We start from the raw sequence: 63,111 nt of genomic DNA on the forward strand, positions 1-63,111 counted from the left end.
ACCCCCAACTTTTAAAAATTTACAGATTTTAAAATGTTTTTTTAAAAATTTTTGAATTTGGTAGCAAACCGTAGATGTACGTTTGTTTTATACGGGGAGTACAGTCCGTATTTAAAGTGAATTAGTACACGATGAAATGACCATCAATTATTATATTGATAATATTTATTGTATATAACAACAAACAGCGTACGCATTATGACTAGATGTTGTTGGTAAATGTAAGATACTTGATGCTGTATTACATATCAAAGAATAAGAATATGCAATTGATACATATTCATCATTTAAAAATCTTATTGAAATTGTTCTATAACATGTTAATCTAGACATAGTAATGTTCTCATTTGCTAGAACACTGTTTGAACAAAAACTCGCTGCTTTTTATAGTTAGTTGTTTGCATGTGGTATAATATGTTTAATAATCATAATTAATATAATAGATGTTGTATATAAATCAACAACAACAACAACAACAAAAATATAATAATACTAATAACAATCATCATCATTAACAACATCATCATCATAATAAATAATACTAATAATGATGATGATTATGATGACAATGATGATCATAACGATGATGGGAATTATAAGACAATATATAAAAAATGATAATAACAATAATATTTATGATAATAATAAAACTACAATTTTGTTTAAAAAAAAACAACAAATAAAACAAAACAAAACTTTAATGACAAAAATAGTGTTACAGTGTAAACTCGTGCTTAAAAATGGATCTGCAACGGTTTTGCTTGCATTAAGTTGATCCAGTACATCGTTCGTTTATCAATGAATTAGTTAGTACAACATCTTAACATACTTGATGATAGTGTGAATTCTCCTCTCCGTGGCGTTTACTTATGTGTTAATGAAAGGTGTTGTCCATTGATAAAACAGAAGATTACAAGGGTGTAAGATATAATTATCCTACACTTCTGTTTAATACAATACTTGACATACCATTCGCACCGTGATGAGAGACGAGGAACACTTAATGTGAGGCATTGTTATCCAAGTTCATTATACTCCCGCAACTAGGTCATCTGAATTGTAAGGTAAATGTATGCCAAGAAACAAGTTATTTATAACTTTAGAATTTGTGTACGTTAATTTCTGAAAGGTATTGCAATCCTTTGACTGATCATCAAAAGTAAATAAAGAACTAAAGCTATTTCAAAATGATAAGATCTATAGTGCAGTGCTTCACCGCCCGTAAAATTAACATAATTTTTATTATGACTAATTTATACCATAAATGTACATAAAATGATCACAAATATGTATTATGCGTAGGGAACAGTTTACAATGGTTATAACGAAACATGAAAGCGTTAATGATAACATTTTTATACATGAAAACTGATAATTTGGTTAAATTATCATCATAATCGCGAGAAAAATTATCTTTTGCACCATGGTTCTTCTTGTAGCATAGTTAGTGCTGTCATGGCAAGTGCAAGCTCCCCGGATTATAAATCGTTACTTTACTGCAGTAACGGGTTAACTCTCATAAAATTATATAAGAAGATAACCCATTACTGAACTAATGTAACGAAATGATATTAAGTTTATCAAGTATATCCTTTACATATTTAAGTTTATCAAGTATATCTTTTACATATTTCAGTTTATCAATTATATCTTTTACATATTTCAATTTATCAAGTATACCCTTAACTTATTTAAATTATCAATTATATCTTTTACATATTTTACATATTTAAGTTTATCAAGTATATCTTTTACATATTTCAGTTTATCAAGTATATCTTTTACATATTTCAATTTATCAAGTATACCCTTAACCTATTTAAGTTTATCAATTATATCTTTTACATATTTAAGTTTATCAAGTATACCCTTAACCTATTTAAGTTTATCAAGTAATATAATCTTTTATACATATTTAAAGTTTATCAAGTATAATCCTTAACTATGTTAAGTTTTATCAATTTATCTTTTACAATATTTCAATTTATCAAGTATATCCCTTATACATTTATTTAATTAACCCTGTATATCTTTTACATATTTTACATATTTTAAGTTTATCAAGTATATCTTTTACATATTTAAGTTTATCAAGTATATCTTTTACATATTTCAGTTTATCAAGTATATCTTTTACATATTTAAGTTTATCAAGTATATCTTTTACATATTTAAGTTTATCAAGTATATCTTTTACATATTTCAATTTATCAAGTATACCCTTAACCTATTTAAGTTTATCAATTATATCTTTTACATATTTAAGTTTATCAAGTATATCTTTTACATATTTCAGTTTATCAAGTATATCTTTTACATATTTAAGTTTATCAAGTATATCCTTTACATATTTCAGTTTATCAAGTATATCTTTTATTTACAAAGCTTAACACATATCTTTTACAAATCTAAGTTTACCAAGGATATGTTTTACATAACTATTAAGTGAAACAAGGATAAAATTTACATTTTTAAGTTAAACAAGTATCTATTTTACATATTTATGCTTCTTAAGTACATGTGTAAGAGTTAAATCGTATACATTTACATGCACAGTGCATTGACTGGAGTGCAGGTATTAGTTACCCGCACTCCAGAGCATGCCCATTGATTGGCTCATTTTTGCTGGGGTTTACTTATTGTGACGACAGAGAAAGGGAAAGCGATTGAAATATCATAATCAAATGTTCATTTGAGCCGCGCCATGACAAAACCAACATAGTGCGTTTGCGACCAACATGGATCAAGACCAAGTCTGATCAGAATCCATGCTGTTCGCTTACCAAAATCTATAACAGGTAGAGAAACTGATAGCGAACAGCATGGATCCTGATCAGACTGCGCGGATGCGCAGGCTGGTCTGGATCCATGCTGGTTGCAAACGCACTATGTTGGTTTTGTCATGACGCGGCTCATTTATTGGTTACTTTTTCTGGGGTTTAATTTTGTGATAACAGGGAACGTGCTTTTTATTTTTGATCATGATGCAAAAGAGAAAGATCATCAAAACACTCGGCAATCTGATAAATACTTGGGGGCTACGCCCCCTCGTACAGATTAGATAGCCTCGTGTTTCGATGCTCTTTCTATTACATACTTATTTACATATCTAAGTAACTAAAAATATCTTTAACATATTCACGTTAATCACGTATATTTTTCACAAAAAAATGGTTAAAAAATTATAACTTAATCTAGGGATATCTTTTACATATCTAAGTTACTTAATATATTATTACGGATCTTTGTTTACAAAGTATACCTTTAACATTATTAAATAAGAAGTATACTTTTACATATCATAGTTTAAAAAATAAACTTTTTACGTATCTTAGTTGAAAAGAATATCTTTTACAAATATAAGTGGAACAAGTTTATCTTTTACAGGTTTAATTTTGACAGGTACATGCATTACACATCAAAGTTAAAGAAGTATATTGTTTACATATATATTTTCATCAAGTATCTCTTTTATCATACCTAGTAAGTTACCAATTACATTTTTAGACATTTACATATTTAAGTGTATCAAGTTTTTCTTTTACCTATTTGAGTAAGAAAAGCTACTACATATACAAAAGATATTGTAGAATCTTCCTTCTATTCTTGGTTCCTTTTCATATGTTTTAATTGAAAATCAAATTATTTCTAAGCAGAAAATGACTCATTTCAACGAGTAATGTTTTTGTTGATTTCTTCCAGTTGAAATGGACGAATTAATTGCATGATACCGTTCATATTTTATTTTATTACTCCATTGACTATACTCCCGGATTTAATGCTTTATGAAATACAATATTTGGCAATTATTCACCGGATCAGTTTACAAAATCCCTGATAAAAACGTATAAATCTCCCGTCTTAATATTATCATTACAAGCACAAAAACAAAGACTTCAATTGAACATAATTGCCATGCTCAATAAAATATTGTCATAAGATATCATTCACTGTAAAACCGACGAACGATGAAACCTTTATTAAAGATTTGTACAATTAATTGAGCGTAAAATCAGATCGAACATATCTCTGTTTAGAAATTAATGCCATATGCTTTATATAAACATGAAATACAAAATATTGTAAGGTTTTCATTGATTTAAATACTTTGGCTTTGAGCAATTTACTTAATATTATATTAAAGCTCCATTTGTCATAAGTAGAAAACAATGGCAGTTGTTTTGCTGGATGTCATAGAATAAAACGTGCACAAAACGGTTGTTACGTAATTTGAATTTTGTATTTATGCGAGATAAATGTCGAAATTCTTTTTTATATTATTATAGATAAATATCTAGAATAAAATGCAAACAGTAAACCTAACTCAATGCCACTAAATATTGAAGATGCTGCTTTTTACGAGATGGCAATAGCACACTGTATAAATTTAATATTAATTTTCTTTTTCTTTCCCCAAATGTGTCATTTGATTGGTGAATATAAATGCTCCGTGATGGTAGCGTATATAAATACTTCCCTATATAAGTAGCTATTGTCTGCATTAACATTGTTAATCATTTATGAGTCAAACATTTTATGCAAATGAAAGGCAATTACATCGTGTCAACAATTTTTTACGTTTATTATACATATCTATAGCATTCATAAAACATAAAATAAGTGAACGATAATTACTGGTAAATTTACCATAGCGCGTTGTTTATGTTCATGTAAAAGCGTAAATATCTAGGTAGAATTATATACATTAAAATATAAGGAGGTAAATAGATAAAAAGAATTTTAAAACAGTATTTTTATCATCATGTTAAGGCGACATCAGGCAATCAGATGATAGAATAACTAATTCTATAATACACGTTTTATCAATTGGTCTCGCTACAACTACATTCAAAGAGAAACTGCGTGTAAAAGTGATTCAGAAAATAAAAATAAATTAATGATATCATTTCAGTTTTTCCTGTAATGCGTGTAAACATCCCTTCTCACGACTTGATATTGTCAAGATGTCCATTAAATTCCTGTGTATTATGAGAACCCCGATTCACAAGTATCAATGTCATACCGCCTGCGGTTCCGTGAAGCCATTTATCACACAGTTTGATACGGTCCCGGTTATCCGATACACCATCCCCGTCCGTATATAATCTGGGACTAGAGTCTTGTCCAAACATTACCGCAGCGACAGTCCGAAACCTGGCAATTTATCAATCAGATGGATTAGACAAACACCTTTGATCAATCAAATCTTAAATATGTCAACTTGTTCGTGTCATACTTGCTTGTTCGGATTAAGACATAGGGAATATTTTCATTCTGAAGTAAATACGTCCTTATTGAAGTCAATACGGAATTAAGAACATGTAATCTTAATAAGCGCCATATTGACACAGGTGAAATATATTGTTTGTAAAAGTTGTTGAAAGTACAGGTAACGGCATTGTATAAAATTGTATAATCAAGTGCAATCGATACCGACAAGCAGATATATGACACAATTAATATTTTGCGCAGACTATTATAGCATGTTGGTTAGCTAAATAAGTAAATATCAAATATTTTTACAGCTTGGATATGGTAAAGGATTCTTCTTATTCAATTTTAAGTTTTTGGGTTTTTTATAAAATCACTCTGACGTTGTTAAGATTATGTGGTACCCTTAAAGCTTCTAACGGTTGGGAAGGAAAGTCTTGGGTGTCCTTCATACATTGTTTCTGCCTAGAACAGACATTTGTGTTCTGACCACCTAGAAAGCCTTACTCCTTAAAAAGATATATGATATTCACCATTCTAGGTTATAAATCATTTGGACCCACAGCGGTAATTTTTCATTTATTCACCTCAACTGATTTAAAGCTCTATAACGTTATTTTAAGGTGACGTTTGTTTAATAAGAACTATTCATTGTTTTTGTTTATCATTATTAGTTATTCATTATAAGTGATACCAAGATTAAAGTTTAAAGTTAAGACAACCAACAGTTAAAAGCCTGGTCAGAATGCACTGGCGCACATGATGGTCTGGTTAAAGGATAATAAGTTTCGGTTTTAGCAGTTTCAGGGTTAACACAACAACACATGTAATAATAATCCACTGTATGAATAGTAAAACTTAAGTAGTAAGCTGCAATTCTTAAAATTTTCTTTAATATAGCAACGTTTCGGCTGAACAGCCTTCTTCAAATAAATAAATAAGAACAAAATAAACAAGAGCATTATGTCAGCGTCACTGTATTATAAGTGTTTAATCGGCAAGTTTACACATGCATGAATAAATTAATAAATATATAAATAGTTTAAACACTTTTCAGCCCGGTTATAAAATAACATCACACTTCTGTAAAATACGAGTCTTGATGCGCAACTTAAATTGTGCTGAAAATTAAAAAAGAAAGTTCATTTAAGGTATTAAGTACACTGAAACTCGTATACTGTCTTGCGAGATAAGGTCATATATTAACTAAGTTCATATTGATAATGGATACATGGTTATCTATAGGAGGCTTTACATATTTTTCCTGATATTTGTGACTTAAGTTTTTAGAATTATACCTGCCTATGTAACGTAGGTGTAAGCAGTGTTTTTTTCAGATCAAATTGAATTATAAATATATCCAATATATCAACAATTAAGTTATGACAAATGTAAAACTAAGTTTTCATATATTGCAGTGTTGCATGTGCAAATATATCAACAATTAAGTTATGACAAATGTCAAACTAAGTTTTCATACATTGCAGTGTTGCATGTGCGTGTACACCTACACCCGTTTGTTATGCATACAAACTCTGACAAGTGCGTAAGGTAATCGATTGTTTGGCTCTTTGGCAGGTTGTTCCATGTTCAAGTGCGGGCGGGCGAGACTGTTTCGATGTATATGTATCCCAAATCTTACGATTTTAAAATGTTTGTAAGAATAGAAACACGCATTTATAATCTACATATCAGAAGCACTTCATTTAAAAAAAAAACTTGCAAACTTGCTGTAATTTTTGTAATGCCATATTCGTCAATTTTACAAAACACCCGATTATAAATTCATAGGACACTAGCTATGTAACCAATTTCGGCTTTTGTGGTTTTAATGTGACTGAAATATAGTAAATAGCTGGCGATAAATCAAAACAAACAATCAACAACCACTTGATGATCTTTATCATTTAATCGACAACATTATAAGCATTTAAGTGCGCATTTAAACATAGAAATAATCAATACAGGCGCTCTGAACATATCAACGTGGTGAATTTTAACCCTTTTCCGTGGCTGGATTTTGTTAAGATGCCACATACATTCCTGTGCGTTATACTACCATTGATTCAATTGTATCCGTGTCACACAGTCCGTTCTTCACTTTATCCATCAATCAAACAGTTTGATACGGTCCCTGATACACAATACTCCGTAATTTTCTACCATTGTATAATCTAGTACGATTGCGTTGTCCAAACATTACAGCAGCGTTAGTCCGAAACCTAGCAATTTAACGTTTAGGCAGATTAGAAAAAACCGCCTTTGATCAATCGAATACCGCATATGTCAACTTGTGCGGAGCTAAACACAATTGTTAAGATGAAGACATCCTTGTCAAAGTCAACACAAGTGTAAAATTTCACGATCTTGAATATTTAATCACACATGTTGGGTAACTGTTAAATGTTTTAGTATCGTTTTCTTGGTAACATTCCTTTCCTTCTGTTACAATCAGGCATGTTGAATGCTAAAGTTAAGATTACCTAACATTTGCAATATTCAGTGATAAGATTTCATATTCACAACTCAGCTGATATTTTACTATAGTTTCGTTATTGTTTATATATTCATATATCTTCACTTAAAACATTTTACACACAGCAACGTCATTCCTTCACTGAAATTATCATAGTAAAGATTATAATAGCGTCTCACAATTCTAAAATAAGGTCAGTGAAATGCTGGGTTAATTAAAATCAACTTTAAAATGACATGTGTAAAGCATATATCTGCCCCAGAACGGTCATTGCAAGCGCCACATCATACCATAGCAAAACCAACGCCACCATTATTTATATAATAAACGTTTCTGGTAATAAAAAGGCTTTATACATTCATTTTTGCCATTGAAACTACATTATAGTTTATCACCGATTATTTTAAATCATTAATCAAGTAAGAAATACGCTGAATTTATTGGGAAATAAAACTAATTGTCATTTTAAAGAGCGTACTTCAATAGGGCAACACATATCATTATCAAGTCTAAGAGATAATAAAAAGCCTGTAGATAATAAATTACGCAAGGTGGCTTTACAAATCATACACTTAACTTTCTACCATGGATATTTATGCAAAAGGAACAGAAGAATTTTTAATATATTCATATTAATCGCCGTCTAATTCTGGTTTAGGCAGTTTATGATTGTTAGATACTTGGCATATTTTCCCAAGATTATTTTTTACAAATCTATGATTAAACATATAAATCTCCTATTCCAATATTTTCACGTCAGTTATCACAATACAATTTTGAATGACGAATATTTTCATGCTCGATAAAATATTGTCATAAGATATCATGTAAAGTAAAAAGAAAATTAAGAAACCATTATCGAAGAATTGGGAAATAAATTGAGCATGAAATATAATAATAATTTTAACCTTATCTGTAGATGGTTTTGTTGGAGAAAATATGCCAGATGTTATAGGAAATAGATTTAAAAGATGGTATATTTAACGCGGCGTTCGTTTTGGGTGGCCGAGTATGTAATAAATGATAGGTAAAATAGATGATACATAAAAATAATTTGAGTTGAGGTCCAATTAAGGGCAAAGGGCATGGATAAAGCATCTGTGCATTTTTTTATTGCTTAAGTTACCTCAAGAAAAATACCCTCAGCCGAAGAAATTTTACATTCCGATCATTATGATGCTGAAAAGAATAGATCAAACGCGATTTAACAAAACGAGTCATTGCGGTTTAATTCTTATGGTTTGTATGTGATAAGTTTATAATTTATGCTTTGTATTTAATCGCTGTTTTGGTGAATGCTGGAAACAATTTTGTTTATATCTAAATATCACAATAGGTTAAATTTGCTTCAATAAGTAAAGTTGTGGAAGTATCCCCTAACAGTTGTTGATGACAAAGTGTCCCAAATTTTGAACATTATATATCATAACATTAAAACGATTATATTGTACATGCAAATTTTCATTAAAGTCTAGAAAACCAAATCTGTAGCAAAAACAAGATCTTGTAATGAACGAGAAAATATTGTCATCCAACATTGATATAACCTTAAAATAATACATTAAAAGATCTAACATGCGTGTGTATAATATATTATTCAACATCGATGTAAGTGCAATTTTGACATTATAAGATAACATGCCCCCATGATGTACCATCCTAACAATCAGTGTTTTCAATATGGGTGTGGCTGGTTGTGTTTCCTAACTCGTCGGACCATACGGGATAATTAGGTTTGTTAGGTTTGATTTTTATCTTTATTGTCTGGGCTAAGCTCATATATATCTATCTAATTAGCCATGTTTGATGTTAACACGACAATGTACATTATTTTAAAATGAGTTGAATTAGCATACTCTTATGTTTTTATAGTGTTCAATAATATTTTCCAACCAATGAAAATATTTGATGTTTTAGGTAAGGTTATTATTTATTCCCTGTTAAAAGAGACATACATAACAAGTCGCTTCTAAAAGTTAATACATGTTAATAATATACAGATTAGTATGGATGACGTCTTTGTTGAATTTGTAAAACGTATTAAATGTAAAGTATTTCAACACTAACTTCAATAGTTTATTGAAATCCCTAACATCAACATTGGATAACAAGATGAAAAAAAGGCAAGTCGGTTACATAGAATTATCTATGGAAAGGTGAGATATTGACCATAAACATTATAAAACTAGTAATTTAAAGAAATACTAGCTGCATAGGTTGAAACCCCGCCGGGGACTAGCCGTTGTTTCTGCAATCAAGAAACTTTACACTAATTACTATTTGGTTTAAGGAACAGGTTCGGGAGTGTTTCAATAAGCTTATGGCTACCAACACAATCAAATAAAATAAATTCATATAAACTAATCATGAAAGTTTGCTTTTTTATCATCTTCTACACAACATTCGTCTGCATATTTTATATTTACTTTGTTTAGTGATATTATGATCATTCTATATATTGACTATATATATAATATTGGCTTACATTTTGATTGTCCTGTCTGATGTGCGGGGTTATATTGTTATTTATCTTTTCCTATGAATGATGTATTACACTTCACAATATTTGCTTCTGACGACTTGTGTGCTATATCTGGTGTGGAAAGAGGATATTATACAAACTTGTAGTCGCCAATACAATTATAAATGATTGATGGAAAATCGTTCAAAGCCTCATGTAAATGAGGATGAAAAAAGGCATCTACGTAGGCTTTTTTGATGTGTCAGTAATATCAAAGTTACTTAGGTCTGTATATTTTAGTACTTCACTCATGACCGTCATGTAATAGTTATAGTATATGAAACTCGTAAGTTATTAAAACAAGAGGCTTTATCCGAAAAGAGCGGCCGCTTGGCAGTTACGGTGCGTACCTGCTGACCGACTTCAAGATTCAAGATTCGGGTCTACTTGAGTGGTAAAAAATTACACATTAAACGAAAACTGTACTTGTTCAAGTTTATTTCTTAATCTTTATATACATTTACACAGACACACACACAGACACACACTTATAAAGATAATCTGGTATGATATAATGGTAATATGTTTAAATGTACCTTACTTTAGGTGACACTAATTAACCTACGTGTCTATTTATCATACAGACTTACATGAACTTTAGTTTAGTCATTATTTCAATCAGTAGCATCTATGTATAACAATTGTTTCAAATTTTATCTATCCATTAGATAAACATTCATAAACGAGAGATATCTTTTTTTATATAAATAACCTAAGATAGCAAATGTGTGAGGTCTACAAAGGTTACTGTACTCAAAATGTAATGTTCCTGTTAAGAGATTTAAATCATATAAAAGAAATGTGGGAAGCTGGCTACAAATATAGATTTAAATCTTTCTCATATTTTTCAAATACAGATAGTGTTCTTTTTTCTGGTATAACCTAACAAATTATTGTTTAAGCCTTAAGAACGTACTATCGTGACATTGGGTTGACTTTGAGATCAGTTTTCATAATTAATCACTCGAGAAAAACACTCATTATTTTAAAAATATACGTCGTGTCATTTTTCCCTCGCTTTTTTTAGCACGCGTAACATTTGTTGTATGACAAAAAGTTATCAATCGAGGATAATTTAAGTCGTTTATAAACGTAATGTTTTATATAAATTGAGGGCTAATGAACGACAATAGGGCTATAAACTTCAGGGTTTAATCTGTAATTAGGTTTTATTAGAGGTAAATAAATGTTCTTTTTTTTCTTGAAAGAAAAAATACACTCAGAGATGCGTTCGTTTACGTTAATTAACCGTTTAATGTACACAAATCTTCCAGAGATGCCGTAATAGCGCCTGGCACAATGATTTGTTATATATTTGCATCATGTGTATATACCAAGACGTTAAATAGTTTTAAATGACCTAGCATTCTTCTCACAGATCTAGTGCCGCAAGGAATACTTTCTTCAATATCTCGCGTGTTGAATCTGTGAATCTTTCTGTTTCATTTCTCTCGAATTGACAGCTGTTTAGCTTATCAAAAAATAAGAGCAAAAAAAACTAGTCTCATTTAGAACGGGAAAAAAACGAGTAGGTGTTGTCTTCTTGCAGTTTTTGCCGATTTATAATCAGTTTTTACTTCATTAGCTGTTCTCACACCGAAACCATGGAAACTGTGTTGAAATTAATACGTTCAAAATGTGTATATTGCATCTAAATTACTTTTAGATAATGTATTTATGATGTTGCGTTACCGCACTAGCTAAAATCATTAAGGCGACCCGAGTAACACTTGGATTGTAAAATGTAAACACATTTAAAGTATTGTAAAAATCGCGGAAAAAAAATTAGGCGGATTTTATTTGTTCGTTTGATGTAAAATAATTATACTCAAATCCTTTTTGAAAGGGATTTTTTGTAATAATTTAATTAACGAAAATCTTTGTACATTGAAAACATGAATAACTACCCGTTTACGAAGCTCCGCCCCTTTCACTGTACAGCGCCGTATCGGAAAAATCTAAGCTGTAGAGTTAACTAACTACTCAAGGCTACAAGCTATGAAAAACGGTCTTCGCTAACGAATAGTTTAGACTCTACAAGCCAAAAGATATGTTTTGGCAGTTGTTGGCGACCGTTGATTAGCGCAAATGTGTTTACTTACTTTCAGATAATTTTTGTGCCTTTTGTTTTTATTCATGGAATTCGTAGCACGTGTGCTTGTATCATTTATTAGATTACTTAAACCGCAATGCCGGAGTGTAAAATATCCAGGAATATTGGATTAAATTTTGTCAAATAAATCGACATGTTAAGATCACACCATAGCAGATTAAAAGGAATTAGAAATAGGATTAAGTGAATAGAAAATGTTAAGCGCAGAATACGTTAATAATTAGTGTTTATAGATTTGTTTATGCTTAAGGAATGCAACATTTTGAGGAGATTTACTTGTAGAAGAAATATATTCATAATGTACGGCGTTACTATAAGCGTATGTTTCTTTATTTACATGGTCAGTATATTGGTGCTATCAAGCGTTACGTCGGGTGACGCTATATTACGTACAAATAACGTTCGAACCTTACAAACCTCATATGATGACGTCACTGGAACAGACAATACAGATATCTCATCAAATCTTAATTCAGGGATCATGACATCTGGCTCATCGGACCTCAATCAAAGAAAGGAACAGAAAAATAAATGGAATTATAATGACAAACAGGGTTCTCTTTTTCTAGATGACGAAGATATTGCACATCAGAAAAAGAAATCTCGCACGCGGGGATTACACATTGATAATAAAAATAAAACAAAGCGACTTCCTAACGCTATTATAATAGGAGTTAAAAAGGCTGGAACTAGGGCTCTTTTGGAATACCTTAGACTTCACCCTGATGTTAAAGCCCCGGGTCCCGAACCTCACTTTTTTGATAAAAATTACAATAAAGGATTAAATTGGTATAGGTAAGTGTAAAATTTCAAGTTTTATACAATAAAGAATCAAGTTTGTATTTTTACAAGACAAAAACATGAGACAAACAAATTAAAAATACAATTATGGTAATTATAAAAAAATGAATTAAAACAGTCATGGCTAACAGCTTAAAATTCAAAAGCATAGCACGATTTTTTTTTCTTTAGACACACAAGCTTTTTAATGTAAGGTAATTACAAAATTATACAAAAATGTAATATTACGCTTAAGAAAATTGACTATAAAATCTTACACATTGTTAAATTTATGAACACCGTAATTGTTGTGAAAGTTTTTATCGCGTTTTTATTTTTATTTTTCATAGCGTCACATACACCAACAAAAAAAAATAAATTAAAAAATATTTCAGCCAATTTTTACATCATTCCAATTCAGCAAAAAGCTTGTTAAAGCTTTTAAGTATTACATTTCAATGTAATCATAGCGAATTCTATACTCTTTTAAGGTGGTCTGATTCTTTTTAAAGATTTCAAATTAGCGTCACAGTTAAATATGACAATGCAAAATCGATGCATGATAATGCTGCGTTGAAAATCAAGTTCACATAGCATGCCAATATACTTTGTACGGTTTGATCTTAAAACGCTATCAGTAATAGTGTATTCACCTTTAATAAGCAATATCTCCTTTCATAATACATATTACATTGTATATTCAGACTGGGGGGAAACGAAACTCCATTTCTGTTCAAAATGTTTTTATCTGTCTATTTGACATGAGTTATAGACATCTGAACCCCCGTAACGAAGTATTTAAGTTTTTAGATATTCCGATAGCATCTTTGAAATTATAAATTATTACTATTTTATTCGCAACAATTACCGTACAATATATGGGTAATAACGCGCGCCCGGGGATACCACTTCAAAACATCCACACGTCGCGGCTCTAACACAACTTCTCGGACCTCCTACCAAGGAATCTGAAACTCGCTAAGAAACATTAATTAAATGATAGTCGTTTTCTCAATTAGGATCAGTCATAAGTTTAATACGGCAACAGGCACTTCTTGACGTTTATTACCCCCCTTTCATGTTTTGAGATGGATATCTCTCGCTCCTGAATAATTAAAAGCCAATGAAATTCCTCTCTTTTAGTGCCAGTCTTGGAGTATCTGATACCAGGTGATGGCAGAGTACATTACAATAAAATTAACGCCTAAGATTTTTCAAGCACAACTCGCCATTCTTTGGCCTAGGAAATAAAAACTTTTTTTTTCGCTCGAGATATCGTGCGTTATAAAAATTTCCTTCCAGATTATTTTACTGTCGGTATTTTAACAAGTTCTATAATTTCTAAGGTTGAAATAATGGTACTGTTATATTATCTAGATTCCGACTAATCTAAGGAAGGCTATTTCATTTTTTTTAATATTTATTAATTGTTGTTGTTTGTTTTTTTCCCCAAAATTTCTTTTAAATTGCCAAAATATTCATCGTTTTTGTATACTAGGCAAAATTTGTTAATGTTAACAAGCCATTTACCTACAACACGGCTTGATTCATGTAATAATAAACATAAAAAGAATTATTTAATATTACATGTTGTAATAATAGATGATACAAAAAGATAAAAAAGGAAAGTATATTGAAACAACAGATAAAATGTTAATTCAAAATTAACGTGTCATTGATGTTCTACATGTAAATTTGTTAACATTCTTTGATAAAAGGTTTCAATAATCTTACAAAGTGGCTTGAATTGCGTGTAACTTTTCATATTTGATAGCATTATGCCAAAAACAAAAATAGATATTCCGTCATTATTTTATTTACATTTACAATCAATATTTATATATGCTATTGAAATAAGGCTTGTTGTTTACTTTTTATTCTATACATTTTTTTTTCAAATACACCGATATTTAAAAACATATATTTTTTTCTTTCGTCGCAATACTTCATATATTAAGAGTATTATAAATACAGTCGAACGTACACGGAACAGTTTTGCTAAAAACCCGATACCGGATAGCTGTAAAGAATAGCCTTTTCACAGATATCAATATCAGTTTAAACAAACACATAAAAATACTTGGGACTGTTAATGTAAATATCTTATTATCTGATATGTCTAGTATTAAGTATATAATGATGGCCGTCACGTGCATTTTATTATCCTTTACATAAATATAGGCGAGCCTTGACAAATAATGATGTCTTTATATATGAATAAAATTTCAAACTATAGCTGTCAAAATCCAGATTATCTTATCTGCAAGTGATACTGTTGCATTGCTATCAAGATTATGTGCAGCGTTATTATTGATAGGAAAACTCCTTTGTCATTGTCTGATAGGCCTAGGAGGCTTTCAAGTTTAGCATATCAAGATATATGATTTATAACGGCTTGTTTAAGATAGGAAGAGATAAATATTTGGTTTATACAAATTGTTAGTCCAACTAACAAATTGTGAATAGTCATTGTGGTTATTGTTTGAACACGTAACCTGAATTACAGATAGTTTGTACACGTAACCTGAAATACATATAAGTTTTTACACGTCACCTAAGTTATTGATAGTTATTACACGTAGAATGAATTACTTTTATTTTTTTAACGTAACCAAACTTTATGATACTTTTTACAGGTCACCTAAATTAAATATATCTTTTAACCTGAATTACATGTTTTTACACGTAACCTTAATTACAGATAGTGTTTAACACGTAGTATGAAGTAGAAGTGATCTGGATATAAGATAAATTTTTACTCGTATCCTGAATTTTAAGTATGGCATCATGGGTTAATTATTTGTGTTAAGGTCAACATTTAGTCATTTTTACTCTTCTCTTCTCTCCATTATTACTCCTTTTTAGCGTCTAGCTTTATGACACATAGCATTTCTATTAAATATTCTGAAAAAGAGAAAGAACATGCTAAGATTTTCTAAAGAATAAATAATGTACATGATGGCACGCGCTGAAAAAAGCCATTATTTGGTCCGAGAGTATCCGAAGTCAGCTATGAAAACAAATAGTGTGCAGCTAATGAAGTGGAAGATTCTGTCAAGTAATGTCGACCGGGGCGATATTGTGTTTCACGAACATGAAAAGAAAGTATTTAGGCGAAGATATTAGGCACACGTTTAGGTTTTTACAAATGAGAAACTTGACTGGGGCTAGTGAAAGTGAAAACGTTGGTTTCCGACATTTTTGTTTGCATTTTTGAAATTGAAACTGAAGGAAATAAGGTCTTCTTTTATCAAAAGATGGTATCATTTTCAGTTGTCAAAATAGATCCGAAAGCGTATTCTGGTATCGTTTCAATTTGTGTTATTGTATGATACAAAATGGTATCGTCTGCTGTTCGTTTAAAACTGAACATATCCAGTTGAGTAATTATATGCCAAATTAAAAACATCGAAACTTTAAAAAATATCCAAGTAACGCTTTTCGTATTTCATAAACAAAATGTTAACCCAAACCACTTTTAATCATCTCCCCGATACAAACAAAATAAGGACCTTTTTCGTGTTAATAAGAAGTATCATAGTCTCAGTGAAGTTTTTCTGTTTGTATACATAAACAATATTTGAGCCGCGTCACGACAAAACCAACATAGTGTGTTTGCGACCAGCATGGATTCAGACCAGCCTACGCATCCGCGCAGTCTGATCAGGATCCATGCTGTTCGCTTACCAACTCTATTACAAGTAGAGAAACTGATAGCGAACAGCATGGATCCTGATCAGACTGTGCGGATACGCAGGCTGGTATGGATCCATGCTGGTCGCAAACGCATAATGTTGACTTTGTCATGGTACGGCTCAATTTTATTGTTCAGAAACTATTTAAAATATAAATAATAATTAACATGAATATATGCTTTAAAATGCATTCCAATAGATGACTTCGCAAATGTGTTATTTTAGAAAGGATTTCGGAACTAAACTGCTTACCATGAAAGTACATAGTCTAACATGACCCGGTCACATGTATATATATCGTTTAATTTATTATCAAATGTGCCATGACTAAAAGTTTTGCTATAACATCCTTTGACATGCCTTGTTTAAAAAAAAGACAGTGAGTTGCCTTAAAAAGAGGAATATATAAAATCAGTTGTAATTTTTCCATATATTTGAAAGATTTCAGTGCAAAAGATGTATAAATACCATGAAATTAGTTACAAACATTTTTTAAGTTTGTGGTAAATATACATAATTTATAACAGTCGAGCTAGTATTTATCAACTAGAAAACTGCCTCAAAAAAGACAATGAACATGTCACGTGGTGAGGTGTTTTAGTACAATTTACAAGAAATTCTGCATGAAACTATATACCTTTCGTGAAAACCCACAACTGAAAAACAACCACAATTAGGGAAGATAAACCTTTTCATATGAAGTTTTAAACTTTTTTATATTCCTCTGACACCTGATACAAGAAGAGCTGTATTGATTTTTTACCATTACAAAATTCATGTTATTTAAAGGCTTAAGTTACTAGTACATTTTAATATACAACAATGTATCACTAAAATGTACAAGCCAATATAAGGTAGAAAAAGTATCACCTTTCAACTTTAATGAATTGATAGCTGTTAACCTTTTATCACGAGCCGTCCACATCTGAATTATTGATGGACCTGCACTCATTATTGGATTTCGTCTAAGACTTCGTTATGTTAAATTTCAGGTAAATCTATCAACAAGAAATGGAGGAATTTCATGATATTGAACAATTAACTAAATGTCAATCTCCACAAATAAGTACCAATATTTGAAACTGATGTTTAAATTTTCAGCGGAATTTTCAAAGTACAGGTGATGTCTGTTTTTTTTATTTTCAACAAAACAAAACAAGAGAGGATTTGGTATTAAAATTATTGAATACTCTTTCCCATTAACAGACTATAACGTTTCAATAGATCAAAATAATTGTATACAAAGTTTTATATTTTAATTTACAGATTAAGCTACAATTTCTGTTAAAGTTACATTTTCTCTTTATAGACTAATCTTTTTCTAAACTAGTTGCTTAAATGTCAGTAAACTCTTAAATGAGTAACTTACTCTTTGATTAATTCATTTTTTCTCATTTTCACCTTTTTACAGAGTTTTATTTTTCTGACATTTTTTTAGATAGAAAAATCTTTAAATCTTCACCTTGAGTCTTTGTTGTAAAACACATGTTTTAACTCTATCAACGTCGATCAATAATAACGCGGCGTCTTCTCAGTATTGCTTTACAACAAAAAAATCCTCAAAGAACAGGAAACTGCGATAGAATTACCTTATTGAATTTACCTAATTGATGAAAATACGCTTGCTTCTTAATTGACTTTCGATCTTTTACAAGAGGAAATTTGCTTAATGAAGTAACAGCATTTTGTATTTGTATAAGGTTAACCAACTGGATTAAGGTAAAGAGATAAAAACACACTTAAAACTATTTAAGGTCGTCACAAAAGTAATGATGGTAATTAGCGGTATTACGAAACAAATGAAAAAATATTGATCCAGCAAAAGTTTATGGTTGGGAAGTATATATAAAGGATACAGTATCAAATTAAAAGTCTTGGTTTCGTCTGTAAATGGCAAAACCCGTCTGCTACCATTATAAACATTTGATTTTGTTTCGTCTACTACTGTCAGACATTTGATGCTAGTTCGTTGATCCCTGGTTCATCTGCTCCTGGCATAATGTTTAATCTTGGACTGTCTCACACCAGCGCAAACATTTAATCTTAGTACATCTTATACTAACACAAACAATTGATCTTGGATGGTCAACAACAAGCACACACATTTTATCTTTAATTGTCAATGCTTCGAATACAACTAGCACGCAGATATAACTGAAATCTATTACCCCAAGTTCGCCTGTTACAAGCATACCATTTGTCATTGCTTCGTCTGCATTTGGGATCATAAATTGATCTTGATTTTGAATGAGAAAAAGATATACTTGTATATAACTTACAAGTATGACCAAGAAGCGGTAGTTTTCATACAATACGATTAACAAAGAAATGTAAAATTAAAATATCATAGTATTAAAGATACCAAAGCGAAGGCAAATAGTATGAAACAGAAAGAAAACATCAATTGAAATCGCCAAGATGAAAATAAAATAATAGTTCAATCATTAAATGAGTTATGTGCATAGACGCCGTTTCAAAGAAGTTGCTGAACTATTCTGATTGAGCTAGGTACCACTTCAACTGACGTTTTAGATTTTGCTAGTTTGCACGAAAAAAAAACACAACTGAATGTTCTTTTAAACCAATGAAATACAGTTTGTCTTCATCTGTTACCGCACGCATTTATTTTCGAATTCCAGAAGAGGCATTACCATTTGTACGCAGACGATTCTCACGCGTTTCGGAGACACTAATGAAAAGATTTATGATCGTAACAGGACTAACGAAACATATACAAATGTGTAAGGTACTAAAATATAGTAATGGAATTGCAACACATCTGGTAGACATGGTAAAAAATCCACAAGGGGTGGAGGATGAATATCGTAAACCATAGTTTACTATTGTTTTGTTGCCATGGTAAACAATACAAAAATATGCAAATGCAAACAGTAGGCGGTGCTGTTTTCAAAGCACATGTTTAAATGAATAACAGAAAGTAATAACCTGAGGCTTACACCTAAGACATAAACACACATAGCAAATGTTCTACCAGAATATTGCTTTTAGTTCTAGTCGTCATAAAAATGAAAATAACACGATAAAATATATTTGTAAAAAAAAGGACATTCTTAATAGAAACATAAGAAAAAAGGGATTATGAAGTTATTAAATTTATAAATGTGTTTAACTATTTGTGATATTGATAAAATATTTTCAAGAGGTCCGTGTACAATTTACTCCACGAATAACAAGCTCAACATAGCGTTACGAAGCATTTCTTTTCAGCTTTTTATAATTACATAAAAAGCATACTTAAATGTTATTTATGACTTGATTACGGATGAAATTTATGCAAAAATAGAATGATTGCATGGACTGGCGTTTATTGTTAACTCTGCATGAATTCCATTGAATAGGCCCGTTTTTAATTTCGCGACTACTCAAACGAAACTTTCGCAAAGAAGATATCCCAAGGCATATTCTTAAGATTTTTAGCGGCAGTCTATTTCTTTTTTTATTTAAATAAAATTTAAATTTTCTTTAAAATAAACTGATTCTTAAAATTATGTTGAAAAAGAAGAAACTTCTGTTAAAACTAGGTCTTGCTTTTTAACATCAGTTAACTTTTTTTAAGAATAAACAAATGAGTGTGATTTTCTTTCTTGACAATTGCTGATTCCAGCTTTGAAAACAAAGTCTGTATCGGCTCTATTGAAGTTTATATGAGAAATAAAAATAGTTGGTTTAAACAGTATTTATTTCATATAATACAAACATATACAATTATGATACAACAACATTATATAAACAGGATTGAAAAGGAAGTCAAAGACTTATGTAGATTTCTTTCCTGTAAATAAAAATAGTTAACGGTCTAAATTCACAGATAATTATGTCCGTCAGACTGTTATATGTAATCAGTGGTCAAATGAAATTAGGCGATTCACATCTTGAAATATTTAGTATTTGAAACAAAAATGATTTTTTTAATGTTTGGCAAAGAACTTTTATATGTCAAACATGAGTGAAAGAAATCACTTTTATTTCTATTTACATTGATGTCCTTCTCTAGTGCATACTTCACATGAAAACAAGTAACAGAGAAAAAAACACAGTTATTTACAGGAATAAATCACAAAAAAGTCAGAGAAGAGAAATCCCTGAGCGTCATACTCAAAGATATGAAAATATTTACCATAGAGTTAATTGATTTAGCTCACAGTGATTTCTCGTACTGACAGTTCGACTGTTAAACTTATCAAGAGAGTTGAGATTGGGAAATCCTGTATATAGCACGTGAATCACGTGAACAAACACATTATTGACGTCGTTTGCAGTCCCCTGAGTAATTATTAAAACAACCCATTAGTAAATAATGTATTGTAAAGACGGGTAATAAAAATCACTACAAAAGTATATGTGTGCTGTTGCGAAAAACCACATAATGAGTTGCGACCACATGGCTCCAGAATAGAGTACGTCTTTTCCGCGCTAGTGCTAAAAATCGGGTAATCTATGTTGTTCGCTAAAACAAGTTACTTACTTGTAATTTAGAGTTGGAACGAAATGGATCCTGATCAGACTGCGCGGATGCGCAGGCTGGTCTGGATCCATGCTGGTCGCAAACCCATTATGTTGGTTTTGTCGTGACGCGGCTCATATGTGTGATTGTTTCTGTAATATATACACGTAATAGAAATGGTTTCGTACACATGGCTTCCTTTGTAGAAATATTGAAAAAAGTAACAGTATCAATATTTATACGAGTACAATAGTGCAAAAGAATAGTAAAATACTATCGTTGATATCTGTAAAAAAAACAAATAATGTAATAGCTAATATTTGTAAATTAATTCGTTGGCATATTATTTCTCAAACAAAAAAATAAATTAATTGATAATAAAGAATAAAAATAAATTGTACAGAAGTTATTCATTGGGAAACGCTGTGTGTGTTTTTGGGATGCAGTCTATATCTTATTTAAAATTTGATCCTAAACAAATGTGACAACAAAACATTTGGACGCCTTATCATAAGCTTTTACCTTATCTCGGTCTATCTATTACAAATAAAATAAGACATAAAATATCATATAATTTCACATGGATATTAGTATGAAACTTGTATCAATTTACGTACGTTAACAAAGTTGGATTTCAATATGAATTGATAAGAATATGCAAAGAATAATTACAAATGGAGATTGATTTTGTCAATTGAATAACTGTTTTGTACCATTATATGAAATCGAACCTGTTTCTCGTCTAAATGTGTCGCATGTTTTGTCAAAATAGTTCAATAAATGTTAGTCAATAAGTTAGTTATAGTTTAAATATAAGAACACCTATCGTATAAAAGGCATATAATATATATTATAGCATAAATGATTTGTTACGTAAAACCGAGTTACATTTACTTTTACCGGAACACGGGTTATTTTTTTCATCTGATTTAGAATTTTTAAAAAGTGAATCATAACGGAAAGATAAAAACATGCCCGGAGTAATGAAATCCCCTTTCCCTCCAACATTTCACCACCGCAAAATTACATTTTTCAACCCATAATGTTTTCGTGAAGTTCAATGAAAGAAGGGGGTTATTTTTGGAACACCGTCCTGCGTTTATATAAAAAAATAAATACATATTTTTAGTTTAATCAGGTCTTCTATTCATAAATATTCAACATCTCAATACAATTTTAAATTGGTGTGTGGCTGCGCTTTAATATTAAATAACAGTGTTTTTATCCGAAGTCATCCAAGTTTAAAATATAACCGCCATGACAGATTACATTTTTAGATAAAATTGAAATTGATGCATGAATAAATTAATTTTATCACTTGGGAAGCGAGACTTCATTTTGTACAACTTACGTCGCATGATTTATATAGTCGATAACCTAAAACATGTGGCCCTTAACTTTTAACACATTATAAAATCATTAAAGATGAAACACCGCGTTAAAAGTGTATCTCTCAAATGGCTATGTCTCATAAAACACACTAGAATAAACAAAGTTATTTATTTTCCTAATGTATGATTTGTGTTGCTTGTTCAAGTACCCAGATAACAGGATGTTTGGTTTGTTTTTGGAAAAGTTTGTAAAAATAATTTCATTATTAAACCAAGGAAACTTGGGTAAATTTCGCCATTTTTACCCCATACTGTGCATTTATCGCGTTATCTTATTATTTCGGTTACCACTTACGAAACACCTATTCAATTGAAGGAAATAACGGTATTTAAGTACAATGTTTAAAGTCCCATGCCGTTGTCATGGACGCTAGAAGTCTCGTGGTCATTTATATGAACATCAATGTCCAGTTTTCATCTTAAGATATCGGTAAATCAATAAGTGGAATGTCCGATTTATTACCCAATAACCATTCAGATAACAACGTTCGTAAATTGGTTAAACAGTAGCAAGGCAATACACTTTGCTGTAAAATATGTCACTGTTACGGGATAAAATCACCATGCAAATTTTACAAATCTTATTTATATAATGATAAACCGTCAAAATACATGTATGATTAATGCTCATAAAATATCAGCCAAAGTTGGCTTCAAAATAATAAAAAATAAACACTTTCAAATACCGCAAAGAGCGCGCCGTGGTGAACCTTAATTACTCTCACAGCCTCTTTTGAAAATTTATTCCAACAATAAAACTGTCGCCATACATAAATAAGATAGACTACTTGAAAGGAAGTAATTTCACACGTCATTCCATTCTAAATACATCTGGGGTTGAGAGGATAATTTCACAGTATTTCAAGTTTCCAAGAACCGTTCCTATTTTCCGCCTCATTTAATAGTAATTTCATTAAATTCTGCATTCAAAAGACGTAAATAACTTGCCTTTCCTACCAGAGTGTCTGGAGGTGCCAATCTTAATCTAATGGTCTCGGTTGTTATGGTAAATGACTACTGTGAAATCAATTAATTTCGTGAGCTCAACTTTTTCAAATCAAGTAAAAGCTAATAAGAAGTAAAGATGTCAAGATAATTTAGGAAAAAACAAGCATAAATCTTTCAATTTTAGTGCATTTTCGGTAATTTACAGAAACAAAAATCAACACTTTTCTTATAAACGAAAAAAGCAACATTTAATTGTAAAAAGCAATATATCTGTCACAAAATGTATTGTTAGACATATACTTGTATATTGGCCAAAGAGCGAGTGTTGTGCATTCGAATGATTTAAAACCCTACTTGATAAAGGGTTAATGTAAAATATTATCGTTATGTTAAATAACAAAGGCATTATATGTCACAACTTTTTCAAGAATCGATTAAAGTACCATGTAAACAACATAATAATGCATTATTCCATAACAAATATAACTTTTAACGACAAAAAAGTATATTAAAATTCGTCTTTATTTAATTTTGATATATGTACCTGTATATAATACATGTACTAAAACAGTTAACTTAAACAACATAAACAACAGTAGGACCAAAATCAATATTCAACCTATTAATTAAAACACTTGAAGTACATGTCTATATAAAATTGTAATATTTCTTATAAATTGATATTGTTCACAACACCACACCTGCCTGTTATATAAATTTATCATTATATTCCAGAGTTTAATATTTCATGGCATGTTGCTTTTTACATTTAATATTTTACACAAAATTAAATATTTCATTATATTAATATGATTGCCAGTCTAGACGTAAAATGTCTCCTAATGTACTTGCAGTGACCTTTCTTTTACATATCATGGTAAAAACTTGTTTCTGTATTGAAAACGTTACTATGTTCCAGTCAATGCATGTGGATATACTATTCTTTTTATTACCATAAAAACTAATCCAGGAATATATGATTACAAAAAAGTTGGCTTATTCATAAGGTCAACATCTTTTCGCTTTCTAAGAAGACTTTTACATAATTTGCTGTTACAGTATCCTCATTTATTTTCAATATTTTATCACACAAAAAAAACAACAACAAGAAAACAACCCCCCACCCCCCTCCCCCAAAAAAAAAAGCCCCACAAAAAACAACAACAACCAAACAAACAACAAAAACAAACAAACAAACAAACAAAAAACCAATATACCCGGCCAGTGTTTACATATTGCAAATGGTCGAATTAAAAATAAAAATGTCATTATGAAATTTCACTTAATGGTTGTCGTCATAACTGGTATTAAGATGAAACATTTAGTTGTTTATTGTTTATTTTTAATTATAATTGATTTATACTTTTTGTTATAGAACTGAACGGTTGTAATGTTCTTCTTTATTGGATAGTCGTGACAATTTATTTAATCTTCATACACGGCTTCTGTCACTGTGTGAAATACTTTAGAGTTGTCTTCCAACTGAATGAAATTTGCTGCATTGTTTATTCTTAATTAAGAGGTTTTACATGTTATATTGCCGTGTATAAACGGTTGTCTGCAATATAAACATCGCTTTGCTTTGCAACCGTTTATACATAGAGGATATTGAATGAGTGCAGGTTTAATACTAAATTTATTGAACGAGTTGAATAAAATCATATTATGCGAGCCTCTGGCGAGCATAATATTGTTTTATTCAACGAGTTCAATAAATTTAGTATTGAATCTACACGAATATAATATTCTATTTATCACATATATAAAATAAGACAGATAAACTGTTAACAAGAGTCATTTTACTTTGACGCGCCTATAGTGTAACGCTAACATTAGCGCGCTTTACCGCTATGTTTATAGTGCAAATGACGTGACGTCAAAGTGTTATTACACTAGTGTAATATCGTCTAGTGTAATATCATTTTTATTAAATGGCTTTATTACACTCCTCCGCCGCGGTTTATGTGATAATACACCATATTAGCTGTAAAAAAATCTTTATAAGGCGTGATACCCTTTTATAGAATATCTCAAAACAGGACCTGATTTGAATAAAATACTCATAAAGTAACATCTTCTTTTCACAATATCATATATATGATGTCATGTGAATTTAAAATTTCAATACGAAGAATGTATAAAACACCTTTAAAATTGCCTAATGTCGTGTTTGAAATATGTAATGTTAGAATATTATATTATCTTAAATAACACATTTCGCGTGATAATATAAATTATATAAAAGAAGAAAGAAAAATGTACGCAAATATAACTATTTAGATTGCACAAATGTATATGTGCTGAAATACGTAATAAGGAAATATGCATACTATGTTTTGAGTCTCACATATACATGTATATTAATATTCGTTTCAATATCAAATAAGCTATTAATATAATTATACCATTTTCACATCTGGTGAACACCTGCCTTTAACACAAAATGCTTTAAAATGAAATAAGTATGAAAGCGTTGAAAACACTTCAAAATATATGGAACATAATACTTATGTTTTACACATGTCAACTTATCTTTAAAATATACTTTTGAATTGTTTCTAAATTTAGTTATGTCATAATTGTTAATAAAATTACTGACATAAGCATCATAGCCAAATGTCGTCTTATCTGACACGGTTGTTTATTGTTGACATTTCATTTCTTTGTTTATATTCAATTTAAATTTTTAATACTTTCAAATTTATCTGTAATACAATCATGTTACATGTATAACATTGTGTATGCATTATGAGCGACTTCCCTTAAAATAATTTAATATCTCTATTTGAGGTTAGTTGATTCCTTCTAGCTTTACGTCTATTTTGATATATTTATAAATTTTAGATAATCGAGTTACTTTATAAATTAAAGATAACTTCAGTATTCTTACTGTTTTTTTGAATATTCCTAGACATTCTAGTCAATATCATATGACCGGTGTAAAATATCAGCCAAAACAATTCTATTCTGCAAATTTTAAAGTATAGAATTATGACTTCAGAACAAAATATGCACACAAAGGAGTAATAAATGTCTTTTCGGGTTTTGTGTTGTTGAGTTTGAACATATGATAACCAGTCTTTATAATTCTAATTACAGGAATCTGATGCCAGAGACAAGCAAAGGACAGATAACGGTCGAAAAGACGCCATCGTATTTCGTCACAAAGGGAATTCCAGAAAGAGTCTATAGAATGTCAAAAAAGATGAAGTTAATTGTAGTTTTCAGAGACCCTGTAACGAGAGCTATTTCAGACTACGCACAATTAGTTAGTAGAAATCCAAATGTGAAATCCTTTGAAGAAATGGTGTTCGTAAACAATAGAACAAGAATTGTGGATACCTCTTGGACTATTGTAAAGATAGGCGTATACGCCCAACATTTGGCAAGATGGTTAGAATATTTTCCCATTCGCCAATTCCATTTTGTAAGTGGTGAAAACTTGATTAAAAATCCAGCTAGTGAAATGCAAAGAATCCAGGAATTTCTAGGTTTGGAGCAATATATTACTGCAGAAAATTTTACATTTAACCAAACGAAAGGTTTTCCGTGTTATAAAAAAGAAACAAAGACCAGTGGGTGGCATTGCCTTAATGAGGAGAAAGGTAGACGACACCCGGGTATAGACCATTCTGTGAAAAGGCGTCTAGAAGACTTTTATAGACCTTTTAATATTAAATTATACAGCATGACTGGACAAGATTTCGGTTGGTCATAACTTCAGGGACTTTACATGAATTAATCATATGCTAGTTCCAATGTTATTAAACAAGAGATGATGGATCATGTCCCGATATTTATACCCCACCTTTGGTCTGGTCATTTCAAGTGCGTACCCAGCTTCAGTGCAACATTGCTTTGAAACTGGATTCAAATCAATTTGGCCTTTTTGTATTCCGGGTAAAGTGGCCTACTAACTGTTAACATGTCTTTAATAATGATAAGGCATTAAGTTACAACGTGTCGTGTGAGGAATCAAGATATTAAATGTAAAATATATATATTTATATATATAAGTGCTTTCCACAATTAGCAGTATTTGTTTGTAACACTGCGATTAAATTATAACTTTACTATTTCTATATCATGCCTACGTGTAAGATAGAAAACTTATGTTGATCAATGATTTTCACAGGATTCGATATAATTTTACCAATACATATTATATATAATGTTTCATGTACTTCAGTATTCCATTAATTAAGGAAATATTAAAATTGTATTGATATAATATATTTTCATATGTAATGAATATTAAACTTAAGTATTCAAAAAAAACACTCTGACTTGTAAGTAATAATAAAATACCTCAATATTTTCACAAAGTTTTTCAATTGTTTGAAAAATTTGGATCATAAAATTGATAATCCTAGTTTAAATCACAGACCTAATTTAGATAATCCTATTGGTATATATATACTGGTGTCAAACATTTTGTAAACCACGTATAATCTTTATAAGTTATATTAAAATCAGAAGCTGAATTATATTATAATTTCAGAAAATATGCCAATTCAGATTCACTCATTGCATTGTAATATATACACTATCACCTTCATTAATATAACATTGACATCGTTTCTGATATCCAGATTTAATTTAATGGTAAAACAGCTCCAACTTTCAGGACAATCTCTAGACAGTAAATATGTACAATTATATATTGTATGGTCCAGTTTTTGTTTTTTGTGGCAAAGTTTTCTGGAAGATGTGTAATGACATTGTTTACTATGTAAACAGCGCTTATTTATTTGTGCGTTGCAGCCAAAATTGGGCGAGATGTACGCACACTATATATTGACACTGATATTATACTATTAATGATACACGAAAGATGATACATTTTTTAAGCCATATTAATTCGTGTCTGACATTTGTTTGTCAAGAAGTTTAGTTTTGTTTCACTTTCATATAACGCAAACAAAAGATCCTTACCCAAAATTTTAAAATACTATTAATTATTCAGACTTTGACACATTCAATATGTAAGATAATCGGCATCTTAGTGCAATAACGGATTAACTCCCAGTAATTATATGAGGAGATAACCCGTTACTGCACTAAGGTGACGACTTACAGTGCTTGCTGCAATAGTGACTTGTTTATTGTTTACAACGTGTAGTCTGTCCTGGCTATATACTGTTAATTGCGAATTTTAAGCCTTTCTACACGGAACTTTCTCGCCTTTATAATAGATAGAAGGAAATGTATTAGAAAGTTAAAGTCCATTGCTTACTCACTGTGAGTCAATAGGTGTAAATATTGCATCAAATATTTTTGAAATTGTCGGCAATTATTCCGGAGTAAGTGATAACGTTTACAACCTGTAAATGCCTGAATCTGCTTCAAATCTAAATGTGCTTTCTGAACAAACTGCATGTGTGGAATCGATTGGGTAATAAATTTGTTATGGATGCAGACTTTTTTGGGTGAATGACGTATGTAACATGTGTAATTTCTATATATTTTTCGATAGTAAATGTCGAAATAGAGCAAAGTAAAATGATAACGGTAGTTGTACGGTTATTTCTGTGTTAGTTGCACAGATAATTTGTCTGAAAAGAATGTGCTATTATATGTAATGTTATAAATAAGGGCAATTGGTCTTTGGTTGTAACTTTGAATTGTGAATCATGTATGAAAAACATTGTTTACACTTGAATCATGTACATTGTTTACACATATTTTGTAACATTGTTGTTATGATGTTGAAAACATAATAAAATAAATAAATTATATAATTTATATAGAAAAATAAGTGTTTGTTGATTATATCTTATACGTGATCATTATCTATACTGACATACATGAAGTCTAGACGGAGCTTCGTAGTTATAAATAAATTTGTTTATAAAAAACTAAAGAATTACAAGATATAGGGTTACCGTGTATTTTATTTTTTAAAATTCGTATAAGAAGAAAAGAAGTGCTGACGGCCAAAACAATGTAAATTGCTCAACTAAAAGAATAAAGAAACACCCATATAATATGTAACCACTGAACTGCAACAAAGTGTTGACTCGCGACCAAACAATCTTTATTGAGTTATTTTGACAGGACCGTTAAATATTTATACATGTATCTTATTTCAAAGTCTTTGTCTAGTACGTTTGGTAAACTCAAGGTATGTAGCCTTTCGGTTCAACAATCATGTACAATTGGCCGTTGATCATACAACTCTATAATTTGTTTGTCATAATTGTCGTACATACAAATCATATCAGCTATCATCAAACAACCGTTATGTTCCGTCATTGAAGTGCGATCAGATAGCACCGCTGTAAGAACATTTGAGACGGCGAAGGGCGGCCGTTCTTTATTGCTTATGTTTCATTAGTTTACGAAGAGGTCATAGACATTAGCTGAATCTTATAATTAAAACGCCAGGTGTTGCTTTGTTTTTGAATTCTTAAACATTCCATGTGCCCAAATTATGATTGATTAAACATATATCGTTTACACGCATTTATAGCAATAGCTGATCCATTGCCGAAAGGTTTGTGATATGATATACAGCGGAATTTTACAATGAATTAATAAGAAAGAACAAATTTTATGTATAGTTTGCATTGAATATTGTTGGATGCTTAACATTTTGTATAATTTTTCTACCATTTCAAAAGACATAATGATATAAAAGAGTTTATTGCACCATTTCGACATCAATAAAAAATATGACATAACAGTCTGATTATTATTATTTGTAACAACCGCGTTCAAATAAAATATAAATTTGCTTAGTTTTAAATTTTAGTTTGATTCTAATTTCATCTCAATAACTTTAATGGGGACGTGTTTGTCACTGAATACGATACTCGTTTGGGCTGTGAGAAGTGTGGTCGAAACTACTATGTCTAAATTAAAAACAAAAACGTATCAATTGAAAAAAAAAATTAAATATGAAATTTGGGCAGAAACGCAAGAATGGGATGTGTCACTAAATTATAAAGTCTACTAAATTGAACTGTGAAATATTCTTTTATTAGAAAAAAGTCCTTATACTTAAAGAAAAAGAATAAAATTAATTAAAAGCCGAGTCTATTGTTTCCATGCACTCTTGAACTACTGTTTCCATTACCAGTTTATTTGATATTTAGGTTCTCCGGTATGATTTTTATATGAAGATATCAACAAAATTAATATGGTACCTATTACAGACCGCCTAGTATGGTTTTAACCGGTCCTTTTAATTGTTTAGCGTCCAGCATTGATTTATTTTGTGTTTTGTTACTTTTATTTAAGTTATGTTGGCGATCTGCTACCAAGGATGCACACGTGTGATTCAATATTATTTTTATGAACACCACCTGCCTTTTATGTAACTCTTTATTGACTCTGTGTGCTTTAAAAGAAATGAATTATTTGCTTTAAACAAATAACATTCGATTCTACATAAAAGAGACGTGTTGAATATCAAATAAAGAATATTAAGTCTTTTAAGCGACTGCGTTCCTAACACAAACGTGAAGTTAAAATATTCTCAAGCATCACATATTTAAACAGAATGTACGGGCTTGAATTCATCATGATGTTTTTATTAAAAAGATCTTTTTTTGTTAAAACAAACTGCAAATGAAGACGATGTGGATACTATGCGCAACCGAATTAGAGCTGTTATAATAACACTCGTATAAGTGTTCAATTGACAAATGCATATTGATATGTAAGAAATTAACATTATATACTTTTAGCTAGAAATTTTTATTTCCAAACTAGCTTGTTTTACGGGCTTAGTCACAAATATTGACAAAAACATGCAATTAGCAGGTTGACGGTAGACTCTGTCATGCTAAGACTCGTACTCATAATGTCACCCCACCGCTTGCTTTGCTTTTTAAAAACCACATTAATTTAAGCATGATCTGTCCGTCATAAAGAATTTCACGCTTTTCCTTTTCTAAATTACGATTGAAGAAGCAGTCTATATAGCAGATACTTTAGGAAAGAGTAAGTGAAGCTAGGTCATAATACTTTTATATTGATAACATCACATGTTGAAATGTTCAGAGTATCTTATACATACTATTATATTATAAAGGTATACAAGTTTAAAAGTTGGTTTTATACTATTTTCTTAAATAAGTTTATATACTATTTAGAATTATCATCACAATTTAACATGCACAATAAAAGCGTTCGTTCAAAAGGTTTGGACCAAATGAAAGCACAACTTGAGCGTGGGAACTCTGTTTAACTCCATTTAAAAGCGCGTTTACAAACGTTTTAAGATTTTTACACTCGTTTAGGTTTGTTTATCAATTATTTATAATTCATAAACCTTTTTTAACTATCCTTAAATTCCTTAACACACGATTTGTCTTCTCCCTGGATGTTACAGAGTAAACGTTTCCTTGTTTACATGGTAACAGGAATCCCCAAAGAACGCCATAAACGGCAAAATTGAAATGTTGTTACACACATTAAACTTTTTGTTACATTTATTTTTGATAAACTATGAAAAATCAAATTTGTCAATTAACCTACCACGAACATTTGAATGATTTTATAGTAAGAAAATAAGAGTAATAAATTTGTCATTACATATAAATACGTACGTTTTGTTTACATCAAAATATAATACGTAAGTTTTAATTATTCTACTAAACAAAACATTCAAACTGAATGTTCTACTAGTCCAAACCGGTCCGTTAAAATTTTTAAAAGATTGACAAAGTGAAGTAGCAATGTCAGTCAATGTTTAAGTGTTGACATTTGAACGAAAAAAAGAAATACAAACCCTCAACATTTCTAAACGAAATGCAACATTGAAGAAGTTTGGCAAAAAGGATTGCGTATATAGATTTAAAGCACGTCTTAAAGTCTAATAATAATAATAATAATAATAATAATAAGAGGATAGATTTTAAGTATCATCAATATTGTCAACGTCTATTTTGGTGAGTTTTAATTAGGATGAAGACCAATTCTCCTACGTGTATATTATTTTCTACACGACCAGGTGCGTTGGTAAAGTCATCGAACTTCCGCAATCTACTGTCAAGCTTTCCCTTTATAATATAAGGTCTGTTAATAGATTAATGAAAATACGATGAAGACATTTTTGTCTCGTCATTCTGACTGTACGATTTGCAATCCTACAACATTAGCAGGCATTGATATATCCCGGAGGGACAACTAGAATATGTCAATTGTCTGTTTAAAAAATCAGGTTTCATCTAAAACAATTTGTCTCGAGGCATATTTGATATCAAACGTGTAAAATGTATAAATATATCTGCTAATGTGCCGGGAATTCATTAGAGTTAACAATATTAGACTCAGTTTTCAGAAGAAAGATCTGAAACCTTTTTGCTATATAGGCCATATGCAACAGTAAACACTCATTTTGCTGATCTTTATGGAAATATCTTTGTCACTTTTAATATCATTTGATATCTATAAGGGTAAATGGTCATTATTGTCGAGTAAATATTCTGAAAAGCATAATTCTAAAAATCGAGATGATAAGACTATCATTTGTTATTTTCTTTCTATGTATAAATGTTTAATGAAAAACAGGTTAATAACACGCATTCTCACATTATGAATAGTCTTTCAATGCAAGCAGCTTATGATATATTTCACATCTTTCTTATACTCCACCCTATTTCATTTATCCTTTAAAAATAAACATCATTAACCAAAGTCTTAAATTCTGTATATGTCGGTGCTATGGCGTCTTGACATGGATGCCGTTAAATCTATTTCATGTGAACAGGCTCAATTGACCCGTGTCTAACTGTCATAGCGTCACACAAAACAATGAGAGCAAAAATAACAGAACCCAAGCTCAGATAAAATTATTCCGCCGCTAAGCGCTCTCACAAGGCTCATGCTGCAACAGTTTGCTTATGCCATCATAAATACAAACACTTATCAATTCATTTATATACATGTAATTGACAACTACTACACATCAATACATCTATTCTTTTTATATTTGTATAAAATATAAAACGGTTCATTTACATGCATGTAATTGATATTTACTACATATCAATACATCTATTCTTTTTATATTTGTATATTTAAAACACTCAATCATTCGGTTCATTCGGATCTCAAATAAGCATCCAAAACAATTTGAGTTGCGCCTTGACAAAACCAACATAGTACGTTTGCGATCAGCATGGATCCAGACCAGCATGCGCATCCGCGCAGTCTGATCAGGATCCATGCTGTTCGCTTACAAACCCTATTACAAGTAGAGAAACTAATAGCGAACATCATGGATCCTGATCAGACTGCGCGGATGCGCAGGCGGGTCTGGATCCATGCTGGTCGCAAACCCATTATGTTGGTATTGTCATGGCGCGGCTCATGTAAAGGCGGTTCTTTGTTTAAAAATCTATAAAAATGCCATTGAAGGTCGTCCAAGTCGCCCAAATTAAAAAATATGCAATCATGATAAAAAAATGACAACTGTTGAAGATGAGGTATAAGTATTACAAACAAGTGTGGCCTTCAATAGAGCTGTGTGCAATGGCAAGGAACTATTTTCTTTGAGTATAAAAGATAGTAATAAAACAATGAGTGTCTCAGTAATCTATATGTCGTCTGCTTTCCTACATTTTTGTAAATCAAAAATAATATACTCTTTTCTATTGGCAGTGTGATTGTGTCTTAAATAACAATTATTTCAATGTATCATAATAAAGATTATAATCATAATAATAGTAGCCATTTAATGCTTTATTTCACTAATTTTGTTATCATCACACAATGGAATGACCTATAAGTCAAAAATGTTTATACTTCCAACAGTATTCACCAAGTGTGGTATGACCAATTTCAAACACCCATGATCATCTGATAATTTGTTCCGGCATTATAAGTGTTGAAGATTAACGGTGCTAGGGAGCAGAGGAAATTATGCATTTTATTGTCTTTTGAGAACAGACTTTCATCAATTTGAATGCTCATTAAACTATGTAATGGGCGTGAAAGATGTTACACATTCATCTCATAAACAAACAAACAAACAATCTCTTTACACTTCGTCTAGCTCTCTTTGTTTCATTTACGGCCTTTTTCATTTTGTGTTATTCGACTTTTAAAATGTTCATCCGTTAGAGAAAATATCTTTTCTTATTTCATGTGCACCTTTAACCTATAACTATGAAGTATATGAACTTCCTAGCACAATAAATTGGAAAACAATATAATATTAAAACGATATTTAAGTACTTCATTATAATTATAAAAGGTTACGGTTAATTTTAATTATAACTGTTTTCAAAACAGAATAATCATCTGTATATACATTTGTATACTTCAATAACAGTACATCTAAGTTTATAATCAGCACAAAAATGGACATATTTTTCCAGCAGTCTTTCATTATAATGAGGGAATTTTCAGAGCGCATTAGCAAAAAAGTAAAACCATTAAAAGATCCTTAACATCTGAGAAAATAAAGATTGTTTACTTAGCTGTCCTTGTTACATCTCTGTATATTATACTACAGTTTCAAAATACTAGATTTTTCCACGTGTAGCCAATCAAAGATGAAATACTGTCAGAAGAATGTTACACGTGCAACTGATCTTAATAGAAAACTGCCATGTTGTAATTACAGAATTTAGACGAAATTCCTTTCCTGCTTTTTCTTTCTTACACAGTATACATTTATGTTGATTCGTGTTTTTAATTGCACTTTTGATGAGAGAAACATGTCTGATAATTATCGTTATATGGTAATGTAAATCAAATAAATTTGCCTAAATTATCTATACATATCATAATTTATACAAGAGATTTCAATACTCGTGCTAATAGGTTTACGTAATATAAATAATCACAACAAAGTTTAAGAGTTCTAAAAATAAAATAAGATTATTGTCATTAACTTTTGCTTACTTTTGTGTCGAATCTAAAGATAACAACATGTTGTTTGTTTTTTGAGTCAATTATGACTTACAGTGATACATGAGTACATGTATGTATTTCTTTGGATACAAATATCAGCAAACATATATGCTACAAAACTTGAAATAAATGCGCATAGTGAAAGAATAAAATAAATCAAAATGTTGTCCACGGATATTCAAATCTGAACCAGTTCAAAGTGTTTCTCGTTTAATTCATGATTTCATGATGTCTATAATTTGTAAAAGGTAATAAATAACTTCAATATGCGTGTTTTTTTTCTACTCCACATAGCGGCTCTTGAATCTAATTCCTTCTGTGTACAACTATTTAGCACTTTGTCACCAAAATGTAAAACCTACAGACACTTTGCTATCTGATTCAGAACAGGTTACTTTTCAACCTGAAAAGTTAAATACAAATAAAATCTGCACACACTACAAAGAAAATAAGAAACATCTGCTGTTTAAGGCCAAGGCGTTTCCATTCGCAATGTTTAATGAAAATAGTAATTTTACAACACAAAGATTTATACCCTTTGTCCATACAACGTTTTAAACTTTTGATACACTTTACCGTGGTTTCTTTTTTATGTAAATTAAAATTTCTTAAAAACATTATGAGGTTTAAATAATGATCAATATTAAAAGTTTCATTTACTTGTATACTTCGAATGTGAAATAGTTATAAATATGAACTACTGTATTTGAATAACCGTTTGTTTATGTTAAACGCTTTATACAATACAGTTAATGAGAATTTCAAAATGTACCTCTGATTTGTGTTTTATTCTAAAAGTCAATTGGCGTATCAATATGTTGACGTGCCAAAGTACTTTTATAGAAAAGAAACAAAACAAACTTCAGATATAAAGCAGGTACGGTTTTTATCGACAGCTATATCTTTGGCAATTACATGTTAATCATACAATATTATAATTCGTTTGTCATAATTGTCGTTCTTACAAAATCATATCAGCTATCATCGCACAACCGTTATGTTCTGTCATTGAAGTTCGATCAGATAGCACCGCTGTAAGAACATTTGAGACGGCGAAGGGCGGCCTTGTTATGCTGCTTATGTATCATTTAGGTCGAAGTCACATACCAAATTAAAATGCCAGGTGCGTGTCTAGCTTTCATGTCCTAAATTTCTGGTTTTGTCAATTATGATTGATTACCATGACCTTTCTAACAAAAAATTCACTTGTAATTAATTGTGAACATATTCTATTCATATTCAAGTCAAAGTATTCTTGTTATTATCAGAACTAATAAGTTATAGTCAGTTGACATTGAAAATACTTTAAAAATTTATATTTAAGTATTGTCAATTAAAAAATACTTTTTATCTCATTTTAAACGTTTTGCATATGTTTGTTATCTTTCATTGAACGTAAAGAAAACAAATTGAATAAATATTTGATATATTTTCAACTGTTTTGATATATAATTACCGATTTCGTAATACGCTTTCATTCATGATGCCATCAAATCATGACATCAAAATGATTATACAAAGTTTTCAATGATGAGGCGCAGGCCTTAGTTGTAGCTTTTTTAATATGAGTTGCACACACGTGAGGCAAATACTTTATATCAATCCAAGTAATATACTTACATTTATATTTATTTAAACTCAACTTTGTTAAATATCAATTATGGATTTCTAATTATAGGAATGTGTAAATGAAACAATAGTATAAAATAATTAAATCATTTCTTCTTTGTCTACATAAATTTTGCCACAAGTCAACGCTACTCTTTACCTTTTTAACTATCCTCAAATTCCTAACACACGATGTGTCTTCCCTGAATGTTAAAAAGTAAAAGTTTCATTGTTTACATTGTAACCGTTTCCTTTTAACCGGAATCCCTAAAGAACGCCTAAAACGGCAAAATTGAAAATGTTGTTACACACATTACACATATTTTATTTTACTTTTTTGATAAACTATAAAAAAAAACAAATTTATCACTTAATCTACCAGGAACTTTTGAATGATTTAAAATACGAGTAATAAAATAATCATTACATAAAAATATAATACCTATGTTTTGTTTACATAAAAATATAGTACGTAAGTTTTATTTATTCTACTCAACAAAACATTTAAACTGAATCTTCTATTAGTCCAAATCGGTCCGTTAAAAATTTTAAAAGATTGACAAAGTGAAGTAGCAATGTCAGTCAATGTTTAAGTGTTGGCATTTGAAATACACACCCTCTTTATTTCTAAGCGATATGCAACATTGAAGAAGTTTGGACGAAAGGATCGCGTATTTAAATCTAAAGCACGTTTTAAAGTCTAATAATAATAATAATAATAATAATAATAATAATAATAATAATAATAATGATAATAATAATAATAATAAAAATAATAATACATGCAGTAAGATAAAAGTATAGATTTTAAGTGTCATCAATATTGTCAACGTCCTGGTTTGGTGAGTTTTAATCAGGATGAAGACCAATTCTGCCTCCGTGTATATTATTTCCTACACGACCAGGTGCGTTGGTAAAGTCATCGAACTTCCGCAACCTACTGTTAAGCTTTCGCTTTATAATATAGGTCTATTAATATATTAATGAAAATACGGTGAAGACATTTTTGTCTCGTCATTCTGACTATACGATTTACAATCCTACAACATTAGCAGGCATTGATATATCCCGGAGGGACAGCTAGAATATGTCAATTGTCTGTTTAAAAAATCAGGTTTCATCTAAAACGATTTGTCTCGAGGCATATTTGATATCAAACGTGTAAAATGTATAAATATATCTGCTAATGTGCCGGGAATTCATTAGAGTTAACAATATTAGACTCACTTTTCAGACGAAATATCTGAAACATTTTTGCTATGTAGGTCATATGCAACAGTAAACACTCAATTTGCTGATCTTTATGGAAATATCTTTGTCACTTTTCATATCATTTGATATCTATGAAAGTAAATGGTCATTATTGTCGAGTAACTATTCTGAATAGCATAATTCTAAAAATCGAGATGATAAGACTATCAATTGTTATTTTCTTCCTATGTATAAATGTTATATGAAAAACAGGTTAATTACACACATTCTCACATTATGAATAGTCTTTCAATGCAAGCAGCTTATGATATATTTCACATCTTTCTTATACTCCACCCTATTTTATTTATACTTTAAAAACAAACATCATTAACCAAAGTCTTAAATTCTGTATATGTCGGTGCTATGGCGTCTTGACTGGGGTGTCGTTAAATTTGTTTCATATGAACAGGCTCAATTGGCCCGTGTCTAACTGTCATAGCGTTACACAAAACAATGAAAGCTAAGAAAAGATAAGCGCTCTCACAAGACTTATGCTGCAACAGTTTGATTATGCCATCATAAATACAAATACTTATCATTTCATTTACATGCATATAATTGACATCTACTACACATCAATACATCTATTCTTTAAATATATTTGTATAAAATATAAAACGGTTCATTAACATGCATGTTATTGATATTTACTACATATCAATACATCTTTTCTTTTTATATGTGTATGTTTAAAACACTAAATAATTCGATTCATTCGGATCTCAGATAATCATCCAAAACCATTTAAGCCGCGCCATGACAAAACCAACATAGTGCGTTTGCTACCAGCATGGATCCAGACCAGCATGCGCATCCGCGCAGTCTGATCAGGATCCATGCTGTTCGCTAACAAACCCTATTACAAGTAGAGAAACTAATAGCGAACATCATGGATCCTGATCAGACTGCGCGGATGCGCAGGCGGGTCTGGATCCATGCTGGTCGCAAACCCATTATGTTGGTATTGTCATGGCGCGGCTCATGTAAAGGCGGTTCTTTGTTTGATGCTGTTGTTTTACATTTGGATTGTTTCTCTTGACGTGAGCAGAACTAAATGATCAATTACGTTTCGGTGACAGACTCAAATCTGGATGTACAATCATTGCTTTACATTACGGAAATTCTATCAAATTGGAACTTGATTTTTTTCTAATTTGCTTGATATTCTAATCATCTGATATCTGTAATAAATTTCATACAGAACCTGAACTAATCGGAAAATTCCAATGAATGTTATATTGTTTCATGCTTAATGCAATATATGTCTCTCATTTAAGATTAAACTAATTATAACTTATAATACCTAACATAAGCTATTTTTTTTCTAAGTAAATAATTCACTAGAGCCGGTGCTAGGGGGCGTGAGGGATGTTGCACTTATTTATTATCTCTCATGTACAGACTCAATCAAACCGAGTCTGCAATTCTTATGTAATTTTGTTGTGATTAATGCTTCCGAGGGATCACATTGTTTCCAGAATTTTAAGCTTGATTACCTAAAACGTATAAAAATGCCATTGAAGGTCATCCAAGTCGACCAAATTAAAAAGTATGCAATAAAAAATGACAAATGTTGAAGATGACGTATAAGTATTACAAACAAGTGTGGCCTTCGAAAGAGCTGTGTGCAATGGCAAGGAACTGTTTTCTTTTGAGTATAAAAGATAGTAATAAAACCACGAGTGTCACAGTACTCTATATGAAGTCTGCTTTCCTACATTTTAGTAAATCAAAAATAATACACTCTTTTCTATTGGCAGTGTGATTGTGTCTAAAATATTAATTATTTCAACATGTCATAATAAAGATAATGACCATAATAATAATAGCCATTTAATGCTTTATTTCACTAATTTCGTTATCATCACACAATGGAATGACCTATAAGTCAAAAATGTTTATACTTCCAACAGTAGGCACCAAGTGTGGTATGACCAATTTCAAACACCCATGATCATCTGATAATTTGTTCCAGCATTATAAGTGTTGAAGATTAACGGTGCTAGGGAGCAGAGGAAATTATGCATTTTATTGTCTTTTGAGAACAGACTTTCATCAGTTTGAATGCTGATTAAACTATGTTATGGGCGTGAAAGATGTTACACATTGATCTCATAAACAAACAAACAATCTCTTTACACTTCGTCTAGCTCTCTTTGTTTCATTTACGGCCTTTTTCATTTTGTGTTATTCGACTTTTAAAATGTTCATCCGTTAGAGAAATTATCTTTTCTCATTTCATGTGCACCTTTAACCTATAACTCTGAAGTATATAAACTTCCTAGCACAATCAATTGGAAAACAATCTAATATTAATACGATATTAAAGTACATCATTATAATTAAAAAGGTTACGGTTATTTTTAATTATAACTGTTTTCAAAACAGAATATTCATCTGTATATATATTTGTATACTTCAATAACAGTACATCTAAGTTTATAATCATCGCAAAAATGGACATATTTTTCCAGCAGTCTTTTATTATGCGATCTAATATAATGAAGGAATTTTCAGAGCACATTAGCAAAAAAGTAAAACCATTAAAAGATCCTTAACATCTGAGAAAATAAAGATTGTTTACTTAGCTGTCCTTGTTACATCTCTGTATATTATACTACAGTTTCAAAATACTAGATTTTTCCACGTGTAGCCAATCAAAGATGAAATACTGTCAGAAGAATGTTACACGTGCAACAGATCTTAATAGAAAACTGCCATGTTGTAATTACAGAATTTAGACGAAATTCCTTTCCTGCTTTATTTTTTTCTTACACAGTATACATTTGTGTTGATTTGTCTTTTTAATTGCACTTTTGATGAGAGAAACATGGCTGATAATTATCGTTATATGGTAATGTAAATCAAATAAATTTGCCCAAATTATCTATACATATCATATACAAGAGATTTCAATACTCGTACTAATAGGTTTACGTAATATAAATTATCACAACAAAGTTTAAGAGTTCTAAAAATAAAATAAGATTATTGTCATTAACTTTTTCTTACTTTTGTACAAATCTAAAGTTTGGAATATGTTCTTTGTCTTTTTTTAGTCAATAAAAACTTACAGTGATACATGAGTTCATGTATGTATTTCTTTGGCTACAAATAGCAGAACACATACATGCTACAAAACTTGAAATAAATGCGTAGAGTGAAAGAATAAAATAAATCAAAATGCTGTCCACGGATATTTAAATCTGAACCGGTTCAAAGTGTTTCTCGTTTAATTCACGAATTGTGTTTCTAAAATTTGAAAAAGGCGATAATTAATATCTTCAATATGCGTAGTTTTTTTACGGAGCAGCTCTTTAATCTAATTCCATCTGTGAAATACTGATCGGACCTAAATGTATTACAAATATATAGCACTGTCACCAAAATGTAAACCTACAGTCACTTTGCTATCTGATTCAGAAAAGGTACTTTTTTTTGCTTTAAACCTGAAAAGTTAAATACAAATAAAGTCTGCACACACTACAAAGAAAATTAGAAACATCTGCTGGTTTCCATTTGCAATGTTTAATGAACATAGTAATTTTACAACACAAAGATTTATACTCTTTGTCCATAAAACGTTTTAAACTTTACCGTGGTTTCTTTTTTCATGTAAATTAAAAATTCTTAAAAAACATTATGAGGTTTAAATAATGATCAATATTAAAAGTTTCATTTACTTTTATACTTCGAATGTAAAACAGTTACAAATATGATATACTTAGTTTGTATAATTGTTTGTTTAATATGTTAAACGCTTTATACAATACAGTTAATGAGAATTTCAAAATGTAAATCTGATTTGCGTTTTATTCTAAAAGTCAATTGGCGTATCAAAATGTTGACGTGCCAAAGTACTTTTATAGAAAAGAAACAAAACAAACTTCAGATATAAAGCAGTTACGGTCTTAATCGACAGCTATATCTTTGGCAATTACATGTTAATCATACAATATTATAATTTGTTTGTCATAATTGTCGTTCTTACAAAATCATATCAGCTATCATCGCACAACCGTTATGTTCTGTCATTGAAGTTCGATCAGATAGCACCCCTGTAAGAACATTTGAGACGGCGAAGGGCGGCTTTGTTATGCTGCTTATATATCATTTAGGTCGAAGTCAAATACCGAGTCTTGTAATTAAAATGCCAGGTGCGTGTCTAGCTTTCATGTCCTAACTTTCTGGTTTTGTCAATTATGATTGATTACTATGATCTTGCTAACACACGAAATTTTACTCGTAATTAATTGTGAACATATTCCATTCATATACAAGTCAAAGTAGTCTTTAAATTATTAGAACTAATTAGTTATAGTTAGGAGACAATGAAAAAACTTTAAAATTTATTTAAGTATTGTCAATTAAACAATATTTTCAAATGTTTTTGCATGTGTTTGTTATCTTTCATTAAACGTAAAGGAAACAAATTTAATAAATATTTGATACATTTTCAACTGTTTTAATATATCATTACCGATTTCGTGATACACGTTCATTCATGATGCCATCAAATCATGACATCAAAATGATTATACAAAGTTTTCCATGATGAGGCGCAGGCCTTAGTTGTAGCTATTTAAATATGAGTTGCACACCCGTGAGGCAATTACTTTATATCAATCCAAGTAATATACTTACATTTATATTTATTTAAACTTAACCTTATTAAATATCAACTATGTATTTCTAATTATAGGCATGTGTAAATGAAACAATAGTATAAAATAATTAAATAATTTCTTCTTTGTCTACATAAATTTTGCCACAAGTCAACGCTACTCTGCGATAAGAATATAGCATTATCCCATATGCGGAAGCAATTCAGCAATCAAATTGGAAGTTAATGGCTCGAAATATTAAAGTTAAATATTGACACCGAGGGGAACATCTATAGTGAAGTGAAATCACGCACCTTTAGCTCATTTGAAAACGAATAACATACTCTATCTCTCCGTTCTCTATTTGATATTTATAATGGCATTATTGTAACATTTTATCATTGTCTACTATATCTTTTCCAATTATTTAACTTGCTTTCAAATTACTCTGCATCTTACATTTTATGTTTTGATCCCAAATTTTAAAGATGCTGTATGTTGTGATCAAAGTGGTAAACCGAACTAAGTGAAATTATATATATGTACATAATTATGCAAATAAAACAATTTTCAAACATCGAAGAATAATGTAAAATATGTACTGCAAATATATGTGCATATTATATGTAATCATTAATGCATTCATTTCTTATTGTAAAATTCGACTTAAACTTTATAGAAAATATTTTTTTATTACATCCCTTTATTAACATCAAATGTTAAATTCGGTAATATTTTTATAAATAATGCTTTTTGGAACCTACAATATTGACAAATCTTAATTTGAGCATCGTATTTATGATTTAAAACCATAAAAAAATGTGTTACAGGATCTTTAACTTATTATTAATGCAAAGTTTTATTTCCAGTAGAATTGTGTGCCATTGCCTTCCACTAAAAAGAACTAGAACTGAATATATGTCCATAGCAAGATGATCTTGGCATTTAGTCACCTGACTGAGGAGGTCTCAGTAATTCTGGTAAAACATGTTGTTGATATTTAAGAACAATAACTGCGAGAGGTTTGTTACTTAATCCATGGTGGACTCTTCGGAAAAATGTAAAATTTAATGCTGTATTTTTAAAAAAAAAATTTGTATTTCAAGACTTTATAAAAAGCGTTACACTTTTTCTAATAATTTAGTAAAAGGGTAACTATTCTATTTTATTGATTAATTGAAATAAATACATAATGTTACATATATGAGTTATCTCTTCTAAGACGTACAAAAGAAAAATTGTATGTGAGTTGTATCAATTATCAATTACAAATACAATCGTTTATTACATGTTTTGCAGTAGATTACTGAATTATAACAGTTAATTATATTCTGATAATTTCACAGTAATGATTACCAAATATAATTTCACAGTAGCCGAACTATATTTGGCGTAAAAATAAAATATCTATCATTAATGAATGTTTTTTCAGCGGAAATGTAGTCAATCATAATAAAAAATGTAGCATGATAACTATAGTTCGTAAAATATTACGAACGTTGTGCTGAAAAACAATCTAAATCTAAAAAATAATCATGGAATTATATTTTGCTTCAACATTGTGATGTCATTATTTGATGACGCCATGAAATAAGAGCATGACGTTACGCGGCAAAAATCAGTAAAATGGGGTAAAAATCGTTAAAAAAAATCATGAAATAAACAGAAAATTTGTTTGTTTTACATGTGAGATCAAATAATTATTTCACTCGTGAAACCCAGCTATTATATTTTCACTCGTGGCTACGCCACTCTTGGAAAATATTGCATCTGGTGTTCACTCGGTGAAATATTTTTCGATCTTACACTGAAACAAACAAATATCCTCTATGTAATTTATCATTTTTCGTTTACTTGAACTACATCAGCTACCATTTTTGTCCGTTTAGAAAAGCATTTTTCCCAAGCCAAAAATGCTAATGTTATTTGTCACGGAACCCTTTTAGAATAAGCTGATTTATTATTTTCAGACAGTAATATTGAAAAAAAGGCTTAATGACTTTGCTTCAGACAAAAAGGTCCTATTTCATTATTTTCTAAGACAAAATAACTGTGAAAAGATATTATGTTTCTTTATTACCTCGTTACGCACTTTCACGGTTCCTGTACATGACAGCAAAACAATATGTTTTAAAGTGTATCATCATTATCTGTCATAGCATTTCAATATATCTTCTTCCTTTTAAGCTCATGATTACAGAGAAAGAGTGCCTCAGCATACTTGGTGGCTGAATATTTATAAAGTTGGATAAAAATAACAATGTAAAACTAAGAAAGAAGATGCATGCGCGTTTGAAACCGTTGTAAATATTTGAAAGAGAGATTCCTCGAGAACTTGTAGGAAACATTGCATACTCGGTTTGAGTGAATCCGTTATTGAGAGAAAATAGAAAATACAACCCCTCTAACACCCCCTTAAAATAAGTATAAGATATTGTATTATCGAGTGTAAAATCAATAATATACATGTACACGTATGTTATTAAAGAGTGAACATCAAATGCATTTTTTTTACGGACGGAGTGAGTTATCACTTAGTCTTGTGAAAATGTGACAGTTGGTGTTCACGAGTGAAACGTAATTTTATCTTTAATGTTGTAACATCAACATTTCTGTTTTGTATACTTAAATTCACTTCCGTAAGGTCATGAAACGATTACCATGCAAATTAGTTCAATCTATCTTGTAAAACATATGTTATCATGTTTAATATATTTTTAAAAAAATCAACAGGTGATTTCTATGCTTTTATATTTACATTTATGTTACATTTTATATTTGAAGATATACTTTTGTCATAGATAATATTATATCAAAAACAAATTATATAGCCTATTGAAATATCTTAGCTATTGAAGCTATTGAGAAAATTTTTAAAGATCATGGGACTGTACGTTTACTATTTTAATGCCCCTGGCACTTGGATTGAATTTGGTTTATCCGTACAATTTAAAACGACATGTTAAAATCACAAATTTTACACTTAAAGTCCCAAAAAAAAAAATTACCGCCAAAAATCATTTTAAATTGGCCCGAAACGCTCCCGAAGGAAAATTTTTTCCTTTATTCTTTTAAGTTTCGGGAAAAATGGAAAGATTTGGAGTTAAAACCCCAGAAAAATTCTTTTTTTTTAGCTAGATTTTAGTTTTTTAAAATTTATATTTGGTCGACGATTCCCGGGAAACACAAGAGATAAGCAGGGGGTTCAATCAATCCCCCCCCGAACCTGTAAGGGTCTTTTTTGACTGGACATAATTGGGGGTCTTCCCAAAAAACGCCCCTTTTTTTTGAAAATTTCTCGTAAAATTAAAGTTCTGGTTTAAAAATTTCCAAACAGATAATTTTTTTAATTGGCAAATTTGTTTTTTGCGTAAAAATCAAGCAACTAATTTTTTTTATTGGGGAATATCATACGTTTAAAGGGACTACGGGGTCAGTAAATTTAAAAAGTTTTCCCCTTCTCTAACAAACCCCGCTCCCCCGCTCCGCCCCATTTACTTGCTATTATGCCGTACATTTGTTCATTTTCCTGTAGAATACGTAATGGCCAGTTCATTTTTATTTAGAAATATTACTAGCTTTTAAGGAAGATTAGATGTCTGCATCTCCGTCATTCACTGTTCAAGACAAAGTACTCTCTCCAGATGGAATGTAATTCAATAATAAGCAGTAACATTGTCCTTCAAAACTAGTGATTTTTTATACATTTTGAAACACGATTTGAAAGGAAAGAAGCTTAACCTGGAATTATAAAGTAATAAAATCGGAACATAATACAAATGAAGATAGAAACATCTGCTGAAAGCATACTAAGTCTTCTTCTTGTAAGGTTTTATCGTGGTTGAAATTTAAGATTTTATTTTTTTAGGCAACTGGCATTGAATGACTGAATCATAATAGAAAGGGTTTAATTTTTTAAGGGAACCCGCCTGCCAAAAATGAAAAAAAAAAAAATTGTTAAAAAAAAAAGAAGGGTTTTTTTGACTTTAAAAGCTTTTTAAGTAAATTTTTTTTAAACCTTTTCACAACCGACATAAAAGCTAGTGGTAAATTTGAGGGTTTTTTAAAAATCGTTTTTTTTGGGAACAAAGGCGTTAATTTTAAACCCACAGTTTAAACAGGCCCGATGTTTGTTTTTAAAAGATTTTTTTTTTTAACATTTTTCTGAATTTAAAATAAGTTTGCTGAATATAAATTCTTTTTAATATGCCCCATTGTAAAAAAAACGGGTTTTTTGCAATAACTCTCAACCCCACGGCTTCGGGTAAAAAATAGGGGGAAAAAAAAGTTTAAAAAAGGGGGGCTAACCTTTTAAATTTTATAATTAATTATGTAATAGCGGCGAGGTCACGATGAGCAAACGTTACATATATTTGGAAATAGATCTCTACATATAAATGGGATTTATGACGTAATGATAACTAGGTTTCACCATTAACCCATGATCTATTATATTGTGCTCATTAATTCGTTGTAAATGCGTAAAGCATTTAGGTGTACATCGACTTTTCTGACATTATTATTCTCAGATGGGCGATTCATTTACATGAAATTATCTTCATATAACATCCTACTTACTACACCAACAACGCTTGCAGACAAATGTATTTTTGTATAATATGACCAGGCTATTCATGCAAATAGCATATCACTAGGGTTTGAAATTTCTGCATGTTCTTTAATAGAACAAAGTACTTATTAAGTAGAGCACATTTATCTTGCGTAATGAAGTGGTTCGGGTAATCATCTAACTTTTAACTGACATTTAAAATATTAATGATACTCTTTTAATATTAATATGCCTGTGATATACTGCAGCATTATGGTTTGTTTTTTACTGTCAAGGTGACACCGTTTCGAATTAAATAGGTGAAGGACACTCATTGAGAATTAGTTCAAGAAATGTATTTATTAAAGTTTTACATTTGTATCATTTCTTGAAATGATGTTATTTCCTCTTCACAGGAGTGGAACAGAATGGAGAAACATGACTCTTTTTATAGTTGCACAAAATTTATGTGTAAATTATATAAAATGCAAATTAAAATGTGTTAGATTTCTTTTCTTTTTTATCATCATTTGCTTGATGTGAAATTTCCTTTTTGTTCGAAAAAAAAAGAAAAGCTTTTTCTTCTATGAAACAGCAGCTAATGGTTTATGTCACGAAACCTTTTCACAGTAAGCTGATTTATTATTTACAGACAGCAATATTGAAAAAAGTCTTAATGGCATTGCCGCAGTCAACACGCCTTATTCAATTTACATCCATGGACAGCATTTTATTGAAACGTATAAGGTTTCGTCATCAGCTGAAAGCGCACTTTAATAGTTCCTGTACATGACGTCTTAAATGACATGGTATCATTAACAATGATCATAAATGTGTGATTGATTTTGTTTCCTTTTTACCTGAGTGTTTTGTTTTTATTTTTGGGGTCGTGCTGGAAAATCAGTTCGTCCTTGGTGGCAGTGTCTTTCTTTAAAGCTTCTGAACGTGCTTCTGTATTAATGCTGCGATTGTGCGAATTACTTTGTGTATGTGTGCGTAATTTAGAAGAAAAATTCCCCAGTTTTATTCAAATGTATGTTAATGTCAATTTTTTTTAACATTGGTTTAATTTTTTATAAACATAATGAGAACGTATAATAGAATGTTTCTGTTATTTGATGCACATAAGTATTTTACGTTGACAAAATATTTGCTTTGGAACAAAATATCATGCCCCTTTTTAAAGTAGGGTTTTGACCGCTGACCAATAATTTTGCGCATGTTCCATTCAAGCATTTTTGAAATATTTTGAAATTGTTGATATTTTTCCCCAAAATTCAAACAATACTTTTGTCAACTACAGGCAACAGATATATAACTTTATACACTTCAAAAATTGTTCTGAAAAAAGGTCTTTTATGGAAAGATGAAACGGTATCATTTTATACACAACCTGTTGCAGGGTTCATAGTAGAATATTTGATGTTTCTTAACCCTTCCCAGGCCAAACATTTTAAATGTAATTGTCTTGTCTGTCTGTTAATCTGGACAAACCGTTAATCGTTATAGGGGAACAATTGAAAATTAAGTACTGACTGAATTGAGATCCGTGTATACCATGATAAGATGGTACGGAGGTGCCAAATTATGTTTGATTGCACTTGCCGCATGGGTATATTTTACGGACTTAAGCTCTTTGAGTTCTTAACTGTACGAGTTATATATGTTTGCAGAGAAATATTTCCAATATTTACCAACTGAGAGCATTGACTGAATAAATATATAATGAAAACCTTTCATATTTACCATTAAAAAGTTAGTTATTTGTATCTCAATGGCTAAAGGCAAGTATAAAGAAATATTTAACGATGACCTTATGTAATATGAAAAGAACTCAAATTCTAATATTTTTAAAAATGCAGATGAAACAAAAGCTTCAATAGGTTTCTCAATAAAAACTTAAGTTTCTCAGAGTTTTATTGTTTTTAAAATAATTTGAGTAAACAAAGCACGTACATGTTGTAACCCTGACGTGTATCCGAATGATTATCATCATTTAAAACGATCGATTATTATTCTTATAATTGTTAACCACTGTCCAAACGAGAAACAACTGATATTTGCCACATTCTATAATGAACAATTAATGCTCTTAACGCCTACTTTATATTTCAGCTGATAGATGTTTAAGGTCAACTCTAACCTGATTTCAGGAGAAGAAATGGCGAGTAGTGTCTGCTGATAAAAACAAACCAGAGGCATTTCGCGGAAAACAATTCCAAAATATTGTCGTGTTGTTCTGACGCCACTTTGGTTAGGAGTTGCATGTCACAGAATATTCTAATAATTATTCAAAACATAAAAGCAAAGACCAATACGAAGAATGAACGCAGTCCCAACAAATACCAGCAACAAAGGACCACCAGCAAAGTGTCCAGCTGGAAACAAAAGAAGACAGGAAAGGGCACAAGGGCAAATCAAGGACGGGGTGTATATTAAAGGAATAAAATAAATACTGCATGTGCATTGAAATTGAATTGCAATTATTAGAGTCCTTTTTAGATGAATTGATCTACAATGGTCACGTTTACCATTAGTATTTCAAATATTGCCAGAAACAATAAAAATGTATCGTTTGGATGTTCTTGTAAAATATTTCTTGAGAAGAAAAAGACATGTTAAAAGTGTTCCAAGTGGTTAAGAATGAACATCTTTATGATTATTGATAATATTTTGTTCAACTTGTTATCTGCTATATAAAGACATGTCATATTGGATCATTTATCTCACACTTATCAGCAACATCTATGTATAATTCCTTTATGGATTGTTATCTTGTAAAATACTAAATACTGTGAACATAAATATTCATGGTATTACAAACCTTCCATTATAGACCAATTCACTTGAAAGCAACAAGCCTCCAGATCCAAGCTAATTTTTTCATGAAAATTGTGAAAGTGACTTTTATACTAATTTTTATAGTGTTAACCTACAAAGTAGTTTACACATTGCAATCGGCACTTATAATCCACACAAATGACCAAAAAGAGGTCAAAATATGCAAAATAGCCCTCATTGCGTTAGTCACGCAGAAGGAAAATGGTGATAAATACTGCATAATCATTCGTTAATCGCACGTTACATGTTATTTATTACTTGAATCTTTAATCTATTTGCTTCTCTTAAAATCTTAGTAAATTATTTGCAAGTTGATTGTCCTGAAATATGTTAACTCATCTGGAGGCATGCAGCTTTAAAACATGGTAATTTGTAATGCTAAGCCTAGTATGAAAATAACTCGTATACAATAAATGACAAGCAAATATGACATATTTTAATAATTATAAGAATAATAGACTAGAGAAAAAAGAATCCCTAAAATACTTACAAAACGACAAAACTGAAAATGTCCTTAAGAAGTTTAATTTTTGTAAAACTATATCAAATCTGTACCATTTTCATTGACTAGTTGTTTTTAATATGGTCAAAGTGGTTTTCATAATCAATCTTACTAACGAATATGTGGTTATCGTTGGTGGTGCATACATTCTGTCCTCAGTTTTATTTATCAGGGGTAGCATAAGTCATATTTTACGGGTTAATGTATTTTCAGACGTTGTTGAATAACAAAGTCTACTTTTCGCGATCTTATTCATTACAATTTCAAATTGAGTAAAATTTCATAGTTAATTCAAATATTGATAGAAATCGTGAATTAACTGATGTTATTACTTTCTTATTTGTTATATTACTTGAAGCTTACAGGCAGTGTAATGGGCAAGTTCAATATTTGTAAATGCTATGAAAAGTAAGCACAGACACATCAAGGTCGTCTGTACATTTGGTATTTGTGATACACTTATGAAGTTGATATTTGTGAACTTTAGTATATATGTGTTCATTTCTGAACAGCCATAGTCATATTCAGTATTAATTTAATTTCAATAAAGTATTCAATTGTGTATCAAAGTAGAAATTACGACTTATAATACATGTTTCTCAAAGCATAACAGTTCACCATTAAGATTACACATAAATGATACACATTTATAAAACATAGATATTTCATGCAGGTTCTTTGTAGGAGTACCAAATATTGCTGGAAATTTTAGAAGATATGACGCTCTGTACTCTTTAATTTTCACGTATGGATCAATAGTTTGGCGGCAAAAGGAAATGCTGGTATTTGTTGCATGGCATAATTGACAAATAATGCTTTTAGCGCCCACTTTATATTTCAACTGATAGATACAGTTCGTTCATGACTTGTCTGATTACAAGTATTTCCAGGACAAATTAGGCGGCTATCACCAGGAGTATTTTTTGGAACAAAGAAATCATCAAAACGATGTAAAAAATCTGATTAAATTACTAATTGTTTTGAAGGATGAAGCATTTCTATTCCCTGTTGCTTGTCTTTAATCACTGTCATAATTGGGTCTTAACATTTATGAAACAGTAACTCATATTTCAAATTATCCATTAATGTTATCACTTGAAACTAACGTTTATGTGATAAATACAAAACGACCTTTCAAAGTAACTTTGTAATAATCAATGTTTACTATTGTAAAAAAGATATTTTTATACAAATGTGAAAGTTGATCTTTCAATTCTTTGAGAATCCGCGTACAATGACCTGCACTATTTCAAATGTCAACTGATGACGACAAGAACGTTACATGATAAATGCTATTGATTGTTCGTAACATTTCTACAGATATATGGAAATAACCTAATTATAGAGACGCTATTTTGTGAAATAATTTCCTGACAGAGAATCAAATGTGTTTAAAGGCCCATTATGCCTCAGAAATGCTTTAATTTAGTTTTATTTCTCAAAACATTTTTTAAATTTTGATGTACGGACTTGTATAACATTCAAAAAGTTACTCATGGCCAATTACCTGAACCAACGTTTTCATCCGTTTGGCAAAAAGTACAACTATAGTAGTTTAATATTTTGTATAAACACTTGATGTTCCATCTTAATTAATAAAATATAAATTATTAAGGTTCAAAATGGGAGAGCCCTTTCATACCATACTTAACTGAAAACAAATATCTTTTTTCAGCTATCTTTACATAACCTTTTACATGTATAATAGATCATTATAGCTAAATTATATTTTATAAATATTTAAGATATATATACTATGATCACCTTTGACTAAAATATATCTATTGCAGACATTTTTTGAAATCTATGAATTTCTTTCTGAATATGACTACATGGATTTTGAATAAAATAATGTACAATCCATGTATGGGAAGCAGCATGGCCTATTTAAAGGTCAAGAAAAGATGGTTCTGTCTAAAAAAAAACCCACAAAAAACACTGCTTTTTAAAGACACTTTATATTTTTTATATTCATACAGTGTCCACCTATAGTGTGTACATTTTAAACATAACATATCTACTTTGCGTGAAGTCTAAACCTGATTGTTTTATATTCTCAATGATACTTTGTGATTTTCTTTCACATTAAACTCTAAATCTATTATGTAAACATTATTAAACACATGTTTGCCTTTTCGAAAGAAAGCAAAATGAAGTTGAATATAGCTTTAACCCTGATGATGGCAACAAATCTTACCTATGCAACTCAAACCGAGATCAGCTGGCACATCTGTGTTGTATGGTCTTGGTCTGTCCTTTTCGCTATTCATCTAGTCATTGCTTTGAATTTTTCCCCAAAATGGTTGATCATTTTGTCTAGATTGAAAGACTGACAAGCATATTTAAGAATTGTAGCATGTTAAGGGGTAAAGTATTTTTAATCATTTGTCTCTGTTTGCCTGATATCATATATTTCTTGATCTTGAACATTTTTCTTTTTATGTGCATTTAAATTTAAGAAGAAGAACTGTTGCTACACATAATGCAATCAGTTTTCATACATGGCAATTAATTGTTTTATGCAGTTAAAGAAATATCTGCGTCCCAACAGAAATTGTAAGCTTATACATGTACTAACATGCGATTAAAATAAAAACACGACCTATCATTATATTTTAACTACTGAAACTACCGGAAATTTTATGATTAATAAATTCACTCACATCGTGTTGGTCAATAGCATAGCGGGATAAGACAATGTAATACTTAATAGAGGAGTAAATTGAAACACCAATTGAAAATTATAATTGGCGGACTCTTGTTACAAAAGAGATAAAAATAGATGCATTATCTCTAACGCTCCGACTTTTAAGAAAATTAAATTTTTAACACTAAAAATTATAAACTAAAGTTATACAAAAAGACCAGAAAATATACCAACATTGTTATTTAGTACGTTACAACTGTTTTACAGCTGCCACACAACCCTTAACACCTGCTGAGGTGAGTATAAACTTTGAAAAGGTCGAAAAATGAGAAATAGTAAAATAAGTACAGTATTTTCATCATGTCTAAATACCATTAAGAAATTATAATTATACTTTACCGTCTTCTTTATTAACTTAATGTATGTTAATATGTTAATAATACTTTTGATATTTAAAACAATCAGTCCATTCAGACACACATTTAGATCTCAGTAATTCGTGCTGAATTTGCTCTATTGTAGATGTTAAAATATCTGTATAAACACATATTGATTACATCAAAATTAGGATTTATGGGGTAAATTATGGCCATTTCAAACATATGCTCAAAACGTTCTCTCCTTTGGTTCTCATATGAAACTCAGTATAAACTATTAGCTGTCCAATAAACCATTCGGTAAATGGTATTTCGTTTTGATAGATCATTAATGTAGAAAGAAAAAAACAGAAACAAAAAACACGAAATACAGACTGAGCATTTACCATATGCTAGTCCTTAATTAATGACATATTTCAAATGATTTCATTTTACATGCTAATAGATATAAGGACATAGAGATATAAACGCTGTTGTGGACAAACAAATCAAATAAGTCTTAAATAAGTTTTAAAAGAATTGACATTTGTATTTTAGGAGTTAAAGGGAGACACAGGCAAAATGTTCATGTCTTTGTTTTGAGTTTTTTTTTCATTCATTATTCTGCAATTTTCTTCAAAAAGAATGCACTACACAGTCACAAGAACAAAACTTTTCTATTTATAAAGAATGAAATGGTGGTTTCCTAACTTGACCCACGTGGGTCAGATTAGAGCGTTAAGATTTCACTATAGCTGCCAACAGTGAACTCTAGAAACGTTCATGAATATGTCAAATGAATGACATAGACTTGTTTCAATTATACAATATTTGTTATTGTAACTTCCAGGGTTGGCTCAATCAAACCGAGCCTGCTACATTTTCAATTTTGCCGTGTTGGGCTTTCTTTAGGGATTCTGTATTTATCTATTGTTCAAGTCACATGACTTGTTTTAAAATTACTCGGTGATTCTGTCGGCGTATAATTTTCTATCAACATATTGAGAAATATTTCGCTTCAAACCCAAAATATGTAGAATTTATACAGAAATTCATGCTGGAATTTTAAAAAGTGTCACTTTATCGTAATTTGAGTACATATCATCATTTTATTATTTTTGTCATTAATTTGCCTTAGTTTCCCTTTAAGGTATGAGCCCCATAATTGGCACTATAAGGAACTATAAAATTGACAACATAGGTCAGTTATATACCTTAAAAGACACAAGAATGCAAAATTTAAACAAAGTTTACCGTATGGTTTACGAGTTATGGAGATTTTTCTAAAGTAAAACTTGGCTATAAGAAGGGCTCTTTTTCAGAAATGGGAAACTCTAATTATTCTATTATATAATCATTATGAACTAATGTTTACCTATAGAATTTTTTAAAGAAACAAATAATAGCATTCAGCTAACAAATGACCCAGCAAAATTATTGTTTCTACTCAAAATGTTTGAAATATGTATATAAATGTTATGCTACCCCACCAATTTTAAGAAGTTGTTTGTTCATTTTTCTACTTGGAGGGCCTTATTCAAAATATCCCTAAAATTTACTCAAATCAGGGGCTGTTTTCAAAGTTTGCATAAATTTTCTAAAAGGTATATTGGTTGCGCTTGTCAAATATAAAATACTTTTACCGTCTAGTTTTTATTTTATTAGACTTTGAAAATACAAGGTACCATATTTGATAATAAATTTGACACAATTTAGCCAACAAATACCAATAATAATTTTATAATTAGAATGGAACACTTTTTTCTTATCAAGAGTGATCTGAGAGACACAAATAATGTTCAAAGAAAAAAAAAAGAAAGAAAAAAAAGTTGCCTCTTCCAGGGCTTGAACCCGCGCCCCTCAGTTTCAATGCAGTTAACAGTAGTTCTAGCCTATTTGAGTACTCTTCAAAGTGGAGGTAATGCATTAGGTGGGTCATACCTTAAAACAATTGTTGACTATGGGAATTTTGGGGATTGATGCTTTAAGTTTAACATCCGAGGTTAGCCTGTTTCTGTGCCATATTACCTAAATTCTGTTGGTTTGCGGTAAAACCAACCAACCAACCAAACAAACAAACAATATATCATTTCAATATCTATCAATTTTCGTTCTTAGAGGTCAAACATTATAAAACCGTTGTCGGTTACTAACAACCTCATACATTTGAACTGATTACAGTTAATGAACTGTTCGCCTCTGTCTATGTTATGTGATTCATATATTAATAAATTGTAATCTGAAGGTCTTTTCAACATATATTCAGAGAAAATATATTTCTATTTCTTATGAAAATTAGAACGTATAGTTCAATAAAAGCCATTAAAGTACTGTCAAATGCTTTAATTGCAATTTAGTTTTATTTCTCAAATTATGTAAACTTGCGTTACATTTATGCAAACGGAAATGAAGTAGCCTAGAAGCCAATTTTGTTCTGCTTGCTATTCTTCATAATCGAACAAAACAACAAGAGAATATTGCAAAATTCAAGTTTATTAATTTATTATCCACTTTAACCATATTGTTATATGCTTAAGGTGATATGTAAAATACTCCACAGGACATTATCTCTCGTGAAAACCAAAAGCAATAATGCAATCTGGCAATTAAAAACAATGCTGCAATCTGGCAATTAAAAACATTTCAAGCTGTTCTGAAAATGACGATTTCGCATATAATACACAGCTGGTTGTCTTTAATTAGTTAAGTAATTCAATGTCGTAATTACATGAATAGTCAAACAATATATCAAATAACCTCATAATCTTATTTTATTACGAGCTTTATTACCCAAATCTGTTAAGCCAAATTAAAATCTGATCTTTCAGCTTCCTAGTGTATGTATCCTTGCTAAATGATTGTTTTCTTGCAGCTGCAATTTGAAAAAAATAAATCTATAATGCAATTTTGAAGATGTTGGCATATGTTATCAGTAAAAGGTTATATTAAACAACAATCACTGCATGCATATTAACTGCATGTGTACAATTTTATGAGAACATTTGTATGGAAATGAATAATAATTGTATTCAAGCGACAAGAACATTCGGAGCATTGTAAAATAACATAACGCAAATAAGTTGGACAACTGTACAAAGAAACTGCCAATGATGGATGTGATCAAATAACACTTGTTTCTTTGCAAGATGAATATTTATTATTGTTTCTGTTTTTCCTGAAATAGGAACACGATGTACTGAATCACTCTTGTTGCACCGAATTGTTAAGTAAAAAATTGTCAAAACCGCTAGCCATTATTACATACGCAGTTATAATTCAAAAATAAGTTTTATTTAAATTAAATATCCATGTCTCAAATCAAAACTGACGATACCGAAAGAAATGAAATCTTGAACTTCAATAGGATCAGTTCTACATATAAATGGAAATCTAGACAACAATTAAACTAAAGATTTATTGCCAATACCACCACTTGCTTTTAAGATCATAAACAGATAAAACAGTTTTTTAAGTTGTAAAAGTTTTGATGACATATATTAATTAGAAGATACACGACAATACATAAATAAAATGCAACATTCAATTCAATATAACAGATTTCCGGTACATTTTCTGTATCTTATACAAGTATACTTAACGCGACGGATTCACTAACTTAAAATATATATTCCACAAACTATTAAGAAGTAGTATTAATATTGCTCATATTGTTGGAACAGACTGACTTCTCAAAGACAACTTATTACCCAACAAGTTCTAGTTTTTTTTTAAAAAAAGAAACATTTAATAATACAATAATTCAATTAATGACACTACTGGTGTTTGACACGATTAACAGGAATTGTTCATGTTTTTCAACCGTTCAGACTCGATCAATCCTCGGGGCAATGTTCAGCAGTTGTCTTGTTGAAATGTTGAAATAACGAAGTGTTTTTACTCTTAAGTGAAACATTAAACTTTTTATTCCATTTCAGTTGTACTGCAATGTTACATTGTAATATTCTTTCCTTTTTTTCTTATACTTGAATTGACTTGATTTGGTACAATATGAACGGTATTAACGCCATGTTATTATTCAAGTGATTAAGACAGCCGAACTATAAATTTCTTTTATTGTGACCTTGTATGGTCATTTTTTTTAGCAAACTGAACATTCCTTTTGATATTTCAATCATTAAATCACTTCATTATAGCATTGTTAGATCGAGATTTTCAAAGGTTTCACAGTTAAAGTATGTTCGATGTTTTATGCTCAATATATACTATTAAATAATTCTTCCTCAAACAGTTACAGTTAACTTACGCAAGAAATTGTGCCCTTTAATCACTCACATCAAACGGTATATTTTCTCAATCATGGTAGCCAAATTGATTTACAACGATTTCTCTCTTAGACATTTTATCAATTTCATATTGTCACATCTGTCGCGTCTTTTCTACATGCAAAATAAAAACTTGCGGTGTCCTTTGTTATATATGCTTACCACAGATTTTGTAATGCTTCTTTTAAATATCATAACTCCGTACAACAACAACTTGATTTAGACTATAATATCAAATAATAATCCACGTATCTTAGTAACAGAAGCAAACAATCTGGATGCATCAAAACTAAAAGCAAAGTGCAAAATGAAAAGGAAAAAAAAAAGAAACATGGAGATTCAGAAATGTTTGCAGTTCTAAAAAAATTGTTTTGCATCTAAAGTGGTAAACTTGATTTTGAAACTATAGTTGGATATCATGCTTAAGTACATAATGCTAACATTCAAGTTTTTTAACATTCGCTGTAATGACTTCAAGAAAGTCTGTACATATGTTAATTATAGCGCAATTAACTTTTGTGTGGTAACTGTAAGCCGTTTCAAACATATGTTCAAAAGTTTTAGTTTCTTTGGGGCTCGTATGAATTTCAGTAAAAAGTAATTAATGTCCAATAAATTACGCAGTAAATGGCATTCTATTTTGCAATATCTTTAATGTATAAACAAAGAACGTGTACCTCGTAGTGATTATACTGTTAAATGCCTGTTTTTATTTTGGCACAAAGTTTACAAACACATTGAAAAAGACAAAAAATAACATCATATAAATGTTGCCTGTGTGAAGTCTCAATTTGTTTATGTTTATCAGCATAAAATGTTTGACTTTAACTCATGATGTCGTGGAAGTTGGTCCAATATAATGTGTATCCAACATGCGGAAAATAATTGCTGTGTGACTGCTGGTAGGTAGCAAGGGACGATTTATCTTTTAGACTTACATTTTAACAATGCGAGTCACATATTGTCTTATTCTATGGATTTCAAAAGTTTTTGTATTCTTATGTTTAAACGAATCTGATAATTTTGTCTTTACATGGCAGCTTATAACTTCTAGATGGGATGCGCTTAGCAAATTTATGAAGTAATGCCTAAATCTAGGTTTCCTACATTTTTAATTAGCGAATATACTCAAGTGGATTATTAAAATTTATACGTTTGAACAAATCTCTTATATAAAGCATAAAATCAACATGTTGTTCTATAGATATGATCAAAACAAAATGTGAGATAAAAGCACAAATTAGTTATAGTGTATCCCACCTTTTTCATCGTTATTCGAATAGAATTTTTACATTCATAAAAAAGGGAGAATAAGTAGTTTTGTCAAATATTATAATGACCAATATAACTTCTAAGAGCTTTTTTTATATTTCAGTAGATGAATGTTAGCCACGTCTAAAAGGATTTTCAGAAAAAGAATTTTGACGATACGTAAAAATAATTTCCAATGGTTCAGACAAACACTTTTTGGCTTGTAATTTAATGCATTAATTGCACGACTGATTCAAATGATATATCAAAAGACATTGTGTTCCACATTTTATTTCTTGTTTTATTACCCAAGTCTGTTAATTCATTAGCAACATTTGTGGATCATCTGGAAATTGTCTACGTTAAAGAGAGATTATCTCTTGAAGCAATTATTCGAGAAAAAAATAGATTGATGCTTCCTGATGTAACAGCACAGTTTATTAAACAAACTTCAATTACTAGAAAATAAAACCCGGCGTAGTAAATCACAAAAGGTGTCTCATGTTTTTACTGCCGGAAGCTGCTAAAAAGAAGTTAACTATATAGTTTTTGTCCATAAGTGACAGATGTTTCCCAAGGAGAGGATCGAACGAGAAATAGGTTCTCTAGAACACTTATCCTTAAAACAATAATATGTGTTTAAAACTGACGGAAATGATTACTACACTACAAAGGAAGGTTAATAAACAATTAAGTCTACAGAAAACACTTTTCTAGTTACATACATGTACTTTTTATTCTAAATTAGCTTAAAGTACACTGTGAAAGTGTAAAAAAGTACGTATTCTCCCTAAGTATGTATATTCTTAATGAAATTTGTTCATAGTACATTCTTTGTTTAAAAGTGTGTTTAAATTATTCATCAAACTTGCATACAACTGATGTATTGTAAACTTAAGAAACTCATTCAGGAAACAATTGTACACATAGACCTATGAATTATTTACTAAATGACTCACCTGGCTGATATCAATAAACGTATATTGTTTCTTTCTGTAGTTAAGTGAGTTAATGTCTGAACTTCGGTTTTACAAACCGTTGCGTCTTATTGGTAAGTAAACAACATGATTATGCTTATACAGTGTTTGACAAATAAATATTTAGAACAGGAATACAATGTATATAAATTGATTTACTTGACCTACGTTTCTATCAACCTCTAAATATGTATGAATTCGAAAAGAATTCTTGAATCGTGTATTTGCCAGAGATTACTCATTTGTATGAAAAACATATTTTTGTACCGATTAACCATAGACTGAGACGTACTTGTTATGTTAGGAGGCATGAAAAATGTTGCGCTTTTCAATGTCTCTCAGAAATTGACTCAAAGTAGATGAGCTTGTGATTTGAGTCTAACATTTTATGTTTGTTTCTATTTTACTCTTAAGACCTACACATTAATTTACTGTTATCGGCTATTATATCCTCTGACACTTCGAGCAAGTTGTAAGTTATTTTTTCCGTTAACCTTTGCCCATTAAAACCATAAGCTGTACACTCATTTCTTCCTAGATATATTGCCTTATAAAGTTATGTCTTCTGATCGTGATTATTACTATTGTACATATATTTATATTGTATTTTTTCTTTGTATTTTTATCACATGTATTGTCTTTACCATAATGATATATTTGTAAATGACCACAGGGAAATGGTTTTTTTCTGAATGCCAATAAATTTTGAACTTTGTTATATAAAAAATGGTAATAATAGCTACTTGCTTTTCGACCAAATGAAATTGTTAAAAGCAGCCACATGAATGATAAAAAAATGTATTGTAATTAATCTTGAGTCTACTTAGCTGGTATCATCAATGCTATGTTTATTTTGCACGTGCTTTGGGATTTACGTATCACGTGTCACGTTGAACTGCTTGATGGATTGTCTAACACAGAAAAAAATACATATAATAATTCTAATTAGATGTCTTTTATTATGCTTATTTATTTTTTCATTTAGTTCTAAAGCTTCCATGAATAAATTCTGATATTTTAAAATAAACGTAATGTTTATTTCTAAATGCCCTTAAGTTCATTTTTAATCCGTATTAAATTTGATGTTGATAAATGATTCAATTGTTCTATTTAAGTAAAGAAAGCCTTATCGGACGATGGATGAAAGATTGGCCTGTTATGTATAATACGATCGTCATGTATAATTATTATTAAGAACGTGTCCTTTCTATTTTCTATTGCAAAATATTACTACTTTTCGAAATATGTAATGCAGTATTTGTATACGGGATTCTAACAATATATACGGTAATACAGTGGAGGGTTTTCCCGGATAAATTGCAAAAGATATAATGTACTACTCTGTTACATTGTTATATTCAGATCAATACTGTTGACGACGGCAATAGGAAATGCTGGTATTTGCTATATGGCCTAATTAACAAATAATGCTTTTAGCGCCCACTTTCTATCGCTATTGATAGATAGAGTTCACTCATGTCTTTACCTTATTACCAGAGAAGAAATTAGATGATTATCATCAGGAGTATTACTTCGAACAAAGATGTCATCAAAGAGATATAAAATATATCAGATGATATTACCAGTTGTTTTATAGAACATAATAATTCTACTCCCAGCAGCCTGTCTTTAATTACTTTCATAATTTAACGGTATACACTAAGCAATTTCGAAGCAATATATCGTGTTACAAAAATTCATATATGCATATATATATAGGCAATATGATCATTAAATACAACTTAACATTGGCTTCTATACATAAATGTGTAACAAACAGAAGTCCAGTTTAGAAACCCAAATTGAATGTGTAGAACTTGCTTTGAACAATAATTAAAGATTCGTGAAATCCAACTGTAAGAATAAAAAAATCAAGAATTTGTTAAGTATTATTTGAAGATATTGTTCTGATAATTGGAAATGTTGTTATTTAAGGACACACTAAGCTGCCTCAGAAATAGTGCAAACTTGTGTTTTATAAGTTGTATTAATGTCTGAAGAACATATTAGATGCTCATCAATTGAAGAAAATAGCTTTGAATGTTATATAAAAAGCACAATGTATATCAAACAAAGTGGTATTTTGACTTGTATACAAAATACTGACCACTATAACTATAAAAGATACATTGATAGGCCGAGTACACGGTATCCGTGCTTAAACTTAGCATTTTATACAGTGTGCCTCTATTCAAAGACTAATGTCCGCATCCGTGATTATTACAATCTTAATTCTTGCTTAAAAATTTTAATAAGGTTGCCCTTTTTGTTCGATCGATCGAACAAAATATATATATTTGTTTGTTATATGTATTTATTCAATGTTTTTAGTCAAATTTTTAATAAAATTGAATGAAAAAAGAGTCACTTGTTCTTTTTTGTATTGGTATTTGTGAAAAATAACTCCAATATTTACACCCAAAAACCCTATTTTAAGGCTAAAAAGAGGGACTGATTGGACAATCCCTTTTTATTTTGGAACGAGATCTTTAATATTTAAATATCGATCCATTATTTCTCTCATTTCATATATTATTGTGATATTAGATAAACAGTTTTGTGATATAACGAGACATTACAATGGTAAAATACCAGCAGCCAAAAACTATAAAACTTATCAGGAGACGTTTAACAATAATACATTATCTTTTATAGCTAATACCATCATATTACATATTGATGGTTTATCTTAAAATGCAATGGTCACTTAGGTAATCTCACAGACACTTTCAATACTTACTAATGAGAAAATTGTGTATGGATTACAAGAA

At 30.2% G+C, this 63,111-nt stretch overlaps 1 protein-coding gene across 1 annotated transcript; it reads left to right on the top strand.

The window, feature by feature from the left end:
• Positions 1 to 12,152: 12,152 nt before the first annotated feature.
• Positions 12,153 to 29,358, top strand: LOC132724310 (heparan sulfate glucosamine 3-O-sulfotransferase 3B1-like). The gene is made up of 2 exons (XM_060709152.1): positions 12,153 to 13,116; positions 26,700 to 29,358. The coding sequence occupies exons 1-2, from the start codon at positions 12,563 to 12,565 to the stop codon at positions 27,316 to 27,318; spliced, it is 1,173 nt and encodes a 390-aa protein (XP_060565135.1). The 5' UTR covers positions 12,153 to 12,562; the 3' UTR covers positions 27,319 to 29,358.
• Positions 29,359 to 63,111: the final 33,753 nt, after the last annotated feature.

Source organism: Ruditapes philippinarum, unplaced genomic scaffold (assembly GCF_026571515.1).
Source record: "Ruditapes philippinarum isolate M1 unplaced genomic scaffold, ASM2657151v2 ctg4912_1_1_1_1, whole genome shotgun sequence".
NCBI lineage: Eukaryota > Metazoa > Mollusca > Bivalvia > Venerida > Veneridae > Ruditapes > Ruditapes philippinarum.

What these genes read in the sequence shown, in the direction of transcription:
- LOC132724310 (XM_060709152.1), top strand. Translation starts at nt 12,563, where the DNA reads ATGCTTAAGGAATGCAACATTTTGAGGAGATTTACTTGTAGAAGAAAT. An exon ending in AAAGGATTAAATTGGTATAG is followed by an intron (nt 13,117 to 26,699) that starts GTAAGTGTAAAA and finishes TTCTAATTACAG; the next exon opens with GAATCTGATGCCAGAGACAA.